Below are 72089 nucleotides of genomic sequence, written 5' to 3' on the forward strand. Positions count from 1 at the left end.
CTTTCCAGCGTTCAACAACTTTCACAAGTGCTTGCAGGACCATCAGAAAAGCCCATGGCCCAATGGTTAGAGCACTCACCTACGATGACAGAGCCTTGTTCAAATCCCTTCCAAAGTGAGTACCCTAATGCCTGGGCTAGAAGTTTTATGAGGGAGTTATTCTTCTTCTGCACCCCCTACCTCCGATGTCATGTAAAAATAGCATAGTAGGCACCCAACTCCCAGACTGTCTATGCTACAAGCTGGGGCTGTAATTCCCTGGCTCATGCAAATACAAGTACATTAGCCCTCATTGCGTTAGCATAAGTATAAATAGCAGTGTAGCTGCAGTAGCAGCAGGGGAGACCCGCAGAGAACAACCTTGCCTGAAACCCACTGGTATGTATTTGGCCCAGCTCAGCTATGCCTCCACCACCTCTCCCCTTGGCTACACCGCTATTTATACTACCACTAGCTCCATGAAAGTTAGTTCATGTGCACACAAGCAGAAGACTCGCATCCCAAGCTCACAGTGTAGCTGTAGCCCAAGAGAGGGTTCTTTGCTGAGAACCACAAGCAGAGAGAGGCGCCTCACTGTAGCCTGGACTTGCACATCTCTCTTGTCCACATCACTCATTGTCTAAATTAGGCAGCTCCCTGCCCGCATTCTGACTTCTGTGAATCATATAAAATATCTCTTTCTCCTATTCATTATATTGGGAGCTTAGGCTTCCTCCTCAGGCCTTGTGAACTACGTTGATTTTGCAGGCACCTAAAAATCAGGTACTGTGATGTCAACATCACAATGCCTAGCTCCTTTTGTGCATCCAGGCCTGACTTCCCCCAAAACGAGACCTTTATGTTCTTCACATTTATCAGGCAAAGCCAAACCTCTTTGAAGTTAACAAGATCTGTAGAATCAATACACCAAGCTGCAGTATACAGCAATGGGTTTCAATTTTTGTGATATTAATTTTTTGCCTTCAAAGATGGCCCTTAGCAAAATATTTTTTTGTACTTTTGTGATCCATGTCAGATCCCAGATATCTTCTACTCTGAATATAAAGATTCAAATTTAATATTAAATTAATCCTGCCTACTTTTCTGTACAATGCACAAAAATAGCTCTGATACTATTACTGAATTGCCTATGTGGAAGTCCCACCAATGCCAAATCTTCTTACTAAACAAGAGATGCTACACTAAAAATACCAGGACATGAAAAAGGAAAAAAACCCATTGTGAAAATGGAAATTACTATACTCTGTTTTTTAACAAAACTTGAAACCCATAATCACTGTCACAAGAGTATATTATCTACTGAATGATTTGCACAATACAAGAAGTTAGTGGTTATTTTTCAGTTTATTTTACCTTTCATTTTGTAACTGTTATGGGAGGGGGTGTCAATTTTATTCTCATGGTCAGGGTGACCTTATTACAGTTGCTTTTACAATGTTTCCAGATTATTTAAGTTATTCTAAGAAGGCTTGCCTGACATAATTCATGCTCTTCTAAATTGCATTGGGCAAATTCAGAAAACAAGAATGTTTCCACAAAATGTATAGATATCTATTCCTGCTACTGTAAATGCTTAGGTTTGAAAATTACTATGCTTCCATAGATAACATTTAAATACACACATTTTAGGTCACACAAACAAACATTTACAGTATGTGATATGCATAAAAAGGTGAAATTTCACATTAATATCTTGCTGAAAGACTGACTGTATTTGATTTTTTTGGCAAATACATCAAGACAGAACACTGATTTTATGAACTTTTAAATGGATATACATTATTTTGTTTGCAACTTGCAATAAAATTTAACTTCCAAATAAACAGTCAATTTTGGGAAAAATACAGAGGAGAAATTCTGGTATTTAAACCAATACTCTCATCTCTTTCAGTGACATGCAGCGGGGTTAGTGCTTAGATGTCAGAGTCAGCGTAGAGGACACTCGAAAGATCTGGGGGAGCATATTACTCAGCTGATAAAACATTTCCTCAGATATAGTCTGTAAAAATGAAGACAACAAAAAGCATTGATTTGTTTGCTATAATTTGGATGAGTCAAACCATTTTCTCTATATTCTCTGTTCTCCTCCAGTACTTTACTGGGTATTGGAGTCTTATAGCAGGACATCTACCATCCAGATGAGGTTTCCAGCCACTCATGCTATGACTAGGGCCCTACTTGAATCATGGGATGATCTTCAAATAAATGTACCTGAGTTGCGGATAAGAGATGGAAAATCGCAGAAAAGTAATAATGGACCTTTATTAATAGCAGTAATTTGGAAAAGCTAGAGTAGACCTATTTGCTTAAGAAAAAATTGCTGGAATAATATAAACACAAGTATTATATTATGCCTGCTAATTTTTTTGTAAGCAATTTTTTTGCTGCAACTATGTTACTTTTTTTTTTTTTTAAGTGACCAGTACAACATAAAATTCAGGAAATTAAGTCTTAACACAATGGCAATAGAAATCAAGACCAGTCACATTAGCCTTTTACATTTTACAGGTATTGAACGTTAGTGCAGAACTAATTGCATGCTCAAAATGCATGCAAAATGTGATCTGTGCACAATAAGCTAATTAACAACAAAATTGTGGTGGAAGCCTAATATTGCAGTATCTGTAATTTCCACAATATTGCGAACGAAATATGGTCTTAGCTATAACCTAATTCTAGTCATTAATAGGACAAAACCTACTTGCAAATATTACTCTGTATTTACATTAGCAACATTATCTATTTAAAGAGGATTTCCTCCTCCAGTCACTAACTTTCTCTTAAGTAGACCTAGCATAGTTCTTGTCATGATTTCAGATTGGTGTCTCAATCTCTGAATTCCAAAATTAGATCTGATTTTGCGAGTAGTCTACTCGTTTCTCACTGCCTAGAGGCTCATAACTTTGTGTTGACAAGTAATTTTTTAAACTTATGAATATGCTTCCAAATAATACTTCCTTCCAGTTAACTTTGAAATGTATATAACTCTAAGGACCAGAGCAAATGAATAAAACTTAGCATTGATCACAACTTTTGGATGACTTCCTGCTTCTGAAGATCAGCCAGAATTCAAACAATTTGGTAGTTATTAACAAGCAACTTTATAGTTCTAGTGCATGTCTTTTGGGGCCTGATCCTGTGCCTCTGAAGTAAATGGAAGTTGTGCCACTGATTCAGTGGGAGCATGATTGGGTTCTTGCCACACTTTCAAAGATGCTGGAGAAGACCAACTGAAAGCTTAAAATAAAGTCATTTAAGCTTACACTCCATACTTTCCAAAGAAACTAGCAGTAAAGTCATATCTTTATATTAATGATAAATATGTATCCTCTAAAACACTGTGAATTCTGACTCCAGTTATCTGATGTGTCTGTTATTAAGTAGAGATAATAATGATACATCCTATAATGCCTTCTATCTGTGGCTGGCAAAAAGTGGTTCAAATATTAAGTGTCACAACACCTCTAAAGCACGTATTATTCCCAATTTATAGATGAGAGAACTAAAGCACAGAGAGGTTAACTGATTTTTTTTTTTAAAAGATTATATAGAAAGGCTAAGGCATAGCAGAGAACAGAACCCAGATTTATCAGTACCCAGAGCCCTGTTCTATTTTTGTCTCCTGGACCATACCAGGAGTTAATTTCTCAATTTAACCTACCTGCGGTACCAGAAATTGTACGGTCCGAGAAATTCCTCCATCCCATGAAGCCATTTCCATCATGAAGCCTAAAAGACAACATTCACATATTTACATACTATATGCATTAGGTTTTTCTTTTAGTGACACTTATCAGGGTATACATAATCTGATACTTATCAGAGTGTGCGTGTGTGTGTATGTATATGTATATATATATATATATATATATATATATATATATATATATATATATATATATATATATATGATTTTAGCAACCTGGTGGAGCTGCATAAACCAGATCAGCACCTCTGGCCCCTTAGTCTTCACTAGCCTGGCCAACCTGCTGGTTCAAATCTCTGGTCAGCCTGGAGATCCTGATGATCCACTATGAAGAACACCATTCTAGTCTTGAAGGGTGTGAAGTTCTAGCACTTGAACAAACTGCACAATCTGGTGCTGGTCAACATGGAGCTGCAGTAGGCATTCACAAGATACTTTCTAGATCTGTATTATTTTGACAACTTGCTTTCAACAACTAGCTATGCTATCTATGTAACTCTGGTGTCAGCAGATACTGAATTCAGTTCTGGGCACTCTAATACCAGAAATATATTGACAGACTGGATGCAGTTTGGAGACAGGCAATAGAAATTATCACGAGGAACTGATTTGTGAAGAAAGAGCAAAACATGTAGATTGGCTAGCTGTTGACGTGGTGTTTATAGGACAGGGGTTCCCAAAATATGGACCATGGACCAGTATAAGTCCACAATACCATACTGCTGACAAAAATACATTAAACAAACACTTTCCTAATCGTATTTTTCTATGTTGCTGACACAAGGATGTAGTATAATTGTGAATGAACATACGGCCCCCACCTACTGGTCCCCACTAAGAAGAAACTGGCTAACTTCTAGTATAGGGGGCATAACATTCAACTAATATTTGAAGGGTTTTAACTGCAAAGATGGAGAGGAATTATTTAAACGTAGGGCACAGGAGTACAACGAGCAGTAACAGACAATAAAAGCTAAATTTAAAAAGGGAAAAAACTGAGGCTAAATATCAGGAAAATTCCTGCTCATTCACCTCTGAAATAATCACCAAAAAAAAAACAAAACAAGTAGAAGCTCCATTGTGTGGTCATTTAAAACATCAATTGAATGAGATACTGGAAAATATACTGTGAAGGAACAATTCTGCACTGTCAGATAAAGGTCTTGATGATACAATGTGTCTTTTTTCATCTTTGTCTTCTAGACTTAGTCCTTGTCTACACTTACCAGGGGTTCGACGCATGACGATTGATGCATTGGTGGTCGATTTAGCAGGTCAGATCGCTCTCCCGTCGACTTCTGTACTCCACCTGAACGAGAAGCGCAAGGGGAGTCGACGGGAGAGCATCTCCAGTCGACATCGCGTAGTGTGGCACCCGTGGTAAGTAGATTCTAAGTCCGTTGACTTCAGCTACGTTATTCAAATAGCTCAAGTTGCGTAACTTAGATCAATCTTCCCCTTGTACTGTAGACAAGGCCTTAGACCTTGTCTACACTAGGAATTTACAGGCATATAGCTACATCTCTCAGGGGTATGAAAAATCCACACCTTTGAGAGACCAATCTATACCAACCTAACCCTCTTGTGTAGATAGCTCTAGGTGGACAGAAGAATTCTCCTGTCCATCTTGATACCACCCCTCAGGGAAGGTGAATTACTGATGCCAAACGAGAGAATCCCTCCCATTGGCATAGATAGTGTCTACACCGAAGCGCTTACAGTGGTGCAGCTGTAGCGCTCAAGTATAGACAAATCCTCACATGACAAGGGTGTGTTAATATTACTTTTTCCCCTCTGTTCTAACACAGTATCATATGTTCATCACTTTTTAAACAGGAAAGAATACAGAATACATACACATAATGGAAAAGTTGTGCCAACAGATACAAAATTATTTCTGATGCTCTATTTTGAATTCCTCACATTTTTCATCTCTTTTGTGACATGTAATTTTAAGTGATTTCTGCTGACAGTGAATGTGACATAGAATAATATGTGAAGAGTGCACTAACCTTTGACACATTTAAACACAAGCTCTGCCCTCTTCAAGCACCATGGTATAGTCATTTCCTTAAAAAAGAAAATCTAATTAAAAATTGGTGTAAGTTAATAAAATATAACAAAAGCATCAACAAGTGGCTCAAGACAATAGTGTTGCACGACAATGTTTTTCTATCAGGTCTTTAATATTTTTGTGTTTATCTTATTCCAATGTCTTTATTACTCCCATATTGTCTTTATAGTCTCTAGTGTTATGAGCTTCCACACCTGCTCATTTGCTGAACACAATTTTCTCTACTAGAAAGCAGAAAGTTCTCTTCTTAAGCGGAGATCTCTCTCGAATATCTCAAGTCATAGACCACATTTGCTAATGTTGTTTATTGATCTGCTTCATTCTTTTCAAATAATATCATAGACAAAGAACATTTAGTTTTCCAATGCATTCTGGAAATGTTTATTATGGATTACCACAAAAACTCAGCTACTGAGTTATTTACAGTGCTGAGACAGGCTACTGCGTGAACAGTGCAATATGCATTTTTAAGCTGAGATTTTCAAAGGAGGATATTGATGCACAGCTCCCATTTGTCTCAAGAACATTCACATGCACTATTACCATAAGTGGCTTTGAAAATCTCAGCTTTCAGGTATTAGGTACAATTAAATTGCTTATATGGTCAGATCCATACTTTGGATTGCTAGAGTAAGGATGTGTTCAACAGCCTAACTGCAGTCACTGAATGTTGGTATTCCTTTTGAGGACCTCTAGCTATGACCCTAATACTATGGCCACTGGCATACTAAAAATGCCTTGGGCAGATAGATCTTGCATTGGGGCTGAATTTATATCACAAAATAAATTCAATAATTCAAGTGACACAGATACAAGAAGAGCTGGAGAGGGAATTTGGAGCTTCCATTAAATACCAAGATAAGGTATGCGCCTATAAAGTTTTCCAAGAGGCATGGCTAATAGGGACTTGTCAAAAAAAATTGAGATCTAGATAAAAGTTTAAACACTGGAGCACAGTACAGACGCTCCGCAACTTACACAAGCATTCCGTTCCGGAATGCTTTGTGTAACTTGAATTTTGCATAAGTCGGGGACGTATACCCAACATTTACGCAAAACAAAAAAAAACAAAAAAAACCAACTTCCGGAACTTTTTCCGTAAGTGTGGATTTGCGTAAGTCGGGTTTGCATAACCCAGGGGGTGTCTCTACATGAATTTTGGACATTCCTTGGAATCTAAGCCAAGAAATGGAAAATACTATTTCTATTTCACTTGTAATCCATCAGTGGCAGATAGATAAATGTCAATTTTATTAACATTATTTAAAAAGAATCATTCCTATGATTCACACTCTGGAACTTCAAAAGATAAGCACCTCCCAGTATGAACAGAACTATGCATATAAACATGGACTTGCTACTCTACATACCCTTCCAAATTTCCAGTTTAAGCACTTTTCTACTCCATAAAACCAGCAAATCATTCTAAATCTGCACAGTGTAAATGACAGATTGTCAAACACCACACAAAGAACATCTCTACAGCAGGAAAAAAAATCAGCCTTATTTAAAAAGTATCAAACTTCTGATCATTTGGTAACACAAATACAGTTCACCCTATACGTTGCCTCAGAGGGTTGCTGTAAGCCACAGTTCCCACCTACACTAGATACAGTGGATAGTTATATATTATTTAAAAAAAAAAAAATCTAGAGTGGCGATAGAACCAACATCGTAAAATGGTAACATTTAAAAACAATTTTCTCATGATGCAAATCCTTAGCATCTGTTTGCCTTGCCCTTAGATTACGCAACAAATGAATCAGATAGCACAACGCTGGACAACAAAATATATATTTTTTCAAGCTTTCCGGAAGAAATACTGGGTCTTCATTGTAATTTATCTGCCTACACAGGCTGTCTGTCACATGTAAGGTAGGCGTTTGTTGGTTGTTTTGATCCCTGTTTTGGCCTAGTTTAAAAACCAGTGTCTAAAAAGAAAGGTCCTGTTGCCCTGAAGGCAAATTAGCAGTAGTTTTGCAGTCAGTAAGGTCAAAAAACATTTGATACCTTAAAAGGACCTACCAAAGAAGCAGGATATGACACCAGTTCTTGGACAGTGTCAGAGGAGTACAGATGTTAAGCGTTGGGGGTACTCACGGAAATAACAGATTGAACACAGAACGTCAATGAATTAAACCCACAAAAACTCAAATATGAATGAGAACCTGAATCATTACTGTGTTATCTTTAAAAGTGATATACTCATGATTTCACTATGCTATCAGGTTATTTTTTTACATGCAGAGTATTCCACTAAGGTTCATAAGGCTACTCAGACCAGATGAGCAGGGTCCTATGTGCCAGTGTATGGGGTAAAAAAGATACTAATCAAAAGTCAACCCAGAATGATACTATCATTCTAGTGAGGTACAAGAAGTGTTCAGAGAGCTATGGTCTGCAGTTAGTAACCATGATCTCATCCCTGTCTTGCCCTCTAAAAGCTATCAAAAAAAGAGCTTGATTTGTTAGTAGGAGGGCCATTGTCTAGGACAGAGGTGGGCAAACTATGGCCCGCGGGACCCTCCTGCCTGGCCCCTTCCCTGCTGTTCCCCCTTCCCTGCAGCCTCAGCTCACTCTGCCACCGGCACAATGCTCTGGGCGGTGGGGCTGTGAGCTTCTCGGGCAGCACAGCTGCAGAGCCCGGCCTGACCCGGTGCTCTGTGCGGTGGAGACACCATGGCTGAAGGGGAGAATCCTGGCTGAAAGGAGTTCAGCCAGTAACACCAATAAAGCACGTGGTGAGAGAAATCTTTGCTTTGAATTCACTTTGCTTGATAAGTTAGGTATTAGTTTGTGTTTTACCTTTTATTTCTTTGCAACCAATTCTAACTTTTATACCTTATTACTTGTAATCACTTTATCTTTCTGTAGTTAACAAACCTGCTTTATTGTTTTGTTTCGTTTAAACCAGTGTGTGTTTCGACTGAAGTGTTTGGGAAGCTTCATTTGAGATAATAGAAAATAACATCCATAAACCTTAACAAAATGATAGACTTTCTATGAGCTTGTGTTGTCCAGAAGGGTATTGGGCTGTACACCACACACATTTCTGGGGGCAAGTCTGGGTCTGGAAGTTTGCTGGTGTCACTCTGACATATAATTCAGGAGTGGCTGGCTAAGAGCACTCATAACTCAGCTGGGAGTAATTTACATGCTAGAGAGGCTGTGTGTGAACAAGGCCAGGTTGCTCTCAGAGTAAAGCAATGTAAAAGGAACTCCAGGTTGGAGAACTGAGGGGACACAGCTGTCCATCAGTTCAGACTGTACCCTGGGGAATGTCACACAGGTGCTTAAGTTTTTACAGCATCAGGCCCTAGGAGGGCTAAAAATAGAGCGTCAAGTCCTGAAGTCTCTAAACAGTTCTCAGTCAGGGAAAAGTCCAATTAATTTCAATACATTTGCTTTAGTAAGGACACCAGGCTACAATAGGTATAGTTTGACTAAATGCCAATTTGGTAGCTGTCTCATATAATATATATATCTGATGGAAATGAGGAGTGCAATTGTTTATGGTGGTATAAGGGCACATACCCAAAATAATCCGCAAAAATGATACAAACAGCCAGTTTATGCTACAGATTGTAAAATCTCCGTTTCTACTTTTTGGACTTTTCAGAAAATGTTCTGCATCACTGTAATGGTCACAAAAGGTGCCTGACTGCCACCCTTGAGAAATTTTCTGCTTTTCCATAGAACAGTAATACAGGCAACAGAGGCCACAAAGTATTCCTCCTCTCTCTATCCATGGCAACCACAACACCTGAGGAACAGAGCAACAGTTCTGAACTGAGTAGGGGGCTGGGGGGATCCTGTCTGAAAGGAGTTTAGTCCATCTGCTCAGACTACCATACAAAAGGTGCCAGTTGTGGTGTTTTCAGTGATGAAATGTAAACACCTGTCCATTAAGAAATAGTATGAAGTTATCTCAGTTTATACAGAATGCAGAAAATGTATGGTTTTGCATGCACTGAAGTCTACAGAGTGTACTTTTTAAAAAAACCAGCAGTATTATTATTACAATTATTTGCACTGCCATTTCACCAAGGGGCCCCAGTTATGGACCAGGACCATTAGGCACAAGTGAAACAGTAAAAGCAACTTTTTTTGGTGACATTCAGTTTATATGAAGTCCCAATATCAGTAAAAAAGAAGTCACCTTCCATTCAGTTTAATAAAGTCCACGCCATTGCTAAATTATAAAAATCCATCTATAAAAGGGCTTTTTTTTTTTTTTTTTTTTTTGCAGAACAACAAAGAAAGCTCCTGATGAATGCCTGTCACAATGAAACATCTCAACATCTCTGCAGCTGTGCTCCTGGTTAACCACTTTACAAAAAAAATTTTTTACGTAGGTGGTAAACATAACTTTAGAAAACAAGGTTTCCAAAGGCACCAAATTCAGATTAGTTTTCAGAAATCTGATATCGTTCACTTTTCCCTGTACAATGTATTACAAAAGTTGCATGTTTTAAATTAGGTCAGCCAGCTGCAGTAAATTGTTTGTTACCAACAATTCCAATTCAATTCACAAAGTGTATCAAGGACGACTATATAGTTTTGCCTAAATCTACACATACTGTGCTGGTCATGTTTATTCTGCAAATGCTTAAACCAGAAAACCAATACAAAAAGGGAGATCAAAGTAATTAGCATTTAAGAATCTAAAGAGCTAGGTGTTCATTCTATCCTTCAGTTTCACACATTAGTTCATGTCTTTTAACTAGGATCCCATCAGAAAACGAGGCGCAAGTCTACACTACAGTGCTACATTGGCACAACTGCACTGATGCAGATGCACTGCTGTAGCGCATCTGGTGAAGACATCGCTCTCCCATTGGCATAGCGATCTCCCATCAGCATAATTACTCCATCTCGGCGAGAAGCAAAAGCTATGTTGGTGGGAGAGTGTCTCCCACTGACATAGCGCCAGTGTGAACCGTGTAAACTTGCGTTGCGTGGGGTGCGTGTGTGTGTGATTTTTCACACCCCGAGTGGCTTAAGTTACAGATGCTCCCTGACTTACGCAAGTGTCGAATTTTGTGTAAGACAGGAACGTTTACCCGACAATTACGCAAGGAAAAAAAAAGCTTATGGAATGTAGGGAACTACTTCTGTAAGTGCAGATTTGCATAAATCGGGTTTGCGTAACCCAGGGAGCATCTGTATATCGACTTGGGCTATAGTGTAGTGGATCCTGCAAAATAATCTGTGCAGACCCTATGTCTGTGTGGCATGCCATTTAAGTTAGAATCCCTACTGGTGATTCCTTTGCAGGACTAGGGTCAGATTGATTAGTTTCTGAAGAAGAAATATGCAGTGCTAAAAGTAGCATTTTAAGTTAGGCTGCTTTTTCCTCACTCTCACCCTCTTTTTTTATATAAAGACTGACCATCTTGTACTATCTACAAATAATAAATAGAACACAGAGCTAAACAGTGCTAGTATGCTCTAAATTTCTCATCTCCACTGTTTTTCAACCAGCATCAATGAAAACTGGGAGTATGAGAAAGCTCTACAGTAGCTGTTCCAATTAGACCAGCAGATGTAGGAATGTGCTCCTTTTCTGAGTGCAAATATAGAGGTTAGATTACTTGGTGGTTTTGTTGGGTTTTTTTGTTTGCTTTTACTTACCTCTGACATATCATGTACCAGCAGAAGAGGGATGCTAATTGTAGTAATATCATGTGTACAACAAACTTTGAGAATATTTCTGAGGCCCATGATTGCAGGATCCCGAGCAGTAATGTTACCAGACCTTACATTATCATCCACACACAGATGAAAAGCAACATGAATTTCAGAAAGATTTGAATGGCGTGTGATGTAAAATTCTCCTGCAAAATAATGGAAGAGACAATGTAATCTCTATCATGCTAGTAATCTATACTAAATACAAACATATATAATAAACATCAAAGCATGCTGAGAATGACAAGTTTTAATACCAATGGTCTGAATCTAATGTGGTGTGTAATGCTCCTTTATCAAATCAAATCAATTGCTGTACTTCCTTACTGTTATTTTAAAGACACACGGCAAAATTTGCCCATCAAACCTAGATCAGTTGCTATAAATAAGAAGAAAAGACACTAACAGATGTAAAAACCTGCAGAATAGTTACACTCATCCCCTGTTCACATTGACCCAAGACTTATTTCCATGCTTTTCCACTGTATTTAGTTGGCATCAGAGATCTGGTGTAATAAGGCATGACAGTGCCAATATAGACAGATATGATCTATATGTGGTAGAAGACGTCAGTAGAGAAAAAAAATAAAGAGGAGGTGTAACAGTGAAAACATATACGCAAGCAGTGAACTGCAGACAGATGTGGGAGGCGGAAATACCCAAAATGGATGGGTTAAAATAAGGCTACAAAAAGCCTGTGGGAAAGGATAGTGGGTTATCTAACAGGAATGTACAGGAAGATGAAGCAAGTTATCAGAGAGCATCAAAATTAAAAAGAAGGCTTAGTAATGGGGGTTTGTTTAAAAAGTGCCTAAAAACTATTTGTCAAAAGGTATTTTTAGACTTGGTGGAACACAGTTTTAATCCCCAAAGTGGAGGAAGCAATGAAGGGCAATGGAGTCTTGGATCTGATATTAGCCCAAAGTAACAGAGATAAAGGCGTGAGGAAATTTTGGGGACAGCCACCACAAATTAAGATGCCAATCCAACAAACAGATTTACTTGGGTCTAGCCCTATTGAAGTTAAGAGGGAAATCTTGGGGGTGGGGGTCATCTGTGTGAATCTCATTGCAGGACTGAGACCTAATTATAAAGATGGGATATAGAAACAGCATCAGTAGGATGCGGATTTTCATAAACAAAATATTTTTGAAATGAAGGATACTGTAGGCAGTGTAAAAGCAGCTATCATGCCAGCTGGAAATTGGAGAGAGAAAAGAGGAGAGAACTTAACACTACTCTTCTACCACCAGTCACACAAAATACAAAGATTTTTAGAAGTGGCTGAAGGAAAGGTATGTGAATGAACTGGAATACAGGAGAATTATAAAGGGAAAAGGGTCAATAGAAAGGAAAAGTGTGTGCAGCAAAAAAAAAAAAAAATGCAGACAAAGTAAAGGAGGCAAAAAGGAAAGAATACTTGTGATGGGAGGTGACAAGGGAAACAAAGTTCTGAGTTGGGCCTTTCATTCTGGTAGGCTAATGTCAACACTGCTTACACAAAACAAGGGAGAAATGTTATTCCCCCTATAGGGCTGCTCTACATGCAGTTTGTACATTCATTTAACTGCCCTGGTTTAGAAACAGCTTTAGTGAAATCAGTGCAACCACCACACCCCCAGCGTGGACACCTTCACATCAGTTTGAATGTCTTTTAGCTTAAGTTGGCTTGTAATTAAACTAAACTAATTTAATTGAGTGATTTTAAAAAAAGTGTCCACATTAGGGATTACCCTGATTTAACTAAAGCTGTTTCCTAATAGAGCACAAATTGTGTGTAGATGTTCAAATCATTTCTACATAGACTTTTCTTACTAATGGGACAACACATACAGAGAAGCAATGAGAGATATTTCCTCCTAAAGTCCCTGGTTAAAAAAAGCATTTAAGAATATGCTTAATTTTCAGTGTATGAGTAGTCCCACTGACTTCAGTGGGACTACTCATTTGCTTAAACTTAAGCACATGCTTAAGTGCTTTGCTGGATCACAACAATAGTGACTAGTATCAACTATTTTAAAAGACAATTGTTTTCTGAAAATATTTCAATACTCCTTCAAATATTGTAAGGTGGGTTGTTTTTTATTAGCAAAATGAATCTTAGGCACAGACTAGTTAAGTGACTTTCCCAAAATCACATGGAAGTCAGTGGCAAAGCTGGGAATAGAAACCAGATGTCCTGACATCCAGACACGTGCCTTAGCCACAAGAACACCCCTCCTCTCTTATTCAGGGCAAGTTGTGTTTAGTTTCAAATTTGTGCTCTGAATTTAGAACTAGAAAAATATGGATCTCTAAAGCACAGTCTGCTTTAAAAAAAAAAAAATACAAATCCTTATAATAGTACTCACCAGGCAAAATATTTGATTGGTTTCGCTCAATATTCTTGGACTTCTCTTCATTTCCACCATTTCTATTTACTGAATCTGTGTGTAATGTAACCATTAAATATATTGTATATAAGCTATTTATTATATTAGCCTCGGTAAATGGACATTAAATATTTTCACTCATCACATTTTAAGAATTTAGGAGCTGATCCAAAGCCCTCTGAAATTACTGCAAATTTTTTTATGGACTTTAGTAGGCTTTGGATCAGGTCCTAATTGCAAAATCCTGTCTCTGACTTCACTTTCACACAGCAGTCCTTTACTGAGGGATGCTCTGAAAACCAAATGCACTCAAAATATAATAGAAACAGAATGCTATGAACAGACTTGGAAGAAAGAAAGATTGTTATTTCACTGTACTTGCAAGGCACTAAGATACTATCATGCTGGGGACGCACAAATGTATAGTCACTCTAGGCTAGTGGTTTTCAACCCACAGCCCATCTGTGGCCTAATCAGCACACAGCTGGAGCCTGTGTAACATCCTCAGGGTCATACAGGCAGTATGCATACTGTGTGGATATGGCCCACATAACACATATAGTTGCATAGGTGGCTCAATATGGTAAATAGGTTGAGAACCACTGCTTTTCTTTCTTAAAGCTGCACTCTCCCCCCCTTTGTCTCCTAATTCTCATTTATTTTTGTGGTCTTAATTCTCTAAAGCAGGGATCAGCAACCTGTGGCACGTGGCACACTAGAGTAAGCTGGTTTGTTTACCTGCCACATCCACAGGTTCATCTGATCGCGGCTCCCACTGGCCACGGTTCACCGCTTTAGGGCAATGGGGGCGGCGGGAAGCAGCGACCAGCACATCCCTTGGCCCGCACCGCTTCCCGCAGCCCCCATTGGCCTGGAGCGGTGAACTGTGGCCAGTGGGAGCTGCGATTGGCAGAACCTGCAGACACGGCAGGTAAACAAACCAGCCCGGCCTGCCAGGGGACTTACCCTGGTGGGCCGTGTGCCAAAGGTTGCCAATTCCTGCTTTAAAGTCACATTAGAGTCTTACAGATAAGAGGAGAGCAGTAACTTGATTTTTTTTCCATTTGCAAATAGGAACATAAATGTTTATGGAAGACCATTAACATATAACCAACAATTTGCCATTCATTTTATACAAAAAGAATTTAAAGGGAGTGTAAAAATAAGAAAACGACAATGATTTACTACATGAAATGAATTACCAGTACTACTTTGTATCAAGGAAAATTATGGAGATGTAAAGAAGTAAAGAAAATACTGAAAACTATTTTCAAAAGACTGTCTACTACAACATGCTGGTTCTTAAAGGAAAATAGTTTCTCTATATACTTTTATGAGCCTACTCACGTTACTGACTCACTTAAACCACATAAGTACTTCTTTGCATCAAAACAAAAGCATGACTACTGCCTCAACAGCATGTGGTTGAAGACTTCCTGTCATTTTGTGCAATCTCTTAGCCACTTGTAAATACAAGGTAGAGTGGTGAATGATGCACTTCCCCTCTGGTCCTCATGTTAGTTAGGATATTCTCTTCTTTACTACTCAATGGTCGTGAAGCAAAAAATCATAACTCCCTCCACATTATTGAAATTTCTAAATCTTTAGACAGAAAATAAAAAAAATAAATCAGACTAAAATTTGTCCATTGCTACAGGCAGGCTTAAATTGGAGAGAGGGAGAAGGTATGATATGTCAGAACCTTTCCCAAGCTGCCACTTTGTGCACCAGAATCTCAAGATTTTTTTTTAATTAAGTCTTTTCTGTTAACTGAGGCCACATTGTGTACGCAAGTTTACAGACAGACTGAAACAACAGCTCTAAGAGGGGTGAATTTTCCCATTCATCACACAGGGCAATAACTCAGTTGCTGGTGTATTTCAAATATAACTAACATCTCATTTTGGCCTCACAAATGTGGAGATACTGCCACTTGATTGGAGTTCAGGAGAACGTATCGGTATATTTCAACACCACTGAGAGGTAAACAAGCCTAGAGGACATGTACAATCATATTATCTGCTCACTCTATCATGAGTGGCCTCTCAAGCAGACAGCTTCTTTTGTGGGAGGACACTGGAAGAATACCTCTATCTTTTTTCTTTTAAAAATTTGACTCTGGCTATACGGAGTTTGTGAAAATGTCATAACAATTAGCTTTTCTTATAGCATTTTCATTTAGGGCTTGCGCCTACCTTTTGACACGACACACAAAGCTGTTATAATCATTACAGGATACACATGCACGAGTGTAGAAGCTTAGGATATATGGCAATGTGCACTATATTAAAGTGCATATTTGAATCCTTGATTTCTGCTCATCAGTAGCTTGGAAAGAGATAATCCTGATGTTGCTCCAGGCATTAACAGAGGGACTGGTAAAAAGTTATAAAATTGTGCCAGATAGCTTTCTCCACACCAGGACCAACGCGTCTAAAACTAATTCAGTGCAAGATAGAGTAAACAATATCAAAGAAGATAATTACTCTTTGCCTACTACATAAAAGATATTGGATCCTGTCTTTCGGAGATCTCTAAAGATTTAAGTGTCAAGAAGAGAAAGGATCTAACAGATTAATGTTTTTCTGCCTACATATGAACCTTTAAAAAAAAATTAAAGAGAGAGCTGGCTGAATTACTGCTACGAAGCAAAGTAAAAGGAACTTATATTGGAAACCACAGAAATCCCTAATGTTTCTGTCTTCTTTGAGCTCTCCAGCTTACTTTTATTGCAAATTTTGTACGTTAGTTTCAGACAATCGTAGTTTGGCAGACCATTTATGCTTCAAGAGACAGAATCAATCTAATAAACTATTGTGTACTTATATATCAGTCATCTGCCCCCTGCCCCCCAATCCCAAGGTGCTTTATGGAGGTACATCCCCATTCTACCTATAGGGAAACTGAGGTACAGAGAGATTAAGAAACTTGCCCGTACAGACACACACAAAGCATTTAGTCACAGGGATGTTCTATTTCAAGAAAAATAATTCTGATTGACACTGACCATGCTGTCTTTTTGACTTACTGCTGCGTTGTGCTCTAGCATAAAGTACAACCTGCTGCACAATTTCAAGCTGCTCTTGAATCCCAGGAAAGTGGAAATCTGTGCATTCTTGGCAAACTGTTGCAAAATCTAAAAGAAAGTAAGTTTAAAACACAAGTTGCAGCTTTTGTCTGCGAATATTATATAATTTTGTGCTAGTACTCTAGCAAGCTAGTGAAAACAGCAAACGTATCTACTGTGCACCACTTTAAATTCAAACAATTTACAAGAGAGCTAGAACATTTTTTAAATAAATGGATTATTTAAAAAGGAAAATCTTTAAAGACTGGTATTACATACCAAATAACCTAAAAGACCGTGCCTGAACCAAAATACTGCGTGCATAAATTAGTTTTTTCTCTTATTTTGTAAGACATATACATTTGAATGCTGTAACCTCTTTTGTTGGTACTTACCATAAATATTTTAGTGAAATGTGTCAGAGTGTTAGCTACCAACAACTGGTATGACTGCTAGTGTAAAAATGTGCTGCAGACAAAATGAAATAATAGATACATTTCTCACACAATGTATCTAGGAAGCCAGAATCAGAACTGCAGTCTTTCAACATCAAAAACACAGACCTTACAACTATGGAAGAGTGCCCCAGCTGGTAGCAAATTCCTTATCCTCTCTGTGAACAAGAGCATGCATCTCCCTAGATCAAAGTTCAATTTTGGTTCAAAATTAATTACTATTACTATTTCAGATATGCATAAAGGCTCCAACCAAGATCAAGGCCCCATTTTGCTAGGTTTATATATATATTACACACACACACACACACACACACACACACACACCAAGGCTTCTGTCTTTCAAAACCACTCACACATCTTTAACTTTACTCACACAAGTAGTTCCACTTGTTTCAATAGGACTACTCACATGAGCAAAGATAAGGATTTAGAAATCTTTGCAGGGCATAATAATATACACATGCTTCACATGGATAGTTCTAAAATATCTGCAACACTAGGGCTAAACAAGCAAGGCTATCAAAGTATGTTATAAGACTTTCTTTATTCTACTGTACTGAGCACACTGTCAGCCCTGAACAAATAACATGGCCCTGATCCCACAATACTTACTGCATGGGCAGACCACTGTGCACCTATGGAGCCCCATTATCTTCACTGTGGCTCTGCAGTCCACTTGTAGGTTTATGTTGCAGGATCAGGGCCTAAGAATTTTCCTCCATTCCCTCTCTAAATAAAAGTCACCAGGTTCAAGTTTGTATTTGTTATTAAAAACAAACTGAATGGGAAAATATCTTCAAAATGTGTAGAGTGCACACAGCGCTTTTATCAGAGGGGCAGCCGTGTTAGTCTGGACCTGTAAAAGCAGCAAAGAGTCCTGTGGCACCTTATAGACTAACAGACGTTTTGGAGCATGAGCTTTCGTGAGTGAATACCCGCTTCATCGGATGCATGTACTTTTGCTATTATTTGCTAAATAAGGAAGCTAATGATTGAAAGGTTAGGTAGTAAGCATTTTTATATACCTTGTTGACGTCCATGGTATGTGACCCGGTTCATCTTAAGAGGGCTTTTGGGAAACAGAAGGCAGAAGACATTTTCCCCCCTTAGCTCTAATTAGTTGTTGCTATATATGATAGAACAGGGGTCGGCAACCTTTCAGAAGTGGTGTGCCGAGTTTTCAAGTATTCACTCTAATTTAAGGTTTCACGTGCCAGTAATACATTTTAACGTTTTTAGAAGGTCTCTTTCTATAAGTCTACAATATATAACTAAACTATTGTTGTATGTAAAGTAAATAAAGTTTTTAAAACGTTTTAAGAACATTCATTTAAAATTAAATTAAAATGCAGAGCCCCCTGGACTGGTGTTCAGGACCTGGGCAGTGCGAGCGCCACCGAAAATCAGCTTGTGTGCCGCCTTCGGCACCCGTGCCATAGGTTGCCTAACCCTGTGACAGAAGTAACTGCCTTTTTTAATCTTTGTTTATTATGACTTTTAAATAATTGTTAAGGACATCTAGGGATTAGGACAAGCAGCGTTTTGTCTGTCTGGATAAACTGAAATAAGTAAAAAAATAAAAATAATTATTGTGAGTATGAAACATACTTTTAGGATCTGAAGCAGCCTAGAAATAGTAGTAATGGCAATTATATCATGCTGCAGTTTCTTCTGCTACTCTGTTTTTATTCTCTTGGAATACTTTGCTTCTCACTGGAAGTATTTTTTAAGGAAAGGATACAAAAGATGTCAGGGACAGGACACCCAACCAGTAACAGTGGCTCTGGCCAAAACAAACATTTGAAATGTAAACATTTTTGTACTGAATTTCAGGAGGAAGCTGGGAGAGGTCTGTAATGAGGTTCAGAGAAAGCCGATGTGGCCAAGATTGGAACTGGGGCAAATAAAATTTCAGTTGCCTTGCCCACAGTGGCTAACCATTTATACAAGTCTAGCTATTTAAAAGGAGTGCTCTCACAACTGCTACCAGTTCCGTTTTCTGGAGTAGAAAGCACATACAACTTTCACTGACTTCCATTCAAATTTGCAGTGCTCAACACTTCAGAAACGCAGGCCTATTTATTTTAGATGTCTAAATATGGATTTTAAAGCCTAGCTTTAGGCACCCAACTGTGAAAACCTTTATCTTTGTAAAGGTATAGGCAGTACAACACACTCTGGAAATACTATTAATTATTATTAAGCAAGTTCCAGAATGGGCAAGTGAGAGAGGGATCCAGACACTTAAGACTATTTTAGTAGTATGTTGGAGGACAGAGATAAGCTGAAGCAAATTCAGCTACAAGATTTGAGATCTGTCAGATAGAGAGAGAAATGGAGGACTTGTGGTAAAAATCAAGTTTTATAGGAATTGCTTCTTTCTGAGAAGGGATAGGGAGCAAGAGTACATTCTGCAAGGGTAACTTTGGTGTTCGCTTCAACACTGCACTGAATTAGATGGCTTACCTCTTTTGATGCCACTGTATGAACTGATTCGGTTGTCTACCAATAAAACCAGGCCACAAAGAGAAGTTGAATAAAGAGACAATGCAGTTTGAAGTCTGTGAAGCTTTACTCCACTTCGGTGATTGCGTTTGTGTTTACAGAAGTCCAGTATATCAGCTCTCAATAATCTCAAATTATGCATCGTTTTCAACTGGGCTCCTGTGTAGAAAGCAAACCAAAGAGCGCTGAATCCAAACAACTTCAGATAGAGTTTTCATTGCTATCAACCCTTTAATGCTCAAATATGCATTGTGTATGTGTGTGACCAAAACTTAGAATGGAGATACACAACAAATAATCAAATGAGGGTAGTGAGTGAGGTTCTTTCCTTTAGCATCTATAAAGGTGTCAAGATTTTATACTACCGATAGTAGCAATTTACAAGACTAAAAGGCCTGATAAGACACTGTGTATGTGATAGAGGAAGGTAAATCTAGGCCTCTAAAAAGTCCTATCCTCCACCATGAGACAGAGGATGAAATATGTAGGTTGTCAGCACATGTCAAATATTAAAAAAATACAATTGCATAAACAAATTAAAACTTCATTTTAAATATTTAATTTTTGGAAATTCTTTTTTTGGAGTTTAATCCAACTCTTAACTTTTGCAATTGACTTCAACAGAAGCTGAATCAGGCTCTAGGTAAAAAAAACAACAACATTTGATCTGTATCCTGAAATTTTCCCTAGAAAGGGTTTTTCAGTTAGCTATTTGCAAGGCTATTGTTTAAATACAACAGATCAAGATGCCTTATTCCAGGTATTATTTTAATACTTTGTCACTTATTCTCAGTTCTAAGTATGAACAACATATCATTCTATATAACTATACTTCAGCTTAATGGCTTATTGAGAATTCAGTGCTCAATTATCTATGGGATCATGTTACTATACTTACCCAAATGAATAGTAAAACTTTCTTCTAACTGCCTCTGCTCTTCATAAATTCTTCCATTTCCTTCTACAGATTCTCTCAGCTGACTGGGTTGAACCTTAATTTCCTCACTGAAATCCATTAAAATACATTTAAAAGCTCTAGAAGGTTTATCATTAATGCTCTTCTTTTCCAAGGCAGAAATCTGTTTTGTTTTGTGTTAGGGACATACAAATTTTGCCCAGCTGATCCGTGGAAGCCAAAAGTCTGCATAAAATTTGCATGAAACAGAGCAGATTGCTGCAGCCTTATAATTAAAATACAGCAGTATGACCCAGAGAGATTACAAATCCCAACTCTATTCTAAATTGAGCATAAGTCACAGATTCCACTATAAGGAGGGGAGATTTAAGATAAAAAAAAATATTGAATTTCCCCTCTTAACCTAGCTGTTGTGAGCATCCAGTAGATAATACTGCAGTTGCTGGATTTTATAAAAATCCATTTGTGGATGTTTTAAAATGGGATATCAAAGGAATGTGAGCTTCAAATTAGACCTACTTTTAAATCGTTACAATCTGGTAGTAAAGCCTTTAAACAGTCCTTTAAAAAAGAAAAAAATCCACCACTGTTTGCTCATAATGAATTATATGAAAGTCTCCATTTCTTTTGTGGTACATTAAGAACACAAGCTCCCCTTGCTGAATTCCCCGGCAGAAGGCAAACACTGTTTTCAGAAAATACTGTTGTCAACATGCTTAGTGCAGCTCATGCACAAATAAATAAAGCATATTTGTTTCTCCAACATTAGAAGAAGACTAAGACATAAATGTCACAAAAAAGGAAAAATAAAAAAGTAATGAGCATCGAGTTGAATAACTGTGTATTATTTTTAAAAACTGAGACTTTTATTCTCTCCATTGTGTAAATAGCATCTTCCAAATCAATTAAAGTTAATCGTTAAACACTTTTCAGTCTCCTCTCACAACTGGGTGCAGCTGAAACAGTAAGAGATGGCATGCTGTATTAGCACTTCCCAGGTGCCCCATCTGTTTCTGCATAATTAAAGCTTTAATTAAAAAAAATTAAGACTCCAACTTTTGTAACTGTTAGCAAAGACATCAATCCTGTGAACTCTTGTGAGTAGTCCTATTAAAGTCAACAGGACTACTCCATCCACAAGCATTTGCAGAACTGCGGCCTAAGTTCATGTAGCTCCGTTTTTGGGTACCACCTGACTTGACACCTTGTGCATGATTTTCAGATGCGCTAAGGACCTACAGCCCTTGGTACTCTGAAAATCAGAAACAAGGGTCAGAAACTCAACTAGTATATACTGACAACTCTGGAACTACACCAGCTTACACCCAATACAAAACCATCCATAAATGACTTCAGAATGCATTCTGGAACATTATATTAGAAATACACATTTTAAATGGTAAGGTAAAGTAGGAAGACACAAGACATAATTTAAGCCCATGCAAAGCATTATACATTTTCTCTCTTCTATAAAAGAATGTGATGGTTTTGTTTTCAGCGGCTCTTAGCCTTTCAATGTATATTTTCAATTTAAATGACTATTAGAGAACAGTTACTAAAAAGCGAGTCCTGTACATTACTGTAGTTGAACAGAAAGAATATTTAATGAGAACTTTACAGCAGAGCTAAATACCTGATTGAGCTGTTGTTGGGATTTTTTAGATCTTGATGAAGTTTTATCACCCATTCTTGATACTCCTGTTTTTGGATGGCGGTGGACTGTTTTAGTTCACTGGTCCATTTATTCTCCAAAACCTAAAAGTAGACATTATTCCAACCAATTCATTTTTTTTTCTTAAGACAATTCTTTGCATGATTTATCAATTCACTGAACTTAATTTACCTGTTGGGATTCAAAATGCTGAGCAGCCAGTGCATTTACATCTTGATCTGTTAGCGATTTTCCTAGTTCTTGCATCACCTTATCCATTTCTGCTCCTTGTCTAAATCAGAAGTCAATCATTTAGACCAATGCATAGTTACAATAAGCAAACTTTCTGGATATCTCTGCCAATGTTGAAAGCTTAGCTACAGCTGTCAATTACATCATCAACATTTTCATTCTCAAGATAATTTTATATTTAAACCTAAGTTTGAAGGCAAAAAAATCAGAAATCCAGAGCCAAACCCACCCAATTTATCCACATAAGTAGTACAAGGGACTTCACTGGGAATATCTGCGTAAAGTAAGCAAATTTTTATGCAACCTTTTATCCAGTGCTAACAAACCATGTATAGGATGGTTTGTTAGCATTAGATAAATGCTACTGGTTGACTCCTTTTAAGAGTGAACTTTTTACACACGGTTTGAGGATCAACACCACCAACCATTTTTTAAAAAGTCAATTTTTACATGTGCAGTAGCAACTTTTCAAATCTCAGCATATCAGAAGGCTGTCATTGTTTTGTTTGTTGAAAATAAGTTTAAATACAGTTTATTTTAATCCTTTTCCCTTTAAAAAATTAAAGCAGGTGAAGTGTGTTAAATTAAGCAACCTGGATACTAAAATCCTTTTTACAGAAACAGAGCAGGACAAGTTTCTCCCAGTTCTGAGCTGGAGGGAGTATTTGTTGTGTTGAAAGGATAGTTTAACTTCTGAGCCCATTAAGTCCCGTGAGACTATCAACTGATAATGTTTCTGTGATGTGGATACCTAACTACCAGAAACTGGACTGAAACTATAAAATCATTTTATATTGAACAACTTCTAGTGTGAGCTACGTTCAAAGGAAGAAAGATTCAGTATCACATAATCACCAATCATCTGAGCCAGCTCAGCTAAAAACTCTCCTTTGTCACTTGCCTCATCATTTCTTTTGCAGGCACACTTTTCTCCAAGCAAAGATCAGCTCAATATAGCACAGAACTGGCAGCAATACCTGGCACAAAACATCTATTTAAAACCTAGGGACACGGTTTTCGAATCAGGTCATGTGTAAATAGACTATATAATGCCTACATTCAATTGGTGTAACTTCAATAGTCCCTTACATATGAAGATTCATGGTCATGCAAAGTACATCACTGACCCAATATAACGCAGTCGTGGGGATCCAAAAATCCCTACCACGTTATAAGTGAAATGCTGTTATACTGGGGTAGCGGTGGCAGGGCTGCAGCAGTGATTTAAAGAGCCTGGGGCTACAGCCGCAGGGAGCCCCGCTGCCGCAGCCCCAGCGTAGCAGCAGCAGGGCTCCAGCAGTGATTTAAAGAGCTCTGGGCTCCAGCCGCTGCGGGGAGCCCGGACCCTTTAAATCGCCAGCCCAGACCCACTGACGCAGCCCAGGAGTAGTGGCAGCAGGGCTCCAGCAGTGATTTAAAGGGCCCTGGGCTCCCTGCAGCAGCCGGAGCCCTAGACCCTTTAAAGCGCCGCCGGAGCCCCGCTGCTACTGCGCTACATGCGAACCTGTGTTATCTCGGGTCGCGTTACAGCAGCATAGCGGTGTACATGAAAATAAATTCCAATGAAGTCAATACACAGTTATGCAATAGCAAAGCTCTGCAAGACAGAATGTGGAGCTATTTCCATGTGCTCTTTTTTCAGCTTATACATACAGGTGATTCACTGAGAAAATAATTCACTAGTAGTCAAAACCTCACACTATACCCATATTGTAGCAATTTAATGTCTCCATAACTGTCATGAATAAAGTAACTTCATACTAGGAGAAAAAACTAAATACGTGTGCATGCACTATATAATGTGGGCATAATATCAGAAGGGTGATGTTTTGAGACATTTACCTTCATTTGCTACTCAACAAGCTATGTAATTGGGACATTTTAGTGTTAATACAATGAAGCCTGACAACTGTCCCTTTTAAACTAATATTTTATATTGTTATATATTTTTCTGTATAATAATGTTTCAGCTTAAGCTTTTATTTTCTGCTCTAAAGAGGAAAGCATTGCATATACTTTCCCTAGTGGATAAAGAGGCTTTTGCAGCTTTTCAACAGTCTACCAGTTATCTAGAATCCAATGTTCCAATAATATGTATTATAAGTTATAATCATTGGCTTGAGTGGAGGTCTTTTCTCCTTCTTTTGATGTGAGGAAGTTGTTGGTTTGCATTACTTAAGGCACATTAAAAGGTACTGGAGCTTTTGTATAGCGGCCTTTTTGCGTTTTCTAGACTCTAAATAAATAAATGCTGCATTGTCTATATACTACATTCCTTTTTAAAATACAACAGGAACATGAGGATGGCCATATTGGGTCAGACCAATGGTCCACCTAGCCCAGTATCCCATCTTCTCACAGTAGTCAGTGCCAGACACTTCAGAGGGAATGAACAGAACAGAGAACTCTTCTCAGTCTGCTTTGGACTTAACAATCCTGAGTAATTCTGTATTGTCTGCAAACTTTGCCACCTCCCTGTTTATCCCTTTTTCCAGTTCATTTATAAATATGTTGAACAGCATTGGTCTCAATACAGATCCCTGGGGGACACCACTACTATTTACCCCTCTCCACTGTGAAAATTGACCATTTGTTCCTACCCTTTCTTTCCCGTCTTTTAACCAGTTACTGATCCACGAGAGGACTTTCCCTCTTATCCCATGACTGCTTACTTTGCTTAAGAGGGTGAGGGACCTTGTCAAAGGCTTTCCTAAAGTCCAAATATACTATATCCATGGGATCACCCTTGCCCACCTTTGCTGAGCCCCTCAAAGAATTCTAATACATTGGTGAAGCAAGATTACCCTTTACAAAAGCCATGCTGACTCTTCCCCAACATATCACATTCATCTGTCTGATAATTCTGTTCTTTACTATATTTTACTTTCAACTAATTTCCCTGGTACTGTAGACTTATGGGCTGTAATTACCAGGATCACCTTTGGAGCCTTTTAAAAAATTGGCATCACATCAGCTATCCTCCAGTCATCTGGTATAGAAGCTGATTTGGCTATAGGTTACATACCAGTTAGCAGTTCTGCAATTTCATATTTGAATTCCTTCAGATCTCTTGGATGAATACCATCTGGTCCCGGTGACTGACTACTGTTTAATTTATCAATTTGTTCCAAAGCCTCCTCTAGTGACACCTCAATCTTGGACAGTTCCTCAGATCTGTCACCTAAAAAGAATGACTCAGGTGTGGGAATCTCCCTCACATCCTCTGCAGTGAAGACCAATACAAAGAATTCATTTAGCTTTTCTGCAATAGCCTTGTCTTCCTTGAGTGATCCTTTAGCATCCAGTGGCCCCACTGATTGCTTGACAGGCTTCCTAATTCTTATGTACTTAAAAAAATTATATATTCCACAATGTATGTGGAACTTGGACATATTAATGTGATTCAGATAATTTTAGCTTTTACATTTTCTAGCTTTTGATTAGACTCAAAGTTGAAACAGTTATTACATGGAGTTACATTTTTGTATTTTAACTGACCTGTATTCTTTTTAAAGAAGGAAAAAGCTAAAATAAGCCTTATATTGCTAACTGTTCATTTACAGAACTTGTAACAGAGTCATATAGAAAACATCATGTTTAATGAGACATTTTAAAAATACCTTTCTCGTAATTTTTTCAGTTCCACGTCTCTTTCATTTATTAATTCTGAGATACTAACAAAATAATTGTGTTCCAGGTTTAACAGAGTTTCAGAAGCTGGAGAGTGTATCAGATCATGGTACACGTCTGCAAAATCTTCATCCCAACTGGGTTCTTCAGGTCTTGCATGTTCTAATGTTGTCTAGAAAGTAATAAAGTCAAATATTTTAAAGAATGCTATGGAAATTTTTAAACAAGCACACCGAACCAAAATCACTTAAAATGACAGAGTTAATTTTTGTGCCAATGTACACCGTTCAAAATTTAAAATTTTCCTTTTCTAGTTTGGCTTCTCTACCCCATCTACTTTTATCTTTGAAATTTGCTCTCTTTCTCCTCCATTTCCCCATTCCATCTTCTGTTTTCCCTTAATTTCTATCACAATCATTCTCTCCCCCAGCACATTACGGTGGAAATAACAGAACAGGGGCTGCTCAACCTCCAAATGTGGATGAGCTGATAACCCTATATCATTCTCTATCAGAAACTGAGTTCGAATAAAAATGATTTATCATCTCCTACCTGTGTTAATACTTCAAAAAAAATCAGTTAAATCGTTTCCAGTTGGATCTCTTCAACAAAAATTCCTACTGATCTGTGTTCAAAAGGGTCCAACACATCAGTATCAATAGGAAAAGTCTTAGGCAAAGTATAAAGATAAACTCTGCCCCAATTTACATTTGTTCAACCCCATAGACTTCAATGGAAGTTGCTGACCTTTAATAAAGGGAGCATTTGACCATGAGGGCTCATTTCTGCAAACTCTTACTGAGTAGTCCTTTCAGTGGATAGTTCCACAGACATGATTAAGAACTTGCAGAATGAGCCCTCAGATTTTATCTCAATAGCCAAATTATCACCACGTGGGGTGATCAGTAAAACTGAATTTCAGTGTAATTTCTAATGCTGCCTTACATACATTTTGAAAGACTACACACATAGCAAACCTCTGGAAATTCGTATTTCAGACTTTGCCCTGGTCTACACTATGAGTTTAGGTTGAATTTAGCAGTGTTAAATCAATTTAACCCTGCTCTCATCCACACGACGAAGCCATTATTTTCGACTTAAAGGGCTGTTAAAAATTGATTTCGGTACTCCTCCCCTGATGAGGGGATTAACGCTGAAATCGACCTTGCCAGGTCCAATTTAGGGTAGTGTGGTCGCAATTCGACGGTATTGGCCTCTGGGAGCTATCCCAGAGTGCTCCATTGTGACCGCTTTGGACAGCGCTCTCAACTCGGATGCACTGGCCAGGTAGACAGCAAAAGGCCTGTGAACTTTTGAATCTCATTTCCTGTTTGGCCAGCATGGCAAGCTGATCAGCACAGGTGACCATGGAGTCCCAGACTCGCAAAAGTGCTCCAGCATGGACCAAATGGGAGGTACTGGATCTGATCATTGTACGGAGAGACGAATCCGTGCTATCAGAACTCCGTTACAAAAGATGAAATGTCCAAACATTTGAAAAGATCGCAAAGGGCATGAAGGACAGAGGCTATAACAGGGACCCACAGCAGTGCCGTATGAAACTTAAGGAGCTGAGGCAAGCCTACCAAAAAACCAGAGAGAAAAATGGCCACTCCGGGTCACAACCCCAGACATGCCACTTCGGTGATGAGCTGCATGCCATTCTAGGTGGTGCAGCCACCATTACCCCACCTCTGTGCTTTGACTCCATCAATGGAGTAGCATGCAACAGGGATGCGGGTTTTGAGGATGGGGAAGATGAGGAGGAGGAGGTTGAAGATGGCTCACAGCAAGGAAGTGGAGAAACCATTTTCCCCGACAGCCAGGAACTGTTTCTCACCCTGGACCTGGAGTCAGTACCCCCCAAACCCACCCAAGGCTGCCTCCTGGACCCGCCAGGCGGAAAAGGGATCTCTGATGAGTTTACCTTTGTAAATATTATATATGGTTTAAAAGCAAGCATTCGTGGCCAGTACAGCTATTGGAAAAGTCTGTTAACGTGTCTGGGGATGGAGCGGAAATCCTCCAGGGACATCTCCATAAAGCTCTCTTGGATGTACTCCCAAAGCCTTTGCAAAAGGTTTCTGGGGAGGGCAGCCTTATTCCATCCTCCATGGTAGGACACTTTACCACACCAGGCCACTAACACGTAGTCTGGAATCACTGCATAACAAGGCATGGCAGCATATGGTCCTGGTGCTTGCTGGCATTCAAACAGCATCAGTTTTTTACCTCTGTGTTATCCTCAAGAGAGTGATATCATTCCTGGACACCCTGTTGAAATAGGGTGATTTTATTAAGGGGACATTCAGAGGTGTCCGTTCCTGCTAGGCTGTTTGCCTGTGGCTGAACTGAAATGTTCCCCACTGTTAGCCACGCGGTGCGGGGAGGGGTGAAGCAATCATCCCAGAGAACTGGGTATGTGTGGGGTGGGGAGGGGAGGGGGAGGGTTAGTTGGGTTTGTGCTGCACGTTAACCCAAAAACTGCAGCCCCTCCTCCTTTTAATTGGCCAACCTATTTTAAATGGCCAACCCAATGGCTGCTTGGTATGGGAAATGAGGGTGCTGCTGTTTGAAACCATTCCCACATGTTATGAAGGTTAAAGAAGCCAAAAAAGACTGTGTCTTACCATGGCTGCCTGCACGCCAAATTCTGTTGCCCGGCCCTGTGTGAAAGATCTCTCACACCAAACCGGCATACACTCAATAAGAGGCAAAATGCAACCTTGTACCGAAAGCACATGTGCTATGTAATGTTAGCAGCAAGGTTTACTGTGAAAGAGTCTACGCATTGTTCTCTAAGATGTGTCTTTTTAACTACCACTCTCCCTTTTTTTTTCCCTCCACCAGCTGCAAATGTTTCAATGCTCACACTATCTTCTCCTTCCCAGGGCTAGAAAAGATTAGAAGGGGGGAAAAAATGCACTCGCGATGAAATGTTCTCTGAGCTCATGCAATCCTCCCATACTGAAAGAGTCCAGCAGAATGCATGGAGGCAGACAATGTCAGAGTCCAGGAAAGCACAATATGAACGCGAGGACAGGTGGTGAGCTGAAGATAAGTGGTGGGCTGAAGATGATAGGTGGTGTCAGCTTGGTGACAGAAAGCAAGAGGCAATGCTGAGGCTACTGGAGGAACAAACTGATATGCTACGGCATATGGGTGAGGTTCAGAAAAGGCAGCATGAGCACAGACTGCTGCTACAGCCCCTGTGTAACCAACCGCCCTCCTCCCCAAGTTCCATAGCCTTCTCACCCAGATGCCCAAGAACGCGGTGAGGGGGGCCTCCAGCAGCCAACCACTCTACCCCAGAGGACTGCCCAAGCAACAGAAAGCTGGCATTCAATAAGTTTTAAAGTGTAGTGTGGCCTTGTCCTTCCGTCCTCCCCCACTGCACCTGGTGCTTCCCTCCTCTTCCACCCCTCCTTGGCAGTTATCCCTTTATTTGTGTGATGAATTAATAAAGAATGCATGAATGTTAAGCAACAATGACTTTATTGCCTCTGCAAGCGGTGATTGAAGGGGGGAGAGGAGGGAAGTTAGCTTACAGGGAAGTAGAGTGAACCAAGGGTGGTGGGGGGGTTCATCAAGGAGAAACAAACAGAACTTTCATACCATAGACTGGCCAGTAATGAAACTGGTTTTCAAAGCTTCTCTGATGCGCACCACGCCCTCCTGTACTCTGCTAACCGCTCTGGTGTCTGGCTGCGCGTAATCAGCGGCCAGTTGATTTGCCTCAACCTCCCACCTGCCATAAACGTCTCCCCCTTACTCTCACAGAGATTGTGGAGCGCACAGCAAGCAGTAATAACAATGGGAATATTGGTTTCGCTGAGGTCTATCCGAGTCAGTAAACTGCACCAGTGTGCTTTTAAACCTCCCAATGCACATTTTACCACCATTCAGCACTTGCTCAGCCTATAGTTGAACAGCTCCTGACTACTGTCCAGGCTGCCGGTGTATGGCTTCATGAGCCATGGCATTAAGGGATAAGCTGGGTCCCCAAGGATAACTATCGGTATTTCAACATCCCTAACTGTTACTTTCTGGTCTGGGAAGCTGCAGCTTTTGAAACAGATCAGAGCTCCAGAAGATGAGAGTGTCGTGTACCTTTTCCGGCCATCCCACATTGATGTTGGTGAAAAGTCCCCTGTGATCCACCAGTGCATTGAAAAGTACCCTTTTCGGTTTATGTACTCACTGGCTTGGTGCTCCAGTGCCAAGATAGGGATATGGGTTCCATCTATCGCCCCACCACAGTTAGGGAATCCCATTGCAGCAAAGCCATCCGCTATGACCTGCACATTTCCCAGAGTCATTTCCCTTGATAGCAGCAGCTCTTTGATTGCATTGGCTACTTGGATCATAGCAGCCCCCACAGTAGATTTGCCCACTCCAAATTGATGCCCGACTGACTGGTAGCTGTCTGGCATTGCAAGCTTCCACAGGGCTATCGCCACTCGCTTCTCAACTGTGAGGACTGCTCTCATCTTGGTATTCTTGCGCTTCAGGGCAGGGGAAAGCAAGTCAAAGTTCCATGAAAGTGCCCTTACGCATGCAAAAGTTTCGCAGCCACTGGGAATCATCCCAGACATGCAACACTACGTGGTCCCACCAGTCTGTGCTTGTTTCCCGGGCCCAGAATCCCATTCCACGGCATAAACCTGCCCCATTAACAGCATGATGTCCACACTGCCAGGGCCCGTACTTGGCGAGAAATCTGTGTCCATGTCCTCATCACTCTCATCACCGCGCTGCCGTCGCCTCCTTGCCTGGTTTTGCTTTTGCAGGTTCTGGTACTGCATATACTGCAGGATAACACGCGTGGTGTTTACAGTGCTCATAACTGCAGCAGTGAGCTGAGTGGGCTCCATGCTTGCCGTGCTATGGCATCTGTGCTGAAAAAAGGTGCAAAACGATTGTCTGCTGTTGCTCTGACGGAGGGAGGGGTGACTGATGACATGGCTTACAGGGTTGTCACACAGAATGGCCCCTTCAAGGATTGAACTCAAAACCCTGGGTTTAGCAGGCCAATGCTCAAACCACCGAGCTATCCCTCCCCCCACTATTCATGGAGGGAGGGAGCAAATGAATACAGATTTGTTTTGTATTCATTTGGTCTCTTTATTGTTTTGATCCACTCCATCTCTCTTATACATCTTAGATTGGCAGCAGACGATGCAGTAGCAGACGATGCAGTACGATTGCTAGCCATCGTGGTCTCCTGGCTGCTTGCCAGAAGACAGTGCAGTATGACTGCTGGCCACCGTTGTCTCCCATTTATGTCCAGGTGCCCCTGGCCAACCTCACTGAGGTCAGCTAAAAGAGCACCCAGGAGATGACGACGATGGCTACCAATCGTAATGCACCGTCTGCTGCCAAAAGGCAATGAGCTGCTACAGTACCACCTCTGGCAGCACCCAGGAGACATACGGTGACAGTGAGTTGAGCGGGCTCCATGCTTGCCGTGGAATGTCATCTGCATGGGTAACCCAGGAAAAAACGGCAAGAAACGATTTATTACCATTGCTTTCATGGGGTGCGGGGCGGGGGAGGGAAGGGGGCTGACGACATTTACCCAGAACCACCAACGGCAATGTTTTTTCCCCATCGGGCATTAGGAGCTCAACCCAGAATTCCAATGGGCGGCGGAGACTGTGGAAGCTGTGGGATAGCTACCCACAGTGCAATGCTCTGGAAGTGGACTCTAGCCTCGGTACTGTGGACGCACTCCATCGAGTTAATGGTTTTAATGGTCTTAAGTGGGGACACACACAATCGACTGTATAAAATCGATTTCTAAAAACTCGATTTCTATAAATTTGATCTAATTTTGTAGTGTAGACATACTCTCAGTCTCACCTCTGTATAAGCTTTAGCCCAAGCATTTGCCAGCTGGTGCATGTCCACTTCTCCTGATTTCACAGCTTCCAGGGCTGCCTCTGCTTCTTTATCATAATCTTTTATGGATTCTCCTTCAATGAATTGACTAAGAGATTGCTTTAAGTCTATTGTAATAAGAAAAGAATGCATCATCAACCAGAGTTTACTTAGAAATTTCCTTTTATTTTATATTCAAACAACTGTATGAACATGTACTTAAAACTGCTAAGTTTACTTGACCACACTCCTTCCTCATATATTAATATGCAGTCAAACCATAAAAACAGCCAAATATTATTAAAAATTCCTTTAAAAATCTCTTAGAAATAATATCATTTTGCTTAGTCTGCCACAGCACATTAATACATATGATACTGATCATTTACAAACCCAATTCTCACCATTTTCTATGAAGCATGGTAAATTGTGCAGGAGCATTAGACGTCCATGCAAATGACTGGCATTCTCTTGCACAGGAAATCTGAGAGGCACTGTAAGCACTAAGCGCTGATTTCCAGCATTGAATTTATACAAAAACTCTCTCTCTCTAGTGAAGGTTTTTCCTTTATTGGCCTTCATCTTCTTTTGTTGATTTTCTGCATAATAAGCAAAAGAGCATGTCGTATCTTTTATATATATTCACATATTTCAATTGTTAACAAAAAGAAACACAAAATGTGATTTGGCAATAATTAAAATATTCAGGGAAGGGGACATAATAGCCAACATTTTTTTAAAAAAATATAGGTGCCTACATTTAGGGCATGTCTACACTATAGCTTAAACTGATATAACTTGCATTGCTCAGGAGTGTGAAAAAATCCCCTGGTGAGCGATGCAGTTTTTGCTTCTCACCAAGGTGAAGTAATTATGACAACTGGAGAGTGCTCTCCTGTAGGCACAGTGTGTCTTTACTGGATGCGCTACAGCCAATGTAGCACCATAGTGTAGACTTGCCCTAAGACTGCTAAAATCACATTTAGGTACTTAAATAAGTTGCTTGATTTTCAGAAGTGCTGAGCACCTGGAAGCTTCCACTGATTTTAGTGACTAAATATGGATTTAGCATCCATTTCTGAAAAATGTGGCTTAGGCCCCCAAATTCAAACATGCTATTGGCATAGTGCAAATTACCATCAGTAGCCTTGCTGAAGTCAAATGCTGTGTCCAACAGCATGCATTTGTATGTTCAGACCCAAAGAGACCATACATGTTAATTAGGATTTCACTTCCTCCTAATGCAGATATATTAAAACAAGGAGGGAATATTTTGGGTTAAGTGTACATTTTAGAATAAAAATTGTTTTGAGGGGTTTATACAAATGTAATAGAACAATTTTAAAAGACCTAAGTTACAAAACCTAAAATGAATATGTTTTCATGAATTTAAAAACACAACGAATTAGAATACGAAGTAGGTATGCACCCACGAAAGCTTATGCTCCAATACATCTGTTAATCTTTAAAGTGTCACAGGACTCTTCGTTGCTTTTTACAGCTCCAGGCTAACACAGCTACCCCTCTGATACTTGACAAATTAGAAGTTTGCTTGTATTTAAACAGTGCCTTGCAAGGTTTGCAACTCAAACCTTACAGCATTGTACGAGTCCAAGAGAACAGAAAGTGAAACTGGTTAGTTTATTGTCATATCCAAACTTGGTGAAGTGCAAAAAGTAACCAATAATTATTTCACTTTTTACAACCACATACATTAATGAAAAAAGAATAGGGGAGGACCATGTCCCCTATGCTTTTGTGAGCAGAGGGGACCTGATGCAGACAGAACTTCTCTGGCTGCATTAAAAGAGGTTTGTCACCTGCAGGACACCATTCTACTATCAGTGGGAAGCTGCACCCTGGGATTTTTGAGGGTGGGGGAAGGATGAGATGGAGAAAAGCCCTATTGCACCACTGCACAAATGAAGGGAAAAGTTAATGATGTCTGAGATTTTACTCTCCTGGGACACTCCGTCCCCGGTGGCCTAGGTTAACTCAGACTAACTGATCATAACGATCCTTTCCTGACCTGCAGCGCTAGGAAGGCTGAATGAGAGCCAGGGCTTCCGTCCACACTGGCCAGCACGACACACGCCCTAGAGCCCCGAGCCCGGCGCTGCCCACGCTCGGGAGTGGCTCGCGCGGCACCGGGGTTCGTTCGGGGATGACGCAGCCCCGGCTCCGGACAGAACCATCCGCGCGCTCAGGCGCAGAAACGCCCAACGGTCCCGCCCTCTCACCCCGCCCGAGGCCTAAGGCAATCGCGCCAATCACCGCGAGGAGGGGCGGGGGTGGCGAGCCTGGCCCCCCACCGAGAGCCGGGCCGGCCCTGGGCTCCCTGCCCTGGCCGCTGGCGCCAGTGGCGGGGGGAGGGGGCTGTTCCCCACGGGCGGGGCAGCCCCGCCCTCACCTGAGCCCCAGCGGGCGGGGGGAGCAGCTGGTCCGGGCTATTGGACAGTGGGGCGGGGTTGCTGCTCCCAGCGGTTCCTTCGGATCCGGAGCCGCAGATTCGCCTTCTCCTGCTCCCTCGGGCCCCGCCTCCTTTTTTGTGCCGGTGACGAATGTGCCGGGCCGGCGCGCGCGCGCGCGCGGGAAGAGGAGCGGCCCGCCAGACTAGCGGGGGAGTCAGCGCCGCCCCGCCGCGATGGAGCGGCCGGTCAGGAGGTGGGTCCCCTCCCTCGAGCGCACGCGGGCCAGGGGCGCTGTCCCTGCGGCGCGGGAGCAGCTCCGCGGCCTCCAGCTGTTGGGGCGGGGGGGTCGCTTGTGACAAGCCCCCGCCCCCTGCAGAGCCCGGCCCGGCGGGCTGCGGTCAGGCCTGTCCGAGCCAGGACGCAGCCTGATTCTCACTCACCCCTGCTGGCGGGTGGCTCCGTCTGCCGGGGGCAGTTCAGCGCCGTGGCCGGAGGTAACGGTCACGTGGCTCCTCCTCTGTAGCGTAGCCCTTGGCCTCTCTTGGCGGCCTGGTCACTGTCAGCGCCTGTGGCCGGGGGGGTTGATAGTCTGACGCCCTGTCTAGCTCACGGATGTCAGCATGGCCCCGCCACTGTTACTGCATAGTGTGTGTGCGCGCGGTGCGGGGCCTCACTGGGGGCGCTGGGTGGATTGTACTTTCTGCCTGGGGCCTGTGCGATGGCTCCTGAAAGCTAGTTACAGCTGATGTAAGCTACGCAGTGTCTTCGCTGATGTTACATTGACTGTGACTCTGCACCACTTCGGGAAATGGTGTTACTAAGGCCGTGTTTACACTGCAGAGTTAAGTTGACTTAAGTTATGTTGATCATAAGCTGCTTTAATTACATCAGTTGTGCACTTCTGTACAACGCTCTTTGTGTCGTCAGATCATGTTCACGGTCAGATCTTTTGCATGGACAGAGTGTGTTGCCTTGTAGCTATCTCACTGTGCAATTTGCCACTTTCTGCCGCTGGCAGGTCTGGGAATGGATCACAGTGCATGATGGGTAAGGTTATGATTAGGTGACAGAGGTCATGGGTTCTGAAACTTCCAGAGACTTCCATGACTTTTTCCACTTGAGCCCCAGGGAAGCAGGGCTGGGGCTGGAGCTGAAGCTGTCAGTCCCTGTCCCTGCCCTCTCTCCCCCTGAAGCTCCCAGCCGCCCTAGGCAGTGGGGGGACCCTGGAGCCCAGCAGTTGTGGGTGTTGGACCATCTTCTCCATCCCCATTTGTTCAGGGATATTTTTAGTAAAAGTCAGGGACAGGTCACAGGCTTCTGTGAATTTTTGTTTATTGCCCATGACCTATCCCTGACTTTTACCAAAAATATCTGTGACAAAATTTTAGCATTAATCATGGGGTTGTGCTCATCATCCCATGATGTAGTTCTTTCTGTCTGATCATTCTGTGGGCTTCCAACTTCATTTCGCACCATTTTTTAATAGCCCCTGTAAACTGCACTTGCCATGTCAGCCTGAAACAGTTCTGAACTGCTAAACAGTCTGGTGATGAGCATTATGAACCCAAAGCAGCTGGTCCTGTAGTATTTCATGAGCTGGGAAACAGAAGGTGAATCTGTGGTGCCTGCCTTGCTGTGTGCAGTGGAAAGAAACAATTCAAGATTGTTGCTGGCAATTATGGAGTAGCTGCACACTATTGACTGTTGCTTGTTATCTGAGCTCAGTACCACTGAGTCATGAGAGCGCATTGTGATGCATGTCTGGGGTGACAAGCAGTGGCTGCAGAACTTTTGGATGTGCAAAGCCACTGTCCTGGAACTGTGTGCAGAGTTTGCTGCTACCCTGTAGTGTAAGGACACCAGAATGAGAGCTGCATTCACAGTGGAAAAGCGAGTGGAGATTGCTGTGTGGAAGCAGGCAACTCCAGACTGCTACCAGTCAGTTGCAAATCAGTTTGGAGTTGGAAAGTCCATCCTGAGGGTTGTGGTGATGTAAGTGTGCAGGGCCTGCAGGGCCATCAGTCGCCTCGTGTGATGGACTGTGATTCTGGGTAATGTGCAGGAAATACTTGATGGCTTTGCAGCTGTGGGATTCCTTAACTGCAGTGGGGCGATAGATGGCACGCACATCCCAGGTTTGGCCCCAGACCATCTTGCAACAGAGTATATCAACTGAAAGGGCTACTTCTCCAGGGTCTTGTAGGTGCTGGTGGAACATCAGGGCCGTTTCACTGACATTAATGTGGGTTGGTCAGGGAAGATTCATGATGCACGCATCTTTAGGATCACTGGACTGTATAGAAAGCTGCACGCTGGGAATTTCTTTTCCAACCAGAAGATTCCAATGGAGGATGTGCAAATGCCCATAGTGATCCTGGGAGACCCCACATACCTCTTGCCCCCGTCTAGGTTACACTGGGAACCTAGACAGCAGCAAGGAAGTTTTCAACAACAGGCTCAGTGGGGGACAAATGACCACTGAATGTGCCTTTGGCACGGTAGACCTTGATGAGGACAATATTCCGATGGTCATAGCAGCCTGCTGTGTTCTGCATAGCATTTGTGAAGCAAAGGGAAAATATTTCTCCAGGGATGGAGCGCTAAGATAGATCAGCTGGCTGCTGAATTTAATTAGCCAGATACCAGGTCAGTTAGAGGAGCTCAGCAGGGAGCTATTCGAATCAGGGAGGCTTTGAAGGAGCGTTTTGACAATGAGCCTCAGTAATGTGTCTTTATGTGACGCATTCGGCCAAGGAGTGTTTACTTGCTTCCTTGAATGACTCCTGTAATGCTTGCTTCCTGAGCTTTAAAGTGTAGTGAGTAAATATTCCTCTACTTATAGCCAGTGTATTTGAATTTTCACAGAAACTACTATGTGCATGACACACAGACTCATTTTGTTTCAAAGACTATACTTTAATTAAAGGATAAAACATATTTTTTTTTTGCACACAGGGGACGTGGCAATGAGGAACAGTCTCTCCATTAAGGCTCTCAGAGCTGTGTGTAACTCAAATTTTCATCATGAAACTAGTCTCTAGGGGTGGAATGCAAGGGGTACTGCGACGGAATGGGAACATCTGAGGAATGTGTTGTGAAAGTTTGGGAGAGGGCATGGAACAGCAGTCTGTATTCACTGTAGGGGGAGTCATGCATGGATGTGCTCAGACTGCAGCACTATGAGGGACTTGGGCATCTCACGCTGACTCTCTAGTAGCTTTATCATCTACTCATGTCCATCTATCATCTGCTCCTGCCCTTGTCTCCTTTCTAGACTGTCCAGCCTGAGTTTTCCCTCCATGATCTTGTTTTGCTATCTGCTGTATGTGTTAACTGCAGCACTTGCAAAACATATTCTCTTTACTCCTCCTGGTTCTTTTCCTTATCTGATGGAGGTGCTCTGCCGGGGTGTAGGAGTTGATCCTCAAGGGAACATCTGCAGAAGCCAAGGAAACAAAGAACAGAGACAGTATTGTGAGTGCACTGACAGCTGTGAATCACAAAAGTCGCATATACCTCTTTCTCACTGTCCCTTGGCTAGCACACAGCTTGACAAGAGTCCCAAATAGGGTGAGTTCAGCAGAGGTGGATGTGGGGGAGAGGGGAAGATGTTAGGAAGAGGGAATGGGCAAGAAGGGACAAAAATTCTGGGTAGTTTGCAAAGAGGATCACTATATGTGTCTAGAGAGACTATTCTGAGTATTAGCACCCTTTTCCACAGGCTGGGGTAATCAAATCCGATTACCTCACTCCTGAAGGTAATCCGGGATTCAACGGTGCATCTTCTGCATGCATGCAGCTTCAGGGCGGGTCCATATGCTGCTTGCCTATGTGCCACTTTGGTCCCTGCAGAAATAATTGCCCATTGGTGCTGCGAAGTTTCCTACAGCGGGGGAGAAACAAGGTAGCTCTGCCAAGGAATCGTTGGCAGAGGATTGCAGAGTACCTGTATGAAAGCTTCCCAGAGATCTGTATGGAGGATTCCTTGGACATTAACAAACTTTTCTGCCAGGCCCCCACTCCTTAGCTGCATAGACTCTGTTAGTAATTTCTGTCCCTTATCCTTCTACCATATAACAAAGTAAATGAGACCTCAATCTCACATCACTGTGCAGTATCAAAGGAAAATGTGTGTTTACCAAAGCATGCATCTGGTGCTTCCTGGGCACCAGTGCTGGGACTGACTAAACCCCCCTGGAGTCAAAAATAGGTCCTGACTTGCAGTGCCACCAGTCGACTTTGTCACATGTCCCACATCCTCCCGCAACGCCACTTCCTGATCTACCACTTTGTCCTTGCGGTTAACTCTGCTGGCTGCTGCCTCCAGCCCCCCAAAGTATCCATTGAGCTCTTGGCAGTAGAGGTAGGGTCGCTGCTGAGGATGGCATCCAGCTCCTGTTAGCAGTGACTTATCTTTGGTGCTACACCAGAGCGATAGTTTGCCTCCCTTGCCTTCTGCTATGCCCACCTTAGTGCCTTGATCTTAACATGGCACTGTTGTTTGTCCCTTCTGCAGACCATGAGCAGTCTGTCCATAGATATCAAAGTTCTTACAACTTGAGTGAAGCTGTGACTGCTCAGCCTTCTCTCTCAACAGATCAAGCAGATCCAACAGCTCTGGTGTACTCCAGGCAGGAGCGCCTCTGTTGCAGAAAGCCGGCATGGTCAGCTGAGAAGATGCTGTATGAACAGTCCATGCTGAGCAAAGAGAAAGAGGAATCTCAAAAATTCCTAGGCCTTCAATCAGTTGAAGGATACATGCCTGTGTTCCTGCAGGGCAGCAGAGATAAAACTGTCGACCAGTGCGGTCGTGATAGGCATTGTGGGACACCTCTTAGAGGCCAGTTCGGACAACATAAGCAGGTTCAGTGTCTAGACGGACATTGAGTCACTCTAACTACATCACAAAACGCTCTGTGCCTCTCATGGAGGTGGTTTTATTTTGTCAGAGTAGGGGAGTTACATTGGTGGGAAGAACATTTCAGTGCGTATACCCGCACTGTTTTGCTGACGAAAGCTGACTTTTGTCAACAAAACTGTGTAGTGTACACAAAGCTTAATGGGGCAGTTACATCTGTGGAGTGAAATGTAAGTGTATACTCTTCCACAGTTAGGTTGATGTAACCTGTCTTGCGTCAACCTATGTAGTGTAGACCAGGCCTGAGAAGCCCTCCTAAAAGCTTGATGTTAGGCAAGTATGCATCTAAGGTATGTACAGTTCTCCACTCACTTTGGTGATAGGTGCCATATGATTGCAAGTAACTGCTTATGTATGTGCAAAAGATAAGGTGAGTGAGGTAGTATCTTTTATTGGACCAACTTCTGTCGCTGAGAGAGGTGAGCTTATCTCTGATATCTGATAACACAGCTACAACAACACTACATATAATCATACATTTATCCAAACTTATTTGCTGTTATTTATTTCTCTATCTTGGATGGGGAAGGACTTATAAGACTTGCAACACTCTAGCATCTGCACCTGTCCCCAAACAGCTTTCAGTCTCTGAGAAAATGAACATAAAGACCCCAGTTTTGACACTGGCTTTTTTTTCTAAGCTATAATCCCACAATGAGCTCTGCATGGGCAGATCCGTGTACCTGTGCTGAAGTCATTGTAGGATCAGTGTTTCCCTTTCATTGAATATCTGTGTTTCTGATTTTTTTCCAGATTTATTATCTTGTACTGTTATTTTTTGTCTATATTTCTCACATTGCTCTCCTAAATACCTATTATTTCCATGTCCTCACTCATAATGAAGTTGAATGTGCTCAGCAGGTTTGAGTCACTAGTGAATAAATATACCGTGGATCAGATCTTAGGCCCCAATCCTGCTATGAGCTCTGTGCAGGCAGGCAGATCCCTGTGCTTGTCAGAAATCCTATTAAAGTCAACAGATCTCCGTGTGGGCTTGAGTTGGCTGGTATGTAACTCATTGCAGGATCAAGGGCCTAAGTAATGTATTGAAAGTTTTGATGATGCAGTCTTTGCATATAGTAATATTTATAGTATGATCTTACAATTTAGTCTAGGAAACAAAATCTAAAAGTACCATGGAGAAAACATCTCAAATGACTGTACGAGACAATAATGTGATTTATAAGATTTTTTTAAAGAAGGAAATAATTATCACGAGAAATTGTGTACATAGAAGAAATAAATCAACTTGGCAACAAAAAGCCATTTACTGCCAAAACACTTGAGTAGCTGGACACTAACGCATGTTGAATTGAGCTTACAGTTTATATGATAGCAATGACTAACTATATATATGAATGGAGACTGATTTGAAAAGGGGAATAAGTGCAGTGCTGAGAAACTAAAATTAACAAACAATGGTTCTTGTGTTGAATGACTAATAATGTGTGTTGTTTTGTCACAGGAATAAGAAAATTGTTGATTATTCACAGTTTGGGAACTTTGAAAATGATGGTAAGTGGTCCACTATTATCCACACCAGAAAGAGTTAAGGTCTGCAATAGCTTTGTTTAAAACATTGGTAGAATATGGGCCCTATCCTTTTGTTGAATTCAGTGAAAAGACTCTTATTGGCTTCAGTGGAATCAAATTCAGGCCCTGTTAGAGTACAATCCATGTTATAAGGATATTACACAATAGCAGTGATATTTACACTGCTGACCTGTTCATAATATTGGGTTAGTTCAACCCCTCTTGCAGAAAAAAAAATTGTAGGAGGCGGCTTGGGGCAGGAGAGCTCTGCTAGGTTTTTCTCGCAGAGATTTCTCTGACGTTTTTCCAAAGGGATAGTGGTCTATTCCATGGCCTTCCATGGAAGAGGCCACAGAGTTTTCTGTAAATCACAGTGATCTGCAGAAATCTAGGACCATCTGTGCAGAGGTCTCATGCCTCTCTCACCTCCATCCCATTCAAACTTGATATTATCACTTATTTTTATTGCAATTTTTTTGCATCGTAGTTATACAAAAAAATTTGTGCTAAAGACAAAATTTTAAAATTCTTGGACTGCTTTTAGTCTGATATCCCCGATTTTCAGTCTTTGTTCCCAGTTTGGGCCTTGGAAGACTAAAGAAGTATACTTTGTAAAGAGGCAGTGTAATGAAAGGGGGAAGATCATTAAGAATGGCAGTGTAATGAAAGGGGGGAGATCATTAAGAATGGGAATCATTAAAAGGAGAAGGTTCCAAAAGACCAAGGACTGTAAGAATGATGTATATTGAATGGTATTCAATTGCCAGAAGAACTTGAATCTCAAGTGAATGAGAACTCTGAGAACACATTTGAGATTGAAACTTTATCCTCATATTGATAATAATTAATTAACTTGAATATTTACATCTTGAAAATTGTTACAAATAGTAAGATCATAAGAACGGCCGTACCAGGTCAGACCAAAAGTCCATCTAGCCCCGTATCTGTCTACTGACAGCGGCCAATGCCAGGTGCCCCAGAGAGAGTGAACCTAACAGGCGATTATCAAGCGATCTCTCTCCTGCCATCCATCTCCATCCTCTGACAAACAGAGGCTAGGGACACCATTCCTTACCCATCCTGGCTAATAGCCATTTATGGACTTCACCACCATGAAGCTGCTGCAAAAGGGGGAGAATGATCAGGTCTCACTATGATTATGATCTACATTTAGCTAGTACCTTTTGTTCAAGAGTATCTCAAAGCTCATTACAGCTACATCTGTTTATCTGATTATGAGACTGAAAATTGGTTTAATAGTTTCAGATGAGAGCCATAAGAACTTAAATGTTTTAGAATATTTTATATTTGTGATTAAAATACATTTTCTGAGGAGAGAGACTTTTTCGTGGTTGTTGGAGAAACTTGCGCTGTATGGGCTAAACTATTTCTAACTTGCGCGTGTTTTTGTAAACAGATGAAGACTTTGCCTGTGTACCTGCACCTTTAAAAAAAAAGTCTAGAGTAGTACCTACAGAGACAAATAGAGAGAAAAAGGAGAAGCAGAAAAGGCCACACAGAGAGGTGACTACAGTGCCGAAGAAAACACCCAGTAAAAGGTAAGAGGTAATGACGTGTAGTTAGTTGTGTGCAATAGAAAAGCTTCATCTCAACAACACTTCAGTTTCTTAATTTTCCTCAAGTTTTACACTTTCCTTTAGTATAGTTTAAATAACTACAAATAAAGGTCTAGCATATTAGTCTAAGATTTATTATCAAATTCTTTTGCTCACTAATGAGTGAAGCAGCAAAGAATCCTGTGGCACCTTATAGACTAACAGACGTTTTGGAGCATGAGCTTTCGTGGGTGAATACCCACTTCCTCAGATGCATGTAATGGAAATATCCAGGGGCAGGTATATATATGTGTGCTAGCAAGCAAGCTAGAGATAACGAGGTCAGTTCAATCAGGGAGGATGAGGCCCTGTTCTAGCAGTTGAGGTGTGAAAACCAAGAGAGGAGAAACTGGTTCTGTAATTGGCAAGCCATTCACAGTCTTTGTTCAATCCTGAGCTGATGGTGTCAAATTGGCTTGCCAATTACAGAACCAGTTTCTCCTCTCTTGGTTTTCACACCTCAACTGCTAGAACAGGGCCTCATCCTCCCTGATTGAACTGACCTCGTTATCTCTAGCTTGCTTGCTAGCACACATATATACCTGCCCCTGGATATTTCCATTACATGCATCTGAGGAAGTGGGTATTCACCCACGAAAGCTCATGCTCCAAAACGTCTGTTAGTCTATAAGGTGCCACAGGATTCTTTGCTGCTTTTACAGATCCAGACTAACACGGCTACCCTCTGATACTTAATGAGTGAAGGATAATCTAATAATGTCTAATGACAAGAGTGCCTACACCACAGTCCACTAGGTGGACCCTTTTGCCGACATGAAGCACTGTGGATTTCAACAGGGCTCTACACTGGTGCAGAGATCTGCCCGCATAGGTCCAGTGCAGGTTTGTGATCTAAATTATGTAAATTTGTGACTAACCTAATCTATAGTTCTAGGGAACCCATCAGTATAGTACATGAAAACACTGTATGGTCTATAGGCTTAGTATACAAAAGTGAACAGGCGACACGTGACATGGTTTTAATCGGGCCGCAACTTCATTATTAGATGCCTGGGACTACCTGGCAGATAAAAGTGTACAGTGCAGGTAGCTCGTGTTCATTCAATATCTACCAGGGGGGCTTCCAACTGCCCCCCACTTTTTCCAGCCAGGTCCCCTAGACAACCCGTTGCTGGGACTTTACCATCCTCCCTTCCCACCCACTCTCAACGACGGTTAAGGTAGGCTATGAGAAAAGGGGGTTTGCTCCCAGTCATAGGAGCCCCAAATACCCCTCATCACTCATTCTGTTCCTTTAAACAACAGCTCCTTTTTAAGTCCCTTACCAACCATTCTGTTCATTCTGTACCATACAGTCTGTCCCTGTATCCCTTCCCTATGGAGTACCTGCACTCGACATCCACCCCACGTTTACATAATGAGTTGCAACATAATAGTCTAACACCTTTCCTTACTCACCATAACAACACCCTCCCTGACCCTGCTATGGGGGAAGGTGAAAAAACCTCCACTCTACCTAGGCCAATCTGGTTGTGAAGGGAAGGCAAAACAAAATCCCCACTCCATCTAAGTCAGTTGGGTGGTGAGGGAAAAATTCCTTCCCAACCCTCCTAGAAAGGAGCGGCTAGCTGATGCCCACAGCAGGTTCTGACCAAAACTGGTATTTTGCAACCTCAGGGGAGGGAGGCAGGTGCTGCACCATCTGGTCCAGGGAAGAGGGGCTTTCTGCGCTGGGCTTGCCCCTTTTGAATTCCCCAGCCCTTCCAGCCCCTGGGGATGAATCAGCCAGTTGCCTCGCTGGCTTGCTCCCCTTTTTGCAGCAGCTTCTGAGCCTCACCCCACTCCATCCCCCAGTGCTATTCCCTCTCTCCAGCAAGCTCCTCCCTCCGCTTAAAGGTGCAGTACAGTGAAAGGTTCAAATAAGCAAACTTTGGGCTTCAACAAAAGTTCAGCTCGTGTTTACAGAAATTCAGAAGTACATCTTAATAAAAGTCAAATAAAACTTATTTTAAACAACTTTTTTGGTAGAAAATATTTTATGTAGAATTCCATACCAATAGGATGTTTTCTACAAATGAAATCTATTTTTTCAGTCTGTTATTGATAATTAATGTGTGTACATCATTTTGAAGACATAAAGCATTCTATATTGGTAAGTGCAAAGTATTTCTGTTATATCAAGTGAATTTCACAAACCTCTGCTCATTTGTTATGCAGTAAATTACAGATTATGTATTGTAACATTTTTTATTATTTCCTGCATAAGTACTGATTTATAATTACATTAATGAGTAGCTGTTCAGAAGTAGCTTTGCATTGCTTCAGTTCGCGAAAATAATATTCACTAGATTTGCTGGAAACATTTTTCCTATGATGTTTTTTACTTGTTTCAGGATAGCCTTAGATGACAAACTTTACCAGCGAGATTTAGAAGTTGCGTTAGCCTTATCAGTGAAAGAACCATCTGCAGACATCCTTGAAGTACAAGATTCACAAGAACAAGGTTCTCTTTACAGTTAAAATGCATTTCATCTTTTCCCATTTTAAGCTATTCCTTCATTGTATTTGGCATCCTTTGTAGTTGCTTTATAACTGTGCTGATATTGTATCCTTTCTTTTAATAAATTAATTGAGAAGACTTGAAAATTTCTTTTTATTCGTTGATGGGAGGAGGTTTATCATACCAAATTGTGCTAATGCTAAGCAGTGCTGTGCAATTTTGAAAAAAACCTACCAGAATCACTTGTTTATTATACAGATTAAGTTTCAGTCTTTGACTATCCTAAATATAAAGCTCTTGGGTTGATTAAACTTTCCAAGAACAATATTAACTTTGTCTCATAGGATCTGATGCAACTCACCATTGATGTCAGTAGTAAAATTTCCATTAACTTCAATGAGAGTTGAATTGGGTCCATGAAGTCTCGCAGTCCTCAAAATCTGCAGATTTAGACTTTGGAATAATGAGGAGCGGAAGCTGTTTTAATGGTGCATGTACACTACTGAGGACACTGTCCATCCCTGACAAAAGATGATGATCTTTGCAAGTGGATGTATTAGAGACTTAATTTTACAATTGCAAATTTAGTCTTTGGAGTGTACAGTAAAATCTGTATCAATACTCAAAATTTGTGGATTTTCCACAATAATGCCTTCTTTTTGTCCCAGCTTTTACTGAAATGTAGATCTGTAATTACAAAGAAGTATTACTAAACATTACATGCATTTTCTCTGTTTCCAAAATGTGTGGCAGGAGAAAAACATAGTTAAAATTTAAAAAAAAAAGTGTGATAAAATGTTTTAATTGCATTTATACTCCATATTAACCTCTTCCTCTTAACACTGTACTATGCTGTCTGCACATTGTTTCCTTATAGTGAACATGGATATAATGCAATTCCATTTATTTTAAAGAAGAGAGAAAATCACAAATTATTTCAGCCCATCGCAGTGTGGCAACTGTAATTCTGGTCACAGTTAATATATTACATTGCAGCTTTTCTGTGATGAAAAATAATGACATCATTATCTCCTAAAGAGAGCTTTATATGGAATCTGCTAGAGTTTAGCTTGTTTTGGCTAAATTACTTTCATTTCTTGATATCCTGAGTCTTTATAGTGCTAATTTTCAAATGCTAATATTTTATGCATTTTTTTTCAAATATAGGCATCAAAAAATGTACAGCAATTGAATTAGAAAATGTAGACAACAGTTCCCTCCTCTCTGACTGCAGTGCAGATAGTGGTCTCTTAGGTAAGTTATTTTTGTGTCTCTCTTTATATGTAAATATATATATATTATGTGTAAGCAGTGTTTCTTTTCAGGAAAGTGAAGGTAAAAACTGTTGGAGAATAAAAACGATTTTAAGTTGTATAGATATGCTTTGGTCTGACAGGTATATTCAGTCTGTTTAGATCTAAATTTGGCTCTTCTCTTAAAATTGGTAAGAATTGAGTTCCAAATGATCTTTTTGAACTATCAATTTATCATCAAGAAGTGAACACTGAACAAGCCACATGCATCATGTGCATGCACAAATATTTTAAGGTACGGCTTATCTCCTTGGAAGATCTAAGTACTCTCAGTTCCCTGACTTTTCACTCTTAACACCTTGATTCCAGAATAGCGTTGCCAACTTTTACCTGCAAAAAGGACTCATCAGAGCAATTTTTAAAAAGATAAAACAAAATGAGAATTACAGACGTTTGAAGAAGCTCAGATACTGTGCACTTGGATGATGATGTCCAGAAATATATATATACTCGTTCATAAACCAAATTTTTTTAGTAAGAAAGGGAAGCACCGGAGAAGGGGGTGGTCAGCTTATGAATGACTATAGAGAGGGAGAGGTGGTACACAGCTCCTCCCTACAACAGAGGGAGCAAGGAGAGACAGCAGAGCCAGAAGGGAACAGGCGGGACCAGAGTCTCTCCACTTCTGGCCATGCTGCTCTCCCCCCAGCCTCCGAAGCAGCTGCAGGTCCGGGGCTGACAGGTTGAAGCCGGACTGCTTAGCCCCGCTCGCCAGAGCAACCTGTGGCCACGTTGCCAGAGCACGCTGCATCCGTGCCACCCAGCCCAGCCCGCTTGAACATGCTGCAGCCTCACCGCCTGGTCTGGCCCACCGGAGCAGGCTGTGACCATGCTGCCCTGCCGGAGCAGCTCCAGTCAGGTGAGACATCCTCCCCAGATAAGGTGGGAAGGGATGGGATGGGGAGAGTGTGGGGGTCCCGGGCTAGGGGTGGGGTCATGTGGGGAGTGGTCACAGGGTCCCCTGACTCCCAGCTTCTCTCCCCCCCAAAATTTCCCCACCAGTTGCTGTCCCGGCCCATCAGCGTAAGCCACTGGCGCACCGGGACACTTTGTTTACTTAGGTTTACCTCCGTGCCTGCAGACATTCAAGGTAAACAAATCATCTCGGCCCACCAGCGGCTTACCCTGATGGCCCGGGAGCCAAAGTTTGCTGACCCCGAATTATAGGGCTGGCTTATGAACAGGTTATAAAAATTTTCCGGCTTATGATCGAGTATATACAATACTCAGAATCCGTAGTGGAAACTATGGCTCCAGTCCAGCAAAACACTTAGTACTTACTTACTATTAAGCATGCAACCAGTCCCTTTATTAACTTGTGTTAATAAGACCAATGTTTATCCTGCAGGCCCCGATCAGGTCACAGTTGATAGTAATATCCCCACAGATGGCCATAGGCAAAGAAAAGCAGCATCTAAAGCTGTGTCACAGCAGAAGTTACTGATAGATGACAGTAATGAGGGAGACCATGCTCATAACTATGAGCCAGAGTTTGTGTCTGGTAAGTTATCTGCTATTAAATATTTCCTATTGGATATGTTTTGAATATGTCTAATTATTCTGAGAGAGAAATATTTTCAGTGAAATGTGTACTGTTTTCAATCTTATACCTTTGTTCCTCTTTGAAATACAACAATTTGTTGTTAGTGTTGTGTTCTGAATGCATTTCAAGAGACCAAAGCTAAAGGCCAGGTTTTTGACATGGTCAGTTGAGCTTATTCATCCATATTTGATCTTCAATGTGTTTTAGCCTAGGACTCCAAACATGGTTTCCTTTTGTTCAGAATATGCTTAGAAAACCAGGTGGCAACAATAAATTGCACTCCTAGAAAAGAGATGTCAAACCTCATATATTTTTTTCTGCTGTTTTAGATGAGGAATCAGAGGGTGGCTCAGATTTCAGCGAGGAACATGATGAAGACTTTGCTGCAAAAAAGAAGAAATCTAAAGAAAATAAAAGGAAAGAAATTAAGTTAAAGGTCCAAACAGAGAAAGAAAAGAACTCCCCCAAATCCAGAATTAATGCTACAGGTAAGCTTGATGTAATCAGCAAAAAGTACAGGGCTTGTCTAAACAAACAGTTAGTGAATATGCAGCCAGAGTGTGAATCTACAACAGGAGTCAGCAACCTTTCAGAAGTGATGTGCCAAGTCTTCATTTATTCACTCTAATTTAAGGTTTCACGTGCTACTAATACTTTTTAATGTTTTTAGAAGGACTCTCTCTATAAGTCTATAATATATAACTAAACTGTTGTTATATGTAAAGTAAATAAGGTTTTTAAAATGTTTAAGAAGCTTCATTTAAAATTAAATTAAAATGCAGAGCCCCCAGACCGGTGGCCAGGACCTGGGCAGTGTGAGTGCCACTGAAAATCAGCTCGCGTGCCACCTTCGGCCCTCATGCCATAGGTTGCCTACCCCTGATCTACTACATTCAGTTGTGCCGCATACTAACTGTCCCTCTGAACCCTGCTACCATGTACTAAAAGTTCCCAAGTGCACACTGATCTGTTTGCATTTCAAAGCAGAGTCTTTTTCAAAAAGTGAGTGAAAAGAAGTTTCGGATACTCTCCCTGTCCTTGAATCATGCTGATTTTTGTGGTTTTACAATCATTTTTCCCTATTTAAAAAAAATAATCTATCCTCTACTGTGTGAAATACTTGCAGAAATAGGGGAAATTGACTGACAAACTGACTATCTAGGGTAATAATGAAACTGTACACAAACTGCTGTCAAATGGACAACATACAAAATGAGAAATAATTAGGGCTATCAAGCAGTTAAAAAAATTAATCACAATTAATCATGCTGTTAATAATAGAATACCATTTATTTAAATATTTTTGGATGTTTTCCACATTTTCAAGTATATTGATTTCAGTTTCAACATAGAATACAAAGTGTACAATTCTCACTTTATTTTTATTATAAACATTTGCACTGTAAAAATAAGAGTATTTTTCAGTTCACTTAATACAAGTACTGTAGTTCAATCTCTTTATCAAGAAAATTGAACTTACAAATGTATTATGCACAAAAAAAACCTGCACTCAAAAACAAAACGATATCAAACTTTAGAGCCTACAGGTCCACTCAGTCCTACTTCTTATTCAGCCAATCGCTCAGACAAACAAGTTTGTTTACATGTGTGGGAGACAATGCTGCCCGCTTCTTGTTTATAGTTTCACCTGAAAGTGAGAACAGGTGTTCACATGGAACTATTGTAGTTAGCCTCACAAGATATTTATGTGCCAGAAGTGCTAAAGATTCATATATCCCTTCATGCTTCAACCACCATTCCCCAGAACTTGTGTCCATGCTGATAGTGGGTCCTGCTCAGTAACGATCTAAAGCAGTGTAAACCGATGCATGTTCATCATCTGAGTCAGATGCCACCAGCAGAAGGTTGATTTTCTTTGGTGGTTTGGGTTCTGTAGTTTCTGCATCGGAGTGTTGCTCTTTTAAGACTTCTGAAAGCATGTTTCACACCTCGTCCTTCTCAGATTTTGGAAGGCACTTCAGATTCTTAAACTTTGGGTCGAGTGCTGTAGCTATCTTTAGAAATCACACATTAGTACCTTCTTTGCATTTTATCAGATCGGCCGTGAAAGTGTTCTTAAAATGAACAGCGTGATCTGGGTCCTCATCTGAGACTGCCATAACATGAAATATATGGCAGTATGCTGGTAATACACAGAGCAGGAGACATACAATTCTCCCCCAAAGAGTTCAGTCACAAATTTAATTAACACTATTTTTTTTAATAAGCATCATCAGCATGGAAGCATGTCCTCCGGAGTGGTGGCCAAAGCATGAAGGGGCATACAAATGTTTAGCATATGTGGCATGTAAATACCTTGCAATGCCGGCTACAAAAGTGCCATGCGAACGCCTGTTCTCACTTCCAGGTAACATTGTAAATTAGAAGCAGGCAACATTATCTCCCATAAATATAAACAAACTCGTTTGTCTTAGCAATTGGCTGAACAAGGAGTAGGACGGAGTGGACTTGTAGGCTATAAAGTTTGACATTGTTTTGTTTTTGAGTGCAGTTATGCAAAAATAAATCTACATTTGTAAGTTACACTTTCACAATAAAGAGATTTCACTACAGTACTTGTATGAGATCAATTGAAAAATACTATTTATTTTATCATTTTTACTGTGCAAATATTTGTAATTAATATAATATGAAGTGATCACTGTACACTTTGTATTCTGTGTTGTAATTGAAATCAACATATTTGAAAATGTAGAAAAACATCCAAAATATTTAATACATTTCAGTTGGTATTCTGTTTAACAGTGTAATTAAAACGGCAAATAATAGCAATTCATTTTTTTTAGTTAATCACAGGAATTAACCACGATTAATCGACAGCCCTAGAAATAATTATTTAATCTTTAAGTTAGAGTAATTATCAGTTTTAGGTGTAACAAGTAAAATAAAAATGAACAGACAGAGGCATGATTTTTTTTAATTGACTGTATCCGTTTAATAAAAAACCCCCAAAACATAACCATGATTAATTTAGGTTTTATACATTATTTTACATTTAAGTCCTTATCGTATGAGCACATCTGGCTTGGTGGGTCCCTGAACCCACAACGATTGCTTACAGGGAATCAAGGCCTTAATGATCTTCAGTGTTATTAGTAGCATAGTTAGATATTTATTTACCACACTTGAGTTACAGGGTCACTGTGTCTCTTTAACACAATATGTATCACCACAACAACCTTTTAAAAAACTATTTCTTACATATGTGTTAAATAACTATGCATCAGACCTGCTATTGTGATTTAGTTTCAAACGCTTCAGCTAAATCATATATTACAGAACCAGTTTAATTGTGGTGTGGAAATGTTTTTTCTTGTAGTTTATGGCAGATTTGTGTTAGCTTGTCCTTTCATGCAGTTCTACAATACATCGTGTGCCAGTAACGAGATAAGTGACTACTTCTAAACCAAGAAATAAATGAGGCTATAACCTGTTCAAATAAATGAACCTGCTTTGATTGGAAGGCATGATTCTCAAGACATATCCACCTGTATTTCTTTGAATTGAATGATCCTCACTTGCACAGTAATTTTGTGCCGTATGATTTCTTTAATAAAGAGCAATTTTTCTAAAGCTTTTTTTGTTTTCCAGCCAAAGTGACTCCAGTAGTTTCTTCTCCACGGGTAATCCAAGCAAAATCTCAGTTAACATTGAAGAAGACATCAAGTTCTCCAGAACCTATTGGAGAACCTTTATACGCATCAAGTCCCTCAACAGACAAGAAGAAGCCCAAATGGATACCACCAGGTATATGCAATATGATAGCTGCAGACAAATATACCTATTTACATGTGTTTAAAAAGGTGTTCTCTAAAGTATTTATATTTCTGAATGAGTACCTCCTCATCAAAACATGAGCTACTCCACTCATCTCTGTGTCCTACAGTCACTTTTCCCACACAAAATTAACTTGCCCACTTCCCAGCTGTCTCAATAACTTTTCTCCTGAAAGGACAAAGGTGCTCAAGTTTTTCCCAATAGCGTGGCCGAATCTCAATATACGGATTGTGGACGTTTCATCTTTTAAGGATTGTCCAGCATCCCTGTTGCATTGCACTATTTGCTTCCTTACAGAAATAATAGTGGGCAAGTATTTGTGTATTTGTAGCTGTCTTTAGTATGAAAAGTGTTTGGTCTTTTTTGGAAAACTTAGATCACACTGCTACTGCCTCTTGCTTTTTCACCTTTCTCATCTGTTTTATTCTTCTGCATGTGGATCCTTTATGCTTGGTCCTCTTTCCTTGCACGTGACTACATACTCTCCTCCTTTTCTACTACATATGCTGCTAAATGCCTAGTTCCATGCTCATCCTTCAGTCATACGTCCTGCCCCTGCTGGTGGCTCTGAGTGGTAACTCACAGTTTCAGGCAGAGCAGATCCTGTAGGGGAGACTCGTAGTTTCTGTCCTGTGTAGCAGCGGCCTCTAGTGTAAACTGCTAGGCTATGGGCTTTTTGTTCTCTATTGTTTTTTACATATACCCTGCCTCTTCATGGCAATAAAGACAGGATATCTATAAAAGCAGTTGATTTAAAAAGCTGAAGGAATATAGGACCATGAGACCTGCTAATGCTCTGCAGAGCACCAGCAAGTGTACAGCAGACCATATTTTGAGAAATGCTGTATTATGGTAGCAGAGTGAAATGTATTGGTGTCACTCTGAGGTTACATGTAGGGGGAGCCTTAAAATTGTCTCCTGCAGATTTTGCATCCTTCTGCTGTAGCTATCAAGTATGTTCCCACTGGCAACGTACCTTATTTTTATGTGCTTTCCTGCAATAATTGTTCAGGCCTTTCTGCAGTTTCCGTAAGAGGAGACCTAATTAGCTCTTCTGTAATATCTTCTTTGTAAGTTAGTGATGACAATTTTTCTGTTAATTTGTGACATTTGTTTTGTTTTAAAATGCTTTCAGCTGCCTCAGGATGCAGTAGTAACCCACTTGGAGGAATTTCAGTTAAATCACCTACTCAGGGTCTCAGACTTGGCCTGTCCAGATTAGCACGAGTGAAACCACTGCACCCAGCTGCTGCCAGCAGTTGAATGGTCTATGAAAGCGTCTCTCACTTGAAGGACTACTGTTCGGAAAGAATTGGGTGTGTGGTAGGGTTCTGTTGTTTTTAAACAGGGTTGAAAACAAATGAGCAGAAAACTATTCATTAAACTGTTCATTCAGAGGGAGGAAATGCTGTCAATGTTGCTTGTCTGTTACTAATAAAGGGCCTTCATCCTTCAAGGTGCAGTGTACCACCAGTGAAGTGCTGGGCACCTTCAGCTGCTGAATAATATTACTTAATCAACTAGACCTCAGGTTGCTCAGCACCTTGGTGGATCAGGCCCAAAGAAAGAGATTGTATATTTGAGACTGTATCCTTCTGAAGTCTGGCCTCTTTTGGAAAAAAAAAAATAGGCATTACATTTTTAAATTGCATAAAAACAGAATCTAAAAAGCAGTGTATCAATTATGGATCTAAATATATAGAATGGATTCTTAATGTAACCTTAAAGTTACAGTTTTGAATTCCAAATTTTTAGTATTCATTCTGTTCATAGTCTAATTAAAGCATCCCTTTAGTAAAGTGAAATCATTGTTCCTCTCGGTCCAGAAAAGTTGATTCTCAAATCTTTGTTAAAACTTACTGATAGTTGTATTTGTGTGGATTTTATAGCTAAGAATGTATAATGTCTTGCTTAGAAAATTGTATTTTAAAAAAAAGTAAAATAAAATATATTTTGTAAACAGCTAGTTTGTAATAGTAGCTGCCTTTATGCATTTTGAAAATTTCTTACAAACTTTGGCCCTAGTCCTGCAAATACGTAAGCATTACCTTATGTATGTGATTAGTCCCTTGAAGTCAGTGGAACTAGTTGTGAGACAAATCCAAACCCATTGAAGTTAAGCACATGTTTAAATTTTTGCAAAATCAAGGGGTTTATGATTATTTATTGCACAATAAATAGATTTTCATATAGTTTTGGAATGGTAGTTACTGAACCACCAGGACCTGACCTTAATTTAGAAATGATGAGTCAATGAACCAAAAGCAGATCTTGTCTAAGCAGGTGCACTCCCACAAAAGTCAGTTGTGCCAACTTACACAAGGGATGAATTTGACCTCATAACTATTCAAAGGATTGGGTAATGAATCAGTGAATCATTTGCAAATAGAGTATAGTTTTTAACTTCTTAATTCCCTTCAGTATGGGATATGGGGCAAAGGCATTAAAGGGATAAATAGCCCAATTGTTCAGAATAATATTTGAATATAATTTTGTGACGTATGATGCTGTTTGAAGTAAAATATAACTTAACTGTAATTAATCCTTTTATATAATTATACTTTTGCAGTACAAATGTGTTTATAAAAATAAAACAAGATACTAAAAGATTTATTGTGGATTTAAGAAACTGAAGAGGTTAATGGTTTCCTGGGAATAACTAAGAGGAATTCTTGGTTCTAAGTAATATATTCAATTTTTTAGGCAAGTCACCTGACCTCCGGGTGCCTCAATCATCCCTCTGGCATGTTAGATAAAAGCTGGACCGTCAATGAAAGACATATAATTCCTTTCAATAGTTTATGCAATTTATTTGAGCTCTAAATGCATTCACAGCAGATGTTCACTGCATGCCATGATTTGGTTTCTGTCGTAAATATTTGTATAGTTCTGTCATAAGTAATGGTATAGTTTGGTTTCTAGCGTTAATACCAATACTTTTTTTGTTGTTAAAAAGCAAAGGGGGTGAGAGTATAAATGAAGAAAGAACGCAGTATTTAGCTCAGTTTGCTATAGTTTGACAATCCCATCAAAATTATTTAAAACAGAACAAAAGAACCTCTGATCACTGACCCTAATCCTAACAGAGACAAGATGAGGTAATCTCTTTTATTGGCCCAACGTCTGTTGGTAAGAGTGACAATCTTTCAAGCTTACACAGACCTGAAGAAGAGCTCTGTATAAGCTTGAAACCTTCTCTCTCACGAAGAGAAGTTGGTCCAATAAAAGATATTACCTCACTCATTTTGTCTCTCTAATGTCCTGGGACTGACACAGCTTGAAGATTGAAGTCCATGACCTCTATGATAACATTCTCTGAAATGCTTCCAGTTCCATGCGTAAGGCCAGTTTAGACAGGCAGAGTTGCAGGGTCTCAGTGTGTGAATGAGACAGTGGCGTAGGGAGGAGGACTGTGGGTTATTAGAAGCTGAGGAACCTTTTGGGAAAGGAGGAGCCTATACAGGAAGGATGGGCTCCACCTAAACCAAAACAAAACCAGATTGCTGGCAATTAAATTAAGAAGTTTGTAGAGGAGTTTTTAAACTAAGGGCTGGGGGAAAGCCAACGGATGTGGAGGAGTATATGATTCAGACAGAGACATTCCTTATGGGAGGATATATTAACGAGGATTCTCTACATCCTAGTAAAAATGGGAAAATAGAAGTTGATCAAGTACAGGTGTGGACTGAAGAGAAACAGTCAAATGAAAAAGAATCCCATTCAATTACATCACAATGGCGGATAGCTAAAAAGTGACGAATTTTATACATACTTGCATACAAATGCTAGAATTCTAAATAATAAGATGGGTGAACCTGAGTGCCTGGTATTAAATGAGGGTATTGATATAATAGACGTCATAGAAACCTGGTGAAATGAGGATAATCAATGGTACATGGTACTACTAGGGTTCAAAATATATAGGAATGACAGAGTAAGTTGTGCTGGGGGTGGGGAGTGTCTCTGTATATGAAAATTAAATATAGTAAGTCTTAAATGACTCAAACTGTATAATAGAATCTCTAGGGATAGAAATTCCATCCTGGAATAATAAGAATATATCAGTAGGAATATAGTACCAGCCACCTGAGCAGGATGACGATGGTGATTGTGAAATGCTCCAAGAGATTAGAGAGATTATACAGAACTGCATGCCGTGCCATGCCTTCCACTTCCCAAACTCCCCACATACATTCTTTGCATGTTCCCAGCCCATTGCAGTAACCCTTTCACTCCACCCCTTCAAACAGGTTGCCTAATGACAGCTGGACCTACAAATAGCTATGAGAGCCTCCTTAAGAGAGTGCTCTTCAGTGTCATTTCTCTTGCAATACATTGAATTCTATGTATTCGTTATTGCTGTTTAATAAAAATGTACTCATAGAAAATGAATCTTTTTCTCCACACAGTGGTTGGTGCTGGAATTCATACACAGAGGCAGTTGGCATATTTGCAGACTACTAATCACGCTCAAGAAGCAGTCATTACAAGGGTCATTCCAGGCGGCAAGTAAACAAAGCCTTGCTGAATGCATTATAGAAAGACACATTCCTGGGGCTCATTGTCAAAATGCTACTTCAAAGCCTCCCTGATTCAAATAGTCCACCATTGAGTCCCTTTAATATCCTGGTATCTGGCTACTCAAAGTTAGCCACCAGACGAGCCACCTCAACGCTCCACCCCTGGGGGAACTTTTCCCCCTTAGCTTCACAAATGTTAGGCCGAGCACTGCAGGCTGCTATGACCATGGGAATATTTTCCTCATTGAGGTCTAACCTGTCAAAAAGGCAGCACCAATGAGCCTTTAATCTGTCAAAGGCACATTCAATGGTCTTTCTGCAGCTGCTGAGCCTTTTGTTGAAGCACTCCTTGCTGCTATCAAGGTTTCTGGTGTATGGCTTCTTGAGCCATGGGAGTAAGAGGTAGGTTGGGTTTCCCAGGCTCACTATGGGCATTTCACCACATCCATTTGAATCTTCTGGTCTGGAAGGAAGGTCCCTGCGTGCAGCTTGCTATACATGCCAGTGTTCCTGAAGATGTGTGAGTCATGTGCCGTCCCTGACCACCCCAAATTGATAGCAGTGAAATGACCCCAGTGATCCACCAGTGCCTGCAATACCATAGAGAAGTAGCCCTTTCTACTGATGTACTCTGTCACAAGATGGTCTGGGGCCAGAACTGGGATATGCATGCCGTCTGTCACCCTGCCACAGTTAGAGAATCCCATTGCCGCAAATCCATTAACTATTTCACACACATTTCCCAGAGTCACAGTCCTTGGCAGGATGTGATTAATGGTCATGCATACTTGTGTGAATGCAACTCCCACAGTGGACTTATCAACTCCAAACTGATTCATGACTGACTGGGAGCAGTCTGGAGTTGCCAGCTTCCATACAGTGATTCCCATGTGCTTCTCCCCCGAGAGGGCATCTCTCATTTTGGTGTATGCGTGCTGTGGGGCAGGGGTGAGCTCCGCACACAGTTCCATGAAAGTGACTTTGTGCATCCGAAACTTCTGCTGCCACCACTCAGTGCTTGTTTCCCAAGCCCAATAGTGACAGTCCACCATGTGCAGCTGTTCCATGAATGCCAAAAGTAATCTGGATTTGTTTCTTTCCATGGCACGCAGCAGGGTCAGCACCACAGATTCCTGTTCAGATTTGCAGATCATGAAATACTGCATGATCAGTCGTGTTGTGTTCATAACACTTATCACAAGACTAGAGAGCAGTGCAAGATCCATGCTTTCAGGCAGAGATGGCAGGCACACAGTTTATGGTGGCTGTTGAAAAATGGCATGAAATGTAGTCGGAATGTAGTCAGAATGATGGAACAGAAAAATGCATCATGGGATGGTGAGCCTGCACCCATGATGCACTGTAATCCATTCCCCATTCCCACAACTCCTAGCAGCTTCTACGCAGGGATAGCTACCCATAGTGCACTGCTCTCTCGATACTAGAGCACCAACTGTGGACATGCTCCAACAACACAAGGAGTGTTGTGTGAACATGCACAAGCTATGAAGGGTTTTGCTTCCTTTGTGCCCCAACTTATAAAGGGATACAGAAGTAGCCAAAAACGACTGGATAATGCATAAAATGGAGACCCTGACAATTTGAAGCAAAAGGATGATTGTCACTCCAGAGTAACAAGGAATTGTTTTCAGAGCTATATACAATCTGGCTACCATCTCCTACAGATGAAATAAAAAACAATACAATTGCAAGCTCACGTGCAAATTTGCAAACTATTTGCATGACTTTTGAGGGTAGTTTGGTCACTATGACCACAAGAATGCCAGTTTGTCATATAGAATATTAATACATCATAGATACAATCTGCAGAATTCCACTGCCACAAACACCATGCAGCTGCTCTGGCCCTAACACTAGCATTGATCCCAGGCATGCTTATAAAAACTAGATTCAAAATGGCAAAATCTTGGGGACAATGCAGGACGGTGGTGCTGTGAATGTGCATACAGCAGGTTTCCTTATCTGCAGGCATTCTTCTGTGTCATCGGCTTGTGCATTTCTCACTTCAGACTCTCTTTGAGTGTAGTGATAATGCCACAGAAAAAGAGAAAATCGCCAGATGAGAACAATCGGCAGAGGCTTACTGAACACAATTTGAGGTTAAGTACTGGTGATTGGTGGGATGGAGCTGCATGTTCGGGTACACCCAGTGCAACTCCCTATTCTCCTTCACGCCAGGCAAGTCCCAGGGACCCCATTTTTGAAAATGGTGATTCTCTGGGGATCTCATGGAAGACATTTCTTTCTGCATTAAGATCCATGGAGGAAAGGTTGGAAATTAAGATTGATGCCTTGGCTCCGCAGTTGTTAAAAACTGAAACTTCTATTGATTCATGGTGGGAAACTTTGCAGACACTTACTAATTGTTTATTAATAATGACTTATAATTATATTGAAAGGTCTATGACGTTTGGAAATGGAGGTTGAAAGACTTAATAATGTGAGCAGTGTATTAATTAAAGAAAATATATTATTTTAAAAAATTGATAGATTGGAGGGCAATAGAATCATAGGACTGGAAGGAACCTCGAGAGGTCATCTAGTCCAATCCCCTGCACTCATGGCAGGACTAAGTATTATCTAATAGTGTTGGGCCTTCATAAAATGTACAGAAAGTATCAGGAGGCATGGGAGAGACTGGTAGCATCCAAATACTTCTGGAAATGATCTTTGATACTAGAGTTAAGACCTTCCCATTGGATCTAATACTTATCCACATTCCTTAACTCTTGATTATGCTGCAGAACTTGGTTGCACAGGCTGTGTTCATACCCCAGAGATAACTCCCATTGACTTTAGTGGGAGTTTTGCTCACTGATCAGATGCAAAATATGTCAAAGAGATCTGCGATGAGCATCCTAGAACAGGAATATGTGCTAAATTCAATTTCATCAATATGTGAAAAGTACATTTTGTATTCAAATGCTTAGGGTTCATTCAAGAGGGAAAACACTGTTGCAAGTTTATTGTTTCTCAGGTGCTGAAATACTGCAGTGATGGGTGTGGTAGAAGAACCTAGGCAGATAGTTAAAGCAATTATGAATTACAATTACAATTGGGGTTTCCTTAAAATGAAGTGAGAATTAAGATTTATCACTATTTTATGAGCACTGCTATGATTTTTGTACTCATCCTATTTTCTAGTTTTCTTCAGAGCTGAATAAATTATTAGCTAAATAAACAATAGGTAACACAATGAAATAATAAATAAAAGAAATACAATTAAAACCAATACATAATTTTGTCTATACACAAATACATTATTACAGATAAAGATGAGTGATCATATAAACTGCTGCAGTGATAAGCAATTAAAATCTATATATATACTTACATAGTAGTAAAAGCCATTGTTTAATATTACATTGGAATTTACATTATAAAATTTTGTTTCCACTTGCTCATAACTTTATGAAAAATGATCCATTTAGCTTAAATTTTTTATGCATGACCTCAGCCCTGGTAAATTGTCTTGTTTGTTTATACTTTTGTTTGTTTGTGAAATGTCAGCAAAATCTATCCAGGACTCCTGAGCAGGAAGAAATAATTTGTAATATTTTTTCCCTCGGCTTTGATGAGATAGGATCTTGGAGTATTTCATTTATCCTTTTTCTTTTATCCACTATTTCTAGCCAACTGTTTTAGCTTCAGAGTTCAAGTCTGGTAAGGGCTTAGTAGAATTTCTTTTGTCATGAAACATTTTACACGAATCTTTCTGTTTCATATAACACATTACCCTTTTCATAATTTGGCCAATAAGGCTCTCGTTTCAGGAAAATGATGGTATATTTATGTGAATTTGATTTTCTAATAACAACTGGTGGACTATTTATCACTGTTTAAACAGTTAGGTCAGGAAGGCTGGAATGGCTCATTCTGCCTCAGGATACTTTTGACACTCCGGACTTCTCTCTCTGCATTGCCATCCCTTGAGGGTAATATGGACTAGAGGACTAGCATACTTGAATTTTGCAGATGAAAAATGATTGGAAATTAACTGATTATAGATTACATAGAGACCAAACACACACTTTCATCTATAACTATCTTGCCGAATGTAGTTCACATGAGTAATATCTCTATGAAACATGAAAAATAGTTAATAACCACTAAATATGATTGGCCATTGTCAGATATAGCTGGAGCTGCCATGATCCATCAGGCAGAGGATTTTAAATGTTCTTTGTGCTGGGAGCCTGTTGTCACTGCCATTGCAAGATATTACTTTATTTTTAATGGCTATAGTCATTTCTAGGTACCAGATGGCTTGTGTGCTTGTTCTCAACATATGCTTAATCTCATGTGAGCTTCAAATATCTGGATCACTCCCTCACCTTTCAGTATTTTTGGGAAGACTGTGAATTTATTCTCGGTTCAGAGGCTTTTGGTTTGTCAGTGTGGTGATGCTCAATTCATTAAGTAATGCAAAAAAGTCTGAGCTTCAGCCCTCATTAGTAGTATGTTTGGCCACTCTCTTTAAGATACTGCATTATTGTTACAAGCTCTCTTTGCATTGGTGAGGTAAGTAGTGAAGGCATAATTTACTTTTATTTCAGTGTTGCTGTCAACACAAATCCTTATCTTTTTATTTGTTTTCAAAAACAGGAACAATAAGGTCATGCCACTCATGCTTCATGAATCTGCACAATAATTCCATTACTCTCCCTCATTCAAACTCTACTTGCACTTTTGGCGGCAGTGAAACAGACAGTCTCACCTGGGCTTTGCAGTAGGTATCAGGCCATGCTTTATAAGATATCCCTTAATGAGACCAGTATTTCCTAGCACATCAATATTTATCTGGTTTACATGTTTGATTAATTCTCATCTTTGTGGACTTTGGCCCAACACACTAACAACCTTGTCACTATAGACCCCAAACATACAGAAACTAGATGGCATGCCACTTAATTCTGTGATTCTCTATGCAGCAAACTGTCTATTGCATTTGACCACAATCAGTCCAGAAATTCCAAAGTAGCTTTGGTGAGCTGCAGCTGGTGTGTGGCAGCATTGTGTCATAAATCAATGCAATGAAAAATAAAATCCTATTTGAATCAAGTCCACTTCTGATGTGCTACATCTTTGCCTTCCTCACACACAATATTAAGCAAGTTTCTAGAAGTTTCTAATAATCTCATTATCAAGGTATGTTGGAAGAAGAACAGGAGACACTGGATGTGGTTTAATTAGGCTGCAATTTTATTCTTAACTGCCTGGAAGTGTACAGTGCAGGTAATTCCATAATCATTTCAATATATACCCAGGAGGCTTCTGTCAGCCTTCGCCCTTACCCATCCTGCTCCCCAGCCAACCTGCTGGGTGGGAGGGACAGTGAAGGAGTGGGGTTGGCTCGTTGCTGTATCAGTCATAAAAGCCCTGAGCCTCTCCTGTTTCCACTGCTCTAAAGAATACCTCCTTTAAATCTTTTACCAATCCATTTTATCTGATCACTGTGTCCCTTCCCTACAGTGTACCTGTACTGGACATCCGCTGTACATTGACATAATGAACTGCAACATCATAGTCTAATTCCTGTTTCATGTTCACCCCAACTAAGCCCTCTCCCCCGAAACGTATTGAATTAGCAGTTAATACTAGTAAGGTACATTGTATTAAAAATGCAATTGTGTATTAAGTGTTTTCAGGGCTAGATTAATGCATAGGTTAATAAGGCTATAGCCATAGGCCCTCCTATTTTTAGGCCCTACTGCAGGCCCTCCATTCCATATTGAAGTAACAGCTGAGTGATGGTAACGAGACCAGTGGAATTTTCTTGTCTCATTAGATATTGCTTTGTACAAATTAATCCATCAAGATTGTGAATTCAATTTATGGTGGTTATGATTTTGTCTTTGTGGACTAAGTAAGTGTTTGTGAGCCCAAGCAATACTGAACTTTGTACACAGAAGGCCTACATTGGACTATAGAAACCATGTCGAAGAAAGGAGGATAGCAGAAATTGAAGGAGGCCAAAGAAAGACGGCAAAGACAAGATGTAGTGCTGAACAGTATTCCTTTCATCCTAACGTTTTTTTTCCTTCTACTAAATCTGGTGGTGAGGAAGTCCAGGCGAATACCAACCCAAGTAACCTGCTGCTCCTGCACATGATGAAAAGGAGCAGCCTCCTGTGACGTCTCTAGCTGCAGTCTCACTCCACTCCTCTGAACACTTTCCCAGTGATAGTAATACAAAAATATCCTTCTCCAGCGATCCAGGCAAGTGGGACATGACTTCTCAAGATCTCATTGCATATTGGACTGAGAAGTGCCCACAGAAATGCCAGATTCTAGATGCTGACTTTTCATTGACAAAGCAAGAGTACACCAATCAGAATCGTTATCTGACCATATCAGTGTTTGAATATGTGGAGCCTAACAAACAGATTGGCAAGGAAGAATGGCTCATCTATTAGCCTTCTAAGAAGAAAGTGTACCGTTTTTATTGTCACCTGTTTTCCGATACCAAAAAGTGGGTAATGTTCTCTGAAGACTTCAATAATTGGCAGAATATTACATATGTTACCAATCATGCAATGAGTAAGCGGCATGCATGGTCAGTTAGCAGGTGCCATGCCTGAAAGAAAGTTAGTGGCAGAATTGATAGCTAAATGGAAAACCAGTTTTTGGAAGCTTGTGCTTATTGGAAGAACGCTCTCAGACATGTACCTGAAACCACAGCTTTTCTTGCTGAGCATGGTCTGCCATTCCATGGCTCAGATACGACTGTTGGATCAAAACACAATGGCAATTATCTTGCCGTTCTAGAGCTAGTTGCTAAGTTTGACCCTTTCTTAGCTCAGCACATCAATGAACACGCAAATCATGGAAAAGGCCATACATCATATCAAAGACTGTTTGTGATTAATTCATTCCACTGCAGAGAAGACTCTATCAGCCATTGTAGATGAGATCAAAGATGTGGGATATTATTTAGTGTCCATTGACTCAGCACCCAAGGTGTCACATGTAGATCAGCTGACTGTCATCTTTGAGATTTGGTCAGGAAGGTGTTGGTTTGCTTCCATACCTGTGAACAGTGGCACACTTAAAAACCCGAAGTTTTGCTTTCTGCAGCTTCCTCCCTTGTCAACCACCTGTTTTTATCCACTGCCACTACAAAGCAAAAAGACAAAAATAATCTTAATATTGTTCCAATCAGGAAAGAGATAAAAATCCCCAACTTTAAGTGAATTTGGACAAGGAGGATCAAAAATCAATAGTAGTCTCTCTTCCTCTTTTTTTTTTTAACAAGACCCCCTGCCCCGGTCTATTACTTCCATCTATTCTTATGTCTGTGTGTCTACTTTATGTGTGACATGCCCATCTCTCTGATATCCAAGCTCCTCTATTTTATCTGTAGGCACCCTTTACTAGAGGAGTGCACCACTCTGAGCAAGCAGGGGGTTACAGATCCAATTTCACTTTCACAGTTTTGTGCTTGTAGCCCAGGAATCCACATTTACTGTTCTGCCAAAACGCCGCAGAATAGAAAGCCCAAGAAAGCTCCAAAAAATCAGAGGTTGGGCAGTTTTATGTTTTCCTTCTTGAGCAAATGAGGTAACTTACAATGGCATCTCTCGCTTTTTGAGTTTTGGTATCTGTCTTAAATCTGGAAAATCTGTTCATTCTGGTCGTGTTACAGCACTAACTTAATTGAATGACAGTGGAGGGTAGCAATCAGACATTTCTTTCAAAAATATGTTCTAACACTAGGCAAGCTATTTGTCCCCCTTTTCTAAGGTTTGTTCCCTGACTGGTACTGAGACAAAATTGGATGTTGTTTTGACTGGTATTGGACAAGAGATGCCATTTTGAAGAGCATGCCACCCCGCCCCTATCACTGTGGCCTCCAGGGGAAAAAAAATAGGCTGTGGAATAGTTTTCCAAAGGAAATGTTGGAAGCTCTATTTTTTTGGCACATAGATTAGCCAAAGCTCCAAGATGGAGAAACATACTGAAAGGAAAAAGAAAACATCTGCCTGGCTGGATGGTTTGTTAGAACATTTAGATCCAAAAATAGGTGTTTAGGACCAAAACCTGATATCCTAACTTATCCTTTATAGCACTTTGCTCCATAAATAATTTCATTGACTTTGTTGGCGCCATTCATGGAGTCAGATAGTATTCAACATAAGTAAGGGTATCAGAATCTGGTCCGTGGCAAAGGAGGGTTTCCCTGACTTCCTCCTTACAAATAAATTGCTGAAGAACATTGATAGCAACATATTACTAAAAATCTCCAGCCCATGCATCTTCACTCAATTTTCTTTAATGCAAATTTGTTCCCTAAAGGAAAAATTCTTTTTAATCATTCCAAGAGTGGATACTTACTAGCCAGCACACTATTCATCTTATTTTTCATCCAAAAAAGAACAAAATTATATTCTTATATTATATTCCAGTGAATTTATATGTGAATAGATACTGCTTGCAATATTTCAGTGAATTGAGTAGCTTCATTACAGAACATTTTTTTTCAGGATGGTCAGAATAGTTTTCCCATAAGCACAGGCATAATATAAAATGTGTTTAGTTGTGTGGTCCCACTGATTAATTTTCTTTGTCATCACTTGATAGGAAGAAAATTGCTTCCAAGCCTGAAAAACTAAGAAAAGGCAGATCTAGCGTCCTCCCTGTCATCATTAAATCAGGGAAAAAACAACAATTAACACAGGCAAAGGTAAGAGCACTTGATTTTCAGTCCTTTGCAGATCTCAGAGAGGTAGGTGTAACTTCCTGTTAAATCAGAATATGATGGTACTTTCCTATGCCAGAAGTAGGAATAAATTGGCAGTTAAAACCAAGAGCCAAACTGAATGCAGAGTTGGAGGACACAAGAAGCTTTGGTAGTCTTCTGTTCACCTCCCACACAAGGGCATCATAATGACAGACCCTGCACTTGATGGAATTCAGGGATTTCTCAGGCCACATGTCTTGGGGTACACATTCCCCTAAACAGAGACAAGAGGGACCATGGTCCCTCCCATTCCAATACATAGAACAGGCCACGTGCGTCAGTGGAGCAGGCGGTACTATCTTAGCCTGCTTAATCCCCCTCTGTGTTGGCCACTCAGACCTGAATGCACAAAAGGAGTTAGGCACCTAAGTCTCAATTTTTGGACTGCTGCAATGCTCAAAAATCCAGCTCACTTATCACCTAAATTTTGTAGAATAAAAGTTGCCTACGTGCAGGGGTGACAGAGTCTTCTTAAAAGAGGGGCAGGGAGGAATTAGGCACCACACTCTTCGTGGCCCCATACTTGTCCCTCCTCTTCCCTATGAGGCTCCGCCCTCCCCAACCAAGTTGGAGCTTGGCCGGGGAGCTGGGCCCCTACACCTGCCGGGGCAGGGGGGGCAAGAGCAGTCCCCACCTGTGTCCCTACCCCCACCCTCCCAGCGTCTCTTACCCTGACCAAGCTCTGGCTTCTGGCCTGGCCTGGGGGTGGGGCCACAGCCAGGCCATTGTAAGAGCCACTCAGGCAGCTTTGGGGAGCCACAGACCCTCCATCTGCCCTGGGTAAGGGGTGGGGACACAGGCTAGAATCTATTCTCAGACCTTCCCACCATGGGCAGCTGAAGGCTTCCAACAGCTGCCCAGGCTTCCCAGGCTGCTCTTACCCAGGCCCGACTCCAGCTTCTGGTCCCCAAGGCCCCACCATAGGCGCCAACTCCGTGGGTGCTCTGGGGCTGGAGCACCCATGGGGAAAAATTGGTGGGTGCTCAGCACCCACCGGCAGCTCCCCACCCCCCTGCCCAGCTCACCTCTGCCTCTTTCCCTGAGCACGCCGCATGCCTGCATTTTCCCTCTAGTTCCCAGTGCTTGCACCACGAAACAGCTGTTTCACTTGGCTGGGATGGAGGGGGGAGGAGGAGGAACGCGGCATGCTCGGGGAAGAAGCGGGGCCAGAGCGGGGATTTGGGGAAGGAGTCCAATAGGGGCAGGGAGAGGTTGGAATGGGGGCAGGGCACGTTTGGGGGAAAGGGTGGGGCCGGGGGGGCACGAGCACCCACCGGCTCTGGGGAAAGTCTGTGCCTTTGGGCCCTGCCCCCAGGTCAGGCCAGAAGCCGGAGCTCAAAAGTGGGAGGGCCACGGCCACTTAATCCCCCCCCCTTCCATTCTGGCACCCCTGCCTAGGTGCCAATGTTACTGCCTCTGTGCGTGTGCACTGCCAGTTCCCTCTGTGAATCCACATGCCTAGCTCTGCCTCCAATAGTGATTCACAAACCAGGCGAAGATAAGTGTTTAGCTGCCCAAGTCATGTGATGTGCTGTGCAGGTCCCAATCTGGTAAGCATGCTCAGAGGGCACCTACCAGATTGCCTTCCCTCCCCCTGGTGAGTTCACACAATAACAGCTGAGGGAGGGGAGGGAAGGCGGACTTCCCTCAAAGCTTTTAGCCTAGTGGTTAGGGAACTCACCTGGGAGGTGGGAGGCTCTCGTTCAAGTTCAAGTTCCACCTCTACTTGGGAGGGAGAAGGGATTTGAACAGGGCCCTTCTGCCTCTTAGGGTCTGTCTACACTGCAATTAAACACCTGTGGCGGCTCACACCAGCTGACTCAAGCTTGTGGGGCTTGGGCTGTGGGGCTGTTTAACTGCAGTGAAGATGTTCTGGCATGGGTTGCAGCCTGCGCTTTGGGACACCTCCCACCCAAACCTCGCAAGGTCCTAGAGCCCGGGCTCCAGCACAAGCCCAGACATCTGTACTGCAATTAAACAGCCCCACAGCCTGATCCTTGCAAGCCTGAGTCATTTGGCACAGGCCAGCCACAGGTTTTCAATTGCAGTTGTAGACATATCCTTCGACGAATGCTCTAATTACTGAGCTGTGGGATAGTCCAATGTGGGGCTGGCTCAGCCTCTCCTGTTGAAACTACTGCACTCTGGATAAGTAATGAGAGAGTCATTGGACTGGATCCTGGGTGGTCCACTTCCTGGGCAAGTGCTCTAACCACTGGGGTAAAGAGTAATTGTCATGCACATATGCAGGTGCTCTCGCTCGCTCTCATTCCCTCTTTCGCCCCCCAACCAACTCTTTAGCAGTGTAGGTGCCTAATACAAGAGAGGGTTTGCAGCTGAGATAGGCACCACCCTGCAACCCATCAGTAGGCACTCAGGGGGGAGGGATAGCTCAGTGGTTTGAGCATTGGCCTGCTAAACCCAGCATAGTGAGCTCAATCTTTGAGGGGGCCATTTAGGGAACTGGGATTTAAAAAAAAAAAAGTCTGGGAATTTGCCCTGCTTTGAGCAGGGGTTTGGACTAGATGATCTCCTGAGGTCCCTTCCATCTACGATAGGGGCAAGGTTTATCTTGTAGGCATTTCCCTACCTATCCTGCTGTCTTTTGTTAAGTGCATTCTAAGGCGCCTACCTCTCCCTGTTCATTGTATAGGAACTTAGGTGCCTAACTCAGGATTTGTGAAGTTAGGTGTTGTGATGCAGCGTATCACCATGCATAACTTCTTTTGTGCATTCAGGCCTCAGTGCTTCCCTCCTGGCTCTATGCCACTGGAGGACCCCACCTCTGCAGGATGTGCTTTACAGAACCAGGTACAGCAGCTGTACAGCCATAATCTAGTGACAGTGCAACACAAATTGGCAGGGTCACTTGGAGATATCTGGCCCACTGTGTTGAAGATCACACAGTGCACATTGATATGTCTACAATGCAGGACTATGGTTATACTTTGAATTGGGGTTAGCCGGCTAGTCAATACTCAAACAAAAAGAGGGATTTGGGGATTAATAGTAATGCAAAAGCAATTGAGGCCTATTCCTGTTCCCACTGAGCCCAGTTTTGCCATTGGTGTCAATTAGAGAAGAAGCAGGGCATCCATGAAGCAGTCACTTGTCCTGTGACATTTTTCTTCGCTTCGTAATACTGAAAACCTAGACCTAGAAATGCTGTGGTTGCATTGGCTAGTGATTGTGGATCTATAGTAAACTGCCAATATTCGCATAAAAGAAGGACTATGCTATTAACAGGTTTTGTAGTTATTACATGTATGTTTTCCTTTGGGTTGGATTAGCCACTAATCATTTCAAGCAATGCATTTAGTTTCATTCTGCTCTTTACTTAGTAATTCACTGTTTGCCTATCTTTCTGTGCTTCAAGTGCAGCTGCCTTTTTTGTCCAGTACTTGTCTGAAACTGTGGAGCCTTGTGTTTATCAGCAGTACACTGCATGTATTAACTATAATCTCTGTTCTGAAGCCCACTTTTCCAGCTTCCATTTCCATGATCAGGATCCATCAAGGCATTGTCTTTTGCTGGTGGCAATGAGATTCTCTGTATGACCCATTTATTCTGATACAGTGCAGTGTTTTCCATAAATCATGGGTGCATGGCAGAGCTCACATTTTTCTTACTCTCTCACCATGCTTACAGCATATCCCTGCCATCCTCCCATGCTACACGTCAGTGTAATATGCTGTGAACAAAACTGTACAGTGAAAATTTAAAGGTGGTCCCAGCTCCCTCTCCCCATCTTCTCGCTATGATACTTATATGGTCCCCATCACCAGAGTATCTGAGTACCTCACAATCTTTAATGTATTTATCCTCACAACATCCCTGTGAGGGAGGGAAGTGCTATTAGCCCCATTTTGCAGATGGGAAATTGAGGCACAAAAAAGCAAAGTAACATGCCCAAGGTCATCTTGAGTTTCACTGTCAAAGGAGCCTTGGGGAGAACATCCACAGTCTCTCTAAAACTGGGGGTCGGGACCCCTCAGAGGGTCACAAGGTTATTATGGGGGGTCACGAGCTGTCAGCCTCCACTCCAAACCCTGCTTTGCCTCCAGCATTTATAATGGTGTTCAATATATAAAAAAGTGTTTTTAATTTGTAAGAGGGGGTCACATTCAGAGGCTTGCTGTGTGAAAGGAGTCACTAGTACAAAAGTTTGAGAACCATTGCTCTAAAAGATGCTATTTATTTTCTTTCCTCATGAAAACAAAAGTGATAATGTTAAAGTAAGATATTTTTTAACGCCCCCACCCACAAATAGTCATCTTTTTCCTTTTGGGACTGATTTCCTAGCCTAGTGATGAATAGAAAAAAAAATCTCTCTGAAAATAAATTAGAGTTGTCAATCTACATGGTCACTTACACATTTTTAACCTATTGTGATGGCTGTTAGCCAGGCTATGGTGCACATTTTACTGCTATTGATTATTACTGTAATGTATTTTGCCTAAGGCTCTGTGGAAGGGTTCAATGAATTTCCTTGGGCAAGCTGGGGAAAATGGTAATGTGATGATGAAACTGGGGAGAGTGAGTGGATGAAAGATTTGCAGAGGTGAGAGTGGAACACCAGAGAGCGCTGAAATTCCAAATGAAATCTTATCTGTGTTAACAATCGATTCCAATTGCATCTGACAGGTTCAATACCCTATTACTTCTGCTGGTGTCTAGGTCACTGAAACTATGTAGAATTTAATGGAGCAGATTGCATAGCTTTCTTGCTTTTCTTTGAACTTTCTTGAGTGATCAGAGAACATCTGCTCTTACTGGTAGTCACCTTTCCCCCCATAATAACATATTGTTGATTTCCATTCTCTAAGTTCCCAGTGGACTATATGATAGCAATCCTCAGGTGACTTGGTTGTCTCTTGTCACTGTTGGTGTTTATGATTTTCACTTTCATCAGTTTGTCCAAATTCTGCTTGTACATACACAGTGAAACTGATTGTGGCTTGTCACTGCAGTTGCCGTCAGGGTCCCAGTATCAGCCTTGGTCCAAATGTCTGTTCAATCATTCGTACCCATGGCTAGCAGGAGGAATCAGTGGTCCAACAGAACAGAAGAGAATGCTCGAAATAGCTATTAATGCTGGAATGGGGCTTGCTGATTATACGGCCAGCATTAGCCTGTACGGAAGGTACTGAACATGGCACACAGAGTGCCTGCTATATAGTTTGTTGTATTTTGAGATTACCATTTCCAAGTAAATACGTGAGTTAGAGCTGGCAAAATTAACTTGGCTAGCACAAGCTGGATTTCACAGCCACACTGGGGAGAAAAGCCTGTATTTACTTTCCTCCACCTACAATTATAAAAGATTCAACAATATTTCAATATACATTTAATATTGGGTACATTAGGGTCAGTTTTTGGATGTTACAAACAAATTTCAAAAATGTTTGAGCCAAAGGCAACTACAGTTTAAAAGTAATAAAAATTAAGTAGTAAAGAGGAAACAAAATTCTTGGATAAGAATTGTGCACATCCTGTTATACTTGTTACCTCTTCTCTCTTGCCCTAACCTGCTTGTTTGTGCACCTGGTATTTCTTGTCTTTTAGGCTGTAAGCTTTTTGGGGCAGAGCCTGAAATTGACCACATGTTTGTACAGCACCTAACTGATTGAGACCTTTTAAGCACTACCATAACTGTTAAATAATAGTTATGATAATAAAACATAATAGCAGCAAAGAATCCTGTGGCCCCTTATAGACTAACAGATGTTTTGGAGCATGAGCTTTCGTGGGTGAATACCCACTTTGTCAGATGCATGTAGTGGAAATTTCCAGGGACAGGTATATATATGCAAGCAAGCTACAGATAACGAGGTTAGTTCAATCAGGGAGGATGAGGCCCTATTCTAGCAGTTGAGGTGTGAAAACCAAGGGAGGAGAAACTGGTTTTGTAATTTGCAAGCCATTCACAGTCTTTGTTTAATCCTGAGCTGATGGTGTCAAATTTGCAGATGAACTGAAGCTCAGCAGTTTCTCTTTGAAATCTGGTCCTGAAGTTTTTTGGCTGCAGGATGGCCACCTTAAGGTCTGCTATAGTGTGGCCAGGGAGGTTGAAGTGTTTTCCTACAGGTTTTTGTATATTGCCATTCCTAATATCTGATTTGTGTCCATTTATCCTTTTCCATAGAGACTGTCCAGTTTGGCCGATGTACATAGCAGAGGGGCATTGCTGGCATATGATGGCGTATATTACATTGGTGGATGTGCAGGTGAATGAACCAGTGATGGCGTGGCTGATCTGGTTAGGTCCTGCGATGGTGTCGCTGGTGTAGATATGTGGGCAGAGTTGGCATCGATGTAATATAATATAATGTAATATTACACCAATGTAATATACGCCATCATATGCCAGCAATGCCCCTCTGCTATGTACATCAGCCAAACTGGACAGTCTCTACGGAAAAGGATAAATGGACACAAATCAGACATTAGGAATGGCAATATACAAAAACCTGTAGGAAAACACTTCAACCTCCCTGGCCACACTATAGCAGATCATAAGGTGGCTATCCTGCAGCAAAAAAACTTCAGGACCAGACTTCAAAGAGAAACTGCTGAGCTTCAGTTCATCTGCAAATTTGACACCATCAGCTCAGGATTAAACAAAGACTATGAATGGCTTGCCAACTACAGAACCAGTTTCTCCTCCCTTGGTTTTCACACCTCAACTGCTAGAACAGGGCCTCATCCTCCCTGATTGAACTAACCTCGTTATCTGTAGCTTGCTTGCATATATATACCTGTCCCTTGAAATTTCCACTATATGCATTTGACGAAGTGGGTGTTCACCCACGAAAGCTCATGCTCCAAAACGTCTGTTAGTCTATAAGGTGCCACAGGATTCTTTGCTGATTTACAGATCCAGACTAACACAGCTACCCTCTGATACTTGAAAGCATAATAGAGACTCTTTCTGCAACCTGCAGTTTGACACCCACTTCAAACCCACCTCCAGACCCATGAGGGTGACTCACCCTCATCCTGAGGCTCTCAAC

The 72089-nt window shown here is 41.1% G+C and overlaps 2 protein-coding genes across 10 annotated transcripts; one reads left to right on the forward strand and one right to left on the reverse strand.

The window, feature by feature from the left end:
- Window positions 1-1325: 1325 nt before the first annotated feature.
- C1H12orf4 (chromosome 1 C12orf4 homolog) lies at window positions 1326-35565 on the reverse strand. 9 transcript variants are annotated; one of them, XM_050965574.1, is made up of 15 exons: window positions 35054-35565; window positions 33340-33440; window positions 32607-32801; window positions 32185-32330; window positions 26313-26494; window positions 22633-22732; window positions 22423-22544; window positions 20772-20878; window positions 19835-20032; window positions 16851-16979; window positions 13823-13897; window positions 11415-11617; window positions 5719-5776; window positions 3662-3729; window positions 1326-1999 (listed from the first exon to the last, which is right to left on the reverse strand). In XM_050965574.1, the coding sequence occupies exons 2-15, from the start codon at window positions 33380-33382 to the stop codon at window positions 1907-1909; spliced, it is 1719 nt and encodes a 572-aa protein (XP_050821531.1). In that variant the 5' UTR covers window positions 33383-33440; window positions 35054-35565; the 3' UTR covers window positions 1326-1906. The 9 variants fall into 9 exon arrangements, with proteins under 9 accessions (XP_050821531.1, XP_050821522.1, XP_050821540.1 ...); XM_050965565.1 differs by lacking the exon at window positions 35054-35565 and adding an exon at window positions 34613-34693; XM_050965583.1 differs by lacking the exon at window positions 35054-35565 and adding an exon at window positions 34232-34558 and having other exon boundaries at window positions 16872-16979.
- RAD51AP1 (RAD51 associated protein 1) lies at window positions 34740-54404 on the forward strand. Its single transcript, XM_050966317.1, has 9 exons — window positions 34740-34866; window positions 40997-41046; window positions 42482-42623; window positions 45035-45144; window positions 46309-46395; window positions 47803-47955; window positions 48327-48485; window positions 51610-51765; window positions 52931-54404. Exons 1-9 carry the CDS (start codon window positions 34847-34849, stop codon window positions 53056-53058), a joined length of 1005 nt encoding a protein of 334 aa, XP_050822274.1. The 5' UTR covers window positions 34740-34846; the 3' UTR covers window positions 53059-54404.
- The last annotated feature ends 17685 nt before the right edge of the window (window positions 54405-72089 follow it).

The sequence above is a fragment of the Gopherus flavomarginatus genome, chromosome 1 (assembly GCF_025201925.1).
Source record: "Gopherus flavomarginatus isolate rGopFla2 chromosome 1, rGopFla2.mat.asm, whole genome shotgun sequence".
Taxonomy (NCBI): domain Eukaryota; kingdom Metazoa; phylum Chordata; order Testudines; family Testudinidae; genus Gopherus; species Gopherus flavomarginatus.

Coding starts and splice junctions, on each gene's coding strand:
- C1H12orf4 (XM_050965574.1), bottom strand. CDS start 33,382: ATGCTGTTGGACACAGCATTTGACTTCAGCAAGGCTACTGATG. Junction 20,033..20,771: donor AAGTTTTACTATTCATTTGG/GTAAGTATAGTA, acceptor CTTTCTACACAG/GAGCCCAGTTGAAAACGATG. Junction 3,730..5,718: donor TGTGTTTAAATGTGTCAAAG/GTTAGTGCACTC, acceptor GTTGTCTTTTAG/GCTTCATGATGGAAATGGCT.
- RAD51AP1 (XM_050966317.1), top strand. CDS start 34,847: ATGGAGCGGCCGGTCAGGAG. Junction 34,867..40,996: donor ATGGAGCGGCCGGTCAGGAG/GTGGGTCCCCTC, acceptor GTTTTGTCACAG/GAATAAGAAAATTGTTGATT. Junction 42,624..45,034: donor AAGAAAACACCCAGTAAAAG/GTAAGAGGTAAT, acceptor TACTTGTTTCAG/GATAGCCTTAGATGACAAAC.